Consider the following 72089-nt stretch of genomic DNA (forward strand, 5'->3'; position numbering starts at 1 on the left):
CTTTTGTACTGGCTCATTTATGAGGTTTGTGCTGTAGCACTTATTTAAGGTATGTTATAAACCTGTGTTTACACACAACCCTTTCCCTTCCCTCCAGTAATAATGAGTGCTGAAGCATATGCTGATGAAAGCAAGCAGATGCATACCTCATACAGCATCCGCTACAGCTCACGTCTGATGCAGCAACAAATGCAATACTTGGAGAAACCCAAAGAACTCACGGATAAACAAGCTATCACCAGCTGAAGAGCCGCCTGAAGTGCTGCTGAGGCATGAATTGTGAGCAGGGCTATGGCTCAAACTTCTAGGCAGACAGCTGTAAATTTACCTCAGCACATACACACCCGCCTCTTGTCTCCTGTGTCCAGGAGTGCCATTATTGCTTGTGCTCCCCATGTGCCCTCCTGTTGCAGGCCATTCAGTTGCTCTCCAGCTCTGCAGCATTTCCTCTATCCCAAGCATGAAATGAGACAGTGCTTGTGGTCTGGCTGCCAGTGCAGGTATACAGTAGCTCTCTGAGGAGACAAATGGCTGACCAACATTGCCCCTCCTCTGCCCTACAGTTGGTTTCTTGCTTTAGTCCAGCCACACCATTGATGTGGTGTGACCATGAAGGACTCACTCCACACTGCAGAATGGAGGAAAAGAAGCTCTTGATATCCTTGATATAAGATCAACTGTGACAACCCAGTCCAGGAAATTCTTCACTCAGAGGGTAGTGAGGCCCTGGCACAGCTGCCCAGGGAAGCTGTGCTGCCCCATCACTGAACACTGGGGCCCTGGGCAGCTGAGTTGAAAGTTGGGGAGGGGAGGGGGGAGGGTAGCCCTGCCCACAGCACAGGGTTGGGGCTTGATGGGCTTTGAAGGCCCTTCCAACCCAGACCATTCAGTGATCCTATGAAATTTGGCCTAGACTGCGTGTTGAACAGCAGAGAGACCAAATGTATACACTGAATGGCTTTGGTGTCTTGGGGCATAACCCAAGACAAGCAGATACGGCCAGCAGGCAAGCACACTTGTCTGTGGACTGATGTTTCAAAACCAGGGTACTTCCCATAAAGTCTGAACATGAAAGTGCACTTCACTGTGTCACATTTATTGTCATTGTAATTAATGCATTGCAAAGGAGCCTCAGACGTATATCCTCCTGGGTTTAGCACTGTAGGGTGACACTGCCACAGACTTGAAGGGCTTATGGTGCAAACTGAACTGAGGATGGCATTGAGTAGATTACAGCAGGTGCCTGGCAGTTCGGTGGAGGGGCTGCGAGCAAACCCCAGCCCTTCTGTGGGCTTCTTTACCAGGCAGGGGGCAGCAGAACTGTGAGCGGAGCACAGACCTCAGCCACTGTCCCCAGCTCATTTCAGCAGGATGCTGTGCTGCATCAGTGCATTTTCCACCCCAACTGCAATGCAGCTATGTGTGACACGGGTGGGCTTAGGAGGATGGGAGAGATAGGACCCATTATTTTTGCTGGCTTTGCTCTGTGGGAAAATAAATAAATAAAAAGGAATAGAAAGGAAAGGAAAGGGGAAGGGAAAGGGAAAAAAAGGGGGAAGGGAAAGGGAAAGATAAAAGGGAAAGGAAAAGGGAAAAGAGGAAGAGGAAGAGGAATGGGGGGGGAAAGAGGGAAACAGGAAGGAGAAGGGGAAGGGAAAGGAGAAAAGGCAAAGAGAAAAGGGGAAGGAAAAGGGAAAAAGAAAGGGAAACCAAAGAGAAAGGAAAAGAGTTAGGAAAAAAGAACGGGAAAAAGAAGAGGAAAAAAAGAAAAAAAAGGAAAGGAGGAGGGGAGGAGGGAAAGGAGATAGGAGAGATGAGGGGAGGGGAGGAAAGGGAGAGGGAGAGGGAAAAGTTATCAGTGATCATGGCCTTAGCTCTTTGCTTTCTAATTACCTTACACGAGTTCAGAATTCAACATTTTGGATTTAAATTTGATCTCCACTGTCTGCATCCTGAAATTTGATTCAGCCAAGGTTTGTATTTGGCTGTGAAGCTGAACGCTTCCCAATGGCCAGATCCAGTACTGCAGGCAGGAAACTGAGGCAGAGAAAAACACTTATTAATTGCACAGCAAGACAGACATAATAGGTCAGACCAAGTGCATGTCAGTCACTCTGTGCTTTCATTGTTTGTGACCAACACCATCTGCTTCAAAAAAAAGCAAGGCACATGTTGCTATGTGGAGACTTCCCTGAAACCCAACTTTACTCATTTGGAGACTTGGGGAACCTCTGAACTACACAACAAAGAAAATAAACTCTATTATACCTTAAAAAGTTGGGCATGTCACATTGGTATATGAAGTTCAGCTGAAGTTGAATTGTTTATTGGCAATAAAACCATGCATCTATTATCACCATCACTTCTCATGGGGAGCATTACTTCTCATACGCTTATGAGGAAGATGAATCCAAATCCTTCATAGAAATCAGTAATGGGACAGCTGCTACCAGGACCAAGTTCCTAGATTATGCTCCCAGATGATATCAACCATGCCATGCCATTCTTTTTTCTACTTCATTTTTGACCTTTATAGAAATGTAGTCCTTTGGTTTTGTTCTTTAGCTCTGTCAGCTCCTCAGCGTGACAGTCGCTGTTGAACTCCCCTAGAAAAATACATTTCCCAGTCAGGCAACATTTGATGAGCTGACTTTTTCTCTGGGTTTTAAAACCCAAATATCCAAGCAAGCATGCAAAAATAAAACCAAGAAAAACAACATTTTTGCTACCGTAAATTTTTATATAGTATTTGGAAATAGTTATTTGCCTGCATTTTCCACCAGTGATTGCCAAGATGATGCAAGAGACTAAGCTCCACCTGATGGGACATCCACAGGAGAATCAATGTATGACTGCATCTTGCAACCTGTTCAGTAACTTTTTGACACAGCAACTTTAACAACCCTTCTCCTTTGCACTGTCTTAATGTGGAAATGTGAATGAAGCAGTTGAATGCAGGCAATAAAGTAGAGAGGTGGTGGACAGTACAGACCCAGAGATAACAAATTGCTGATCAGCTGTGAGATGTGCCATCACCAAGAGAAACAGCACTAACTACAGGACATCAGCTGAACTTGGGGCAAGTGGAACAGTGGGTCTCTGCTGACCTACTGGAGGTACTGCTGTTGTGAGATAACACACTTACAGAAACTACAGTCAAGGATGAGAGGTGGCTTGTGCAAATCATATTGCCTGGTTCCCTAATAACCCTGTGATTTCAGACTCACAGCTCTGTGCAGTGGGGGCTGCCTTTGCCATAGCTTGCTCACAGAAAGCTTGGAAAAACAGTCTAAGGCCAGCTGTTCAAGTGAATGAGTGAACAACTCGAAAGACAACCATTCTCCCTTCTCCATGTAAGCTTCTTCCACTACTGTTTTTCAATCTTCCTGTTATATAAAAACAGTGCTGACCGTGCTGTGTGGGAGGCTGGACTGAAGACTTCCTGAGGTCCATACCCATTTGAAACATTCTGGGTTTTTTTTTCAGGAACAAAAAGTAAGGTAACAAATCACCACTTTCACTCCTCTAATAAAAAAAGCAGTTATGATACGGAGTTCATGTGCTTGCTCGGGGGCTGTTCACTACTGGGTCAACTATGGTCAGCCAGTACATTCAGAAGTTGGTCAGGGGTGGGCCTTCAAAGAGAAATGTTTGGAAAGGGACAGGCAGGGGGAATACCTAGTCCCTTATTTCCTTAGGAAACCAGTTTAAAAATAACTCTGTACATAAATAACCACTTCGGTTTTATGAAGAGCTGACCTCCTGTGACAGTCTGGCCCCAGGTGCTGCATGATGCTGATCTCTGCAGTCAGACTAAGAGACAATATTGGAGATCCTGGGGTATCACCACCTACCTTTGCCCTTAATTACATGCTTTACATCATCTGTTTCTTGTTGCAGGGTAATTATGAGGACAGGAAGTCTGCAGAAAGTGCTCATTTACATTATGGTGCCTTCTCCCTCTGTAGTTTCGCTAATTGATACATATCATGTTTAGATATCTCAGAGGACATCTAAAAGATGTTCAGTAAGCACCAGGTATAAACTGCATTTCAACATTTTTTCCCCCACACTGGAACTGGCAAGAAAATTACAGTTGCAGGAAGCTGCAAAACAAAACAGTGCAGAAGCCACACAGTGCATGGAGCGAAGCTGTCAGAAGCCTGCTTGCCCTGTAAGTTTTCAATGTGGCAACACTAACAGCATTAAGCTCAGCACCTCTTGTCGTGTTGCAAACGTGTGTGCTGATGTAGCTTCCTATGAGAGCATACAGCCTGCAGATATCCACCTGTGTGTGCCATCCTTCCTACTGCAAATACATCACCCAGGCAGCCCCGGCTACAGTCTTCAGGACACACAAGCAACTTGTGGCCAAGCAGCCTTCGAGGACTGACAATGGGATGCACTTCCCTCTTCCTCCCCACTTTACTGTATTTGGTTGGTGGACATTTGCAGCAGGAAGGAGTGCTTGGCACAGGAATGCTTGGTTTTGTTTTTTGTTTTTTCCAAAGAATGAGCAAATCTTTTCTAATTGTGGAAAATCAGCAGTCAGCTGGCACACAAAGTGCTGCCTCATTTCTGGTACATGAGCTTCAGACAAATGTCACTTGCAGAGAGCAGAATGAAACTGTTGCTCCTGGGACATATGGACAGAGTCTCATTGACATAATTAATTCCAGTCAACAAGCCTTATGCAATAAACATTTCATTTCAATGAGATTACTGTGTTGACTTGATATACTTGAATTTTCCAAGGTGTCTTACCTTACAGTCTGTTGCAAGATTTTGCATGATGAGAGGTTTTATACAACAGACGTGATAGGAGTAAACACCCTCTCCACTGACAGGTATTCAAGTTCTTTGGCTGCTCATGAGACCATGAGAACTGTGTGGGCCTGTTTTAGCAACACCCCCAGATGTGATCCTTGCTGCAATTTTGTTTTGTATTCCCACTATCTATTCAGGCAACAATGCCAAAACCTCACCGACAAAGTCAGTGGGTGACTGAGGAGTGGGAGGATAGTAAAACCTAGGAGGACATGTCATCCTTATGGAAGGAAGCACTCAGTAAATGGCCGCAAGACAACAAAACCACATTTTTATGGAGCTAAAAACTAGGTGTTGCTTCTGGGCAGAGTGTATGTCACAGTGGTAGGGTGAGAGGCTGTCCTGTGCCTTCTTAGAGCTCATCCAAGTCCATGCTGAGGAGCTCAAAAGACAAAGATAGGCCCAAGATGACTATCAGTTTGGAGAGAGCTACCCAAAGAAGGTGCAGTTGGAGAATGGGAGCCACTGTGGCTGAGACACAGCTCAGTCCAGATACTGGCACTTGGAAAAGACATCAGACGCTAAGGAACATCTCATTCTTGCCAACAAAGATGGCTGTAGAAGTGGCTAGTAGTTGAAACTGGCCAATTTTTAAGATTTTAGCTAGTTGTCTGCATGGTATCAATTGCAGACACTGGCCTATTTTCCACCAAAATTCACCAAATTTCTTACTTCCTTTTCTGCCATACTCTTCCTAAGCTTTTTATCAATAGTTTAGCACTTGAGTTCAGGTAGGTGAAGCAGAGAGGACATTAATCCAGCCAGGATCAGTGCTGAGAGGAAACATGTCCTCATTACACTTTCAAAGTCAGACAAAACAAAACAGTCTGTTTATAGATCTGGAGAAATTACTCCCCCACAGCAGGTCAGGCTGGCACAGACACAGCGAGTGGGCTGTTTGCCCTCTGCAATATACTACATAGATTGCCAGCAAGCATAATGAAGCTAAGTCTCAGGAACCAAGTCCCTAGGACTTCATCTCCTGTGCTTGGCATAATCTAATCTCCTAAAAAGAGTAATAAATTTGTTCAGGCTGAAACTCCTGGCCGGGGAGCAGGAGGTATTTTATTATAATGCTGATCAGTTTCCCTGGTTTCCAGTTCTGCAGGCCTTGTGGCAGAGAGACAGGACAGTGGGCTGGGCTGGGGACTCAGAATGACCCAGAAGCTCAAAGGACTCACACTGGCAAAAAATGTGTGATTTAAAGAAAATTAAATACACGAGACCTCCAGTTTTCTAAAGGTGGACCTGGTACCTACTGAAGTCCTTTCAAACAATATTCTGAATTCACTGCTCCATCCTGAAGGTACAACTCAGTACCATCTTTCTTTCACACTTATTCTGTATCATAAAACACAATGTTTCCTTTCCCTTCATATATTTTAAACTGCTACGCTTGACTATATACTACAAACTGATGAAGCTAGGATCTGCCTTTTTGGAGAAAAAGAAAAAAAAAAAGAAAAAAAAAAAGCTTTCAGGCTTACATGGGGAGCACATGACTCCCAGAAACCTCCACCCAGAAAAGAGGTCTCAGATGCTTAGATTTTTGTGGTCAGGGCAACTCTTTGTGCCATTCAATCTGAGCTTTGCAGCCCAGTGGAAAGAAATCTCAGGCTGCCTGGAAATGTCTCCCTGGCTCAGCTCGGGAACACAAGCCATCCAAAGAAGAGGCTTCAATTTCTATCCAGTACTACATGGTCTTGTAATTATTTTGAGACCCTAGTGGCCGCTGGGAAATAAGCACAGGACTGTTCATTCTTTTAAGGATTTTACCTCCCTCACACAACAAAATTAAAATAACAAAGCCTGCCGCTTAAAAGGCATTTGCCCTAGGCTCAAAAACACAGTAACATAGTTTGACTGCTAAAAAAGGTGAAGAACTCACCCCAGATTGTAGAGAATGGCAGCTGCGAAGGAAAGCATTGATGTTTCCTGAGCCAATATCCCATCTGCAGACCCAGCAGCTCCGTGAGCAGTACACTTGGAATAGCTTCAAACCCAAACGATGCTCTAAGAAATATTGCTTGTTGCCTGGTGGTGGCTGTGGCTGAGGGCTGTGAGCCCAGCAGCGCATGGAGATGCTTCATTTCACATGACAACTCCTGAGATGCCTAGGAACACCAGACCTGCTATGCTGAGGGTCCACACGTAGGGTCAATCCCAGCTCCCAGGTACAAGAGTGGCACTGAGTGCTGTTCCTGTGCTCATCAGTGATGATGTCGGCGTGTGAGGATCCTGCTCTCTGTGCACAAACCACAGAGAGAGCAATTAATGCTACACTCAAAACACTTTGTGCCATCAACTTCTGAGCTCTCTGTCACAGCCATTTTGTTCTTGATTTCATATGGCAACAATATTGTCACTTCCTTGGTGAGCTGCAATAGCAGATTACTAACTGTTTCTATGGGTGTCTAATCTGTAGCATGTTCTCCTCTGGAATTTTTCAAAACTCTGCTTTTTCCTTTCTGCACAGTGCCACGTCCATATTGCTTAACAAAAGACAGAATCACCAAGGTTGGCAAAGCCCTCTCAGACCATCCAGTCCAGCCATCCACCTATCACCAATACTTCTCACTAAGCCACACCCCTCAGTACAACATCTAAATGTTCCTTGAACACCACCAGGGATGGTGACTCCACCACCTCCCTGGGCAGCCCATTCCACTGACTGACTACTCTCTTGGAGAAGTATTTCCTAACGTCCAACCTGAGTTTCCCCTGGCACAACTTGAGGCCATTCCATCTACACCTATCACTGGATACACAAGAGAAGAGACCAACACCCACCTTGCCACAACCTCCCTTGAGGCAGTGGGATAAGGTCTCCTCTGAGCCTTATCCAGATTAAACAATCCTAGCTCCCTCAGCTGCTCCCCCTAAGTGCTCCAGACCCCTCACAGCTTTCCTGCCCTTCTCTGAACACACTCTAGGGCCTCAGTGTCTTTCTTGTATAGAGGGGCCCAAAACTCCATATAGTACTCGAGGTGCGACCTCACCAGTGCTGAGTGATCGTTTCCCCACTCCTGCTCACAACACTATTTCTGACACAAGCCAGAATGCCATTGCCTTTCTTGGCCACTCTGCTGGCTCATGTCAGCAGAGTACTGACCTACACCCCCAGGTCCATTTCCTCTACACAGTCTTCCAGCCACTCTACCCCAAACCCATAGCATTTCCTGGGGTTGTTGTGGTCAAAGTGCAGGACCTGGCACTTGGACATGTTGAACCTTGTCCTTCTGGCCACAGCCCAGCTATCCAGCCTGTCTACATCACTCTGTAGGGCCTTCCTGCCCTCAGGCAGAACAACACTTCCTGCTAGCTTCATGCCATCTGCAGACTTACAGAGGGCGCATTCAGTGTCCTCATCATCAATAAAGCTATTGAACAGGACAGGCTCCTGTTCTGACTTCTGGGGAGCACCACTCACAGCTTGCTACCAGTTTAACTCTCTGACACCAGCTGACACCGCTCTGTGAGCCCAGCCATCCAGCCAGTTCTTCCATCCAGCAAAAAGTGTACCTGTCTAAGCCACAAGCTACCAGCTTCTCCTTAAGAATACTGTGGGAAACTGTGTCAAAGGCTTTGCTGAAGTCTAGGTACCCTACACGAACAGCCTTTCCCTTATCCACCAGGCAGGTCATTGCATTGATCAGGCAGATCACAGAAAGAGATCAGGCTGGTCAAGCAGGACCTGCCTTTCATGAACTTATGCTGTCCAGGCCTGATTCCCAGCTGTACTGCATAGACAGTGTGCAGCATGCACAAGACATAGCACCTTCTCACACTCATAAAGAATTAGCTGAGAAAGGTCTCTCATATCATAGAATCATGCACTCATTAAGGTTAAAAGAGATAAAAGACTCTTAAGATCACCGAGTCTAACTGTGGCTCATCCCACCATGTCCACTAACCGTGTCTCTCAGTGCCACATCCACACAGTTCTTCAACCTCCATGACAGTGACTCCACCACCTCCCTGCACAGCCTGTGCCACTGCATCACTGCTCTTTCTGAGAAGTTTTTCCTTATATACAACCCAAACCTCCTCTGGTGCAATTTGAGGCCATTACCTCTTGTCCTAAGTACCACAGCTCTAATATGCTCTGTCAGCTCCAAAGATCTTATGGATCAAGCTGTCCTCAAACCATAGTGGTAGTTCTTTTTTGAACCTTCAGACTCTTTTCCCTAACACAGCAGTAATTTCTGGAGGAAAGTTTGGCTCTTGCTATACTTCAGAGATTATCTTTCCTCAGCCAAGGTTGCAATGATATGAACTTTTCATGCAAGCCTTCAGCAACAGTTTTGTGGAATGACTGAACAGCTGTACATTCACCTCAAAAACCACCACTCCTCCCCTCTGTAATCTCAGTAACTCAGTTACGACACTGAACTGGTGCCTCAATGCTGGTATAACTGGGAACAAATTTTTGGCCAAAGAGAAAGGAACACATTTATTATTAAAAGAACAACGTTTGTTATGAAAACATGCAGTGGGTATCTTCGAACTTAGTCTCTACTTTATGTGGTTATGACACGCTCAAGAAGTGTTTATGGGTTTATATATAATCATTATTATCATTATTAGACTTTCAACATTCAAAGACTTCAAAGGTTTCAGGTGAAATGCTTTGTCTTCACATCTTGGGCCAAGCTTTAATGAGGGACTCAATTTTTGGAGGTACAACTAATTGCCAGTTCTGGTGGTATAGCTTGAGCAGCTGAACACATCATGGAAGCCATAAACCAGGCAAGATCCACTAGGTAAGTTGTAAGCAAGATAGGGGGATGAGATTTATTTATTTTTGGTCAATGATACAGTTATCCAGTTCTCTCATTTGTCACATCCTTTTGCTCATTTCTATATGAAAGGAACAAGACAAGGCACTGCTCCTCACCTCTGAAAGTTTACTTAATGCTCACTCTGTGAGGCTTGGGCCTTGCAGGAATTAGTTTGCTTAGTTTGCACTTGAAACCTTAAACATGGCCACAGACACCATCATTTGCTTTAGGAGAGTGACTTTTCCCTACAGGGCTTCTGTCTGCATTTTGCTTCCAATCCACAGAGAAGCCTGTGGCTGGGAGGTGACAATTTCAGAACAGGGAGAATCCAACCATTCAGAAGCAGCTGGTGCCTTTTCAGCTCTCCTCCATCGAGAGAGACATCGAGTTACAAGTGACTTCTGCTGGGGTTTATTTTATGCTAAGTCTTTCCAGGACACTTACAGGTTTAAAGGAACAGGAAAGAAAAAACCAAACCAAACCAAAAACCACTGTGCTTGTTGGGGCAATTTGAAGAAATCCCAGTGGATGGCCATGCACATCTTGAAAATTTGGCCTTTCATCTTTGCAACTCATATCCAGTTAAGGATGGGGATGTGAAATAATGGAGACACTGGTATTTACCAGACTCATCGTGAAACATAGCAAATGTAGCAGAACAAGAAAGAGCAACCAACTGCACACTGAAGTACCTAGACACGATGGGCACAAAGGCTAGGAAAGGAACAACAAAAATGGGCCTGAGATAACCAGTTCTGAGGAAGGAAAGATGAAAGATTTCCACTGACTTGAAGATGGGTGAAAGCCTGGTTTGTGTTTGCCTTGGTGAAGTGAGAAGCATGAATGCAAGGCATGGATGAATGGCTGGATGCATGGCTGCACAAGTGTTAGAATTAGACATAAGAAGGGGTCTGATGCAGATCAAGGGGGCAAGGAGAGCAGGATTTCTTACCTGATAAGAAGCAAAAAGCTAAATGTACAACTGAGTGTATGACATTACTATTAAAAAAAAAAAAAAAAAAAAAAAAAAAAAAAAGGAAAAAAGGAAACAACATCCACCTCTCTACTTTGGTGGCATCTAATGCTTTTAACTCAAGCACGATTACTTGCCTGAATTAACTGAGATATAATGTTCCTTGGTTAGGTCACATGGACTTGGTCTCAGAGCCATATCTGTAAACCAAGTAACTTGAGCCTTCTGAATACAGAACACAGCAGTCAATATGCCATAAGAATAACTCTGAGCAGGTGAACAGGTGCTGAACAGGTTTAGTGCTTTCTCAGCCCACAAGATGTCTGCATGTCCCCCACTTGCCACTCCCAGCCCCACATGGCTGACTGGAGCATCACAGAATGGCAGCAGAGGCAGGCAGATCTGCACCAAGCCCAGCAGCAGCAAGATGGGCTGCCTCTTTTTAACACAGCTAGGAGCCTGGTCTCCAAACACCTGCTTGGAACCAGGAGTGTCCCTCTGCACACAGGAGCCGGCCATGCCAGCACAAGATGAGGGATGCCTCTGTCAGGGTAGTGAGATCAGACTGGTCAGACTACATGTTCTAGCAGGTACGTCACCAGCCAGAGGCCAATTTCAGCCCTTCTTCAAATACCCAGGAAGCAATACAATGCAACCTATTCTATCACATGAAAAAGAAAGAAAATAACTTTATTAGTAATGGGATGTTAGTCACATTTCCACAGTATTTCAGAAGGACACTAGTCTGATCCTCATGGTAAGGCTCCAGAGCTTACACTGGGAGACACCGGCTTACTAGATGAGAACACTACAGTGCTGCATGTAATTTTTGATCATGTGAGTAACCACTTTGAAGTCTAGGGACCAAGTTATGTGCATACTCAATCTGCCAGCAAAAGGCACTAATTTGCATGTTCCGAACTGTATTTAATTTCTGAAGCCGGTAATTACAAGTACAAACAAAAAGCCTCACATTTAACAAGACTGCCTGTCCATACGCACAACTGTAGGAAGTCACTGCAAACCCATTCTGAAGTCAACTATAACATGTAACCTTTTCTCTTGTTTTAAATCAGGCCTTTAACACCCCATGCCAATATAAGTAGATGGATTTCTTCAGTGTTGCTTTTTTCTATCTGTCAAAGCTGGTAGGACACTAAACCATCTCTCAATGGCACATCCCCAGCTGGGATGAAGGGATAAGTAAAACTATGGTAATTTACATCAGCAGATGTTCTGGCTTCTGCAAAAGCCTTTGTTGTGATATTGCAAAAAGAAAATTAATGGCCGTGTTTGTTATCCCTCTGCACTTTAAACAGTGCCTGATTCTTATTTGCACTCGCCATCCTTACATCACTCCAGCTTTGGAAGAGGCCACTGGGAAAGTGGAATTTCCAGAAGGGAACCTCGTGGTCTTTGTTCCTGTTCCTCTTGGAAGGGGGGACAGAAATCATCTGGAACTCACACAGAAGCTGCCATGTCGTTGTGAAGACTAGTGGATGTGTTTCTAACAGTCTTCTATGGGGGTGCTGACAACAGCTGCAGAGGGGTTAATGGGAGATACGGAAACGGTTTCAAAAGGTGTCTGTACTGTAATTATGCAAACAGATCGTTCCATGCTTCAGGGTGAAGGTAGCTTCATTCTTTAATCAGTCACATTAAAAATAATAAAGGACTCTAAGAAAAAAAAAGAAAGAAAAAAAAGGCAACCCTGCTTGGAAGTGCAGGTGGTACAACTGCAGAAGGTACTTGCAAATAGAATAGCTCAATAATAGATATTCATCCAAAGAGTTTGGGTGGGCTTAAGCATTTGATGTAGAGGAAACGTGACAGTTTGCAAAATGGCACACAGGGAATGGATGGCAACAAGTACAGATGGTAGCGAGGATTTAGGATTCAACTGTTGGGTTTGGTGTTTTTACTAAGATTCTGAAGAGAACTTTTCTTCCTACAGCAGTCATATCAGTGAGATGGACATCATTATTTGCTGTTCTCGTATCTATCCGTTCAAACAACTCCAATCCTACAAACCCGACCAACAGTTTTGATGTGGGCAGATGTTTCCAGCCTAAGAAATAATTCATAGTATTTCAGAAAAGCAGAGCTCAGTGCAAACTGAAAATGTTGTTGGTTAGAAACCAGTAAGACAAATGAGTGAAATAAGAAGTTCTATAAACATCTGAATAGAGAGAGAAAGCTTCCATGAAGGCTTAATGCACATCGAGAGACACAAAACTACAGACAACCCAGTTTCACTTCAAATGGTTCAGAAGAGCACTAGGATGATGCAGGTTAAACCAGAAGAGGAGCACAAATCAGGCTAGCTGTCAGTTGACCTATTCTTTACAATAACTTTTTGTCTTTTGCTCAATTACTAAAATACCCAAAAAGCTAGTTCGCAGTTACTCCCTTTATAAATCTCTTTTTATGAATGACACAAAGTCACTGATACTACAGCTGAAGAGATGAGAAGCAACCCAGATACCAAGAATGCAGCACAAATACTCCATGTTCTATGAAAACCCCATCTGAGAATCTTGTTGTAAAACACCCATATTCCCAGGAAGGCTCAGCTGCTGTTTGAGTACTGAAAGCCTTCCACTTCCTAGGAAACATACAACTCGCATTCAAGCTGAGATGTTATTCAAGCACCTCATACAGGGCCTGACCTTGCTTGCTATCATGTAGGTAAACACCCTCTCAGGCTGACAACTGCCACAGCAACAACAGCTTTGGGTCAGCTAGCTCCTTGAAATGGAGACCACCACAAGGTGGAGGTTGCAGGAAACAAGATAAGATCTAACACAGTGGGGTCCATTACTACATGACAATAGAGTAAAGCTTTGGGTCAACATAAACCACTTCACTATTTCTAATTAGGAACCACCAGTTTCATCGTAAGGCAAGAACAAAATGCACTAGAGATGACTTGGGGACATTTGGGAGTATTTTGGACAGGAAAGTGAGGGGGGGGGGGGGGGAGAAATAAAACTTGTTTTAACTTGCTAATACAGTGAAACAGATGTAAATTGCACCACGCAAACAAACCTCTGCTTTATAATGTGCAAACCTCTAAAAATCAGAGAAGATTACTTCTGGATTCCCAGATTGCCATAAGGGAGCAGCTTAATGATGTGAATTATTCCTACCATGTCAGAGTCGCATCTAGAGACCTTCACAGAATCAAATGCATTGTTCACACAGACGCAGCAGCATAACTGCTTTTCCTACAGCGTGATACTGTCTGGTCAGCAGATGGCTCTTTTCTCCCCTGAATACTCATTTAGTACGTGGCTTGTTTCTTTGAGTTACTGCCTCCTTTTCCATCTGCTCACGCTCAAAATCAGAGAGAGCCCAGACAGGCAGGGGCCCAAAACACAGAGCAGTGGTAGCACTTCACTCAGAAACACAGCTGAGCAGTCCTTTAGCTTTTTTTTCCCCCATATCCACTATGCAAAGTCCTGTTCTTGTCCAGACGCTTCTAAAACTCAGAAATGAGCTCTGATTTATTGGCTTGAGTTACCTCACACTGTGCATATTTGCAAGAGACAGGCTCAAGAAGCAAAGGCTTTCACCATCCCTCCTTTTTGTCAGTGAGAAAGGTGCATGGTAACTCCAGGGCTGATAATGAGGGGGTCCTCTGAAGTGAGATAGCACACACACAGCGACAAGCACCCGATTATGTGTACTCTCCTGCTCTGTCATTCCAGCATATGAATTCCTCTACCCACCACCCAGTCTGCTCATAACCAGGCAGACACCATAAACTGAAAAATCCACTGAGAAGTTCCCATATGGACATTCATCTTCACATTGTCATTTTTCACTGGAACAAAAAACAAAAACCCAGCAATGTTTTAGCAGCACAAAGACTGAAGCAGTTCAACCTAAAAAAGGATCAGGAGACGTTTTAGTAAGCATCTCTCATGATTGACATTAAAGACTGTGTCTGTTTCTAAGTTTCCAGCTCCTGCAAATAGCACAGATTTCCACCTCATCTCAACTTCAACTCAAACAGCTTTTTGACAGAGAAAAGAAGTTTTGTTTAGAATAATGCACACCTCCTTCTCACCTCTGTGGTGGGCTTCATCCCAATCATCACTGTTACTGGCTGAACTTAAAATACACCACAAATTAAATGAACCCACCTTGGAAATCTACTGAGGCAGTCCCAGTCAGAGAACACCAAAGAAAATGACACCTAGGTAGGAATCAACCCAAGGCAGAAAATGGAGACAGCAAGCACCAGCTTGCGCATCTGTTTTGTTCTGCAGTCATCAGAATGGTCTAACAGCTTCACACAGGAACATGGAAGAACGTTCCATGACAGGTAACCCTGACTTTCTAACAGAACAGTTACATTCTTATCATCTGAAGGTGCTTGTACAATTTTACACTAAATAACAATGAGATGCAGAGGTCATTTACCTTACTTGCTATTCAGATTCTTTCTTTCACTTTGCAGTATATGTCGCACATTCTCGAATAAGAACTGTCATCCGATTCTTTACACGATTCTGGAATTTGGGACTTAGAAACTAAGGACGAAACTTCTCATAAATTCTGTCTCCACCACAAAAAAGCAAGGTGTATCGCAAAAGTGCTTCAGTTGAGATACTGTAACAATCACACTGGAAAGGACTTCTGGAGGTTCTTGGCTCAATCAGAACAAGATAAGCATTGAGGTCATACCAGCATGCTTAGGGCTTCAACCAATCAGCACTTGAAAAGCTCAAAAGGTGAATGCAGCACAACCTCTATGGGCTACATGTTCCAATGTTTGTTTGAAATAAATTTCATTTCATCACTTAAGAATCATAGAGTGGCTTGAATTGGAAAAGATCTTTAAAGAACATTTAATTCAATCCCTCTACCATGGATAGAAATACCTACTGTCATATCAGGCTACCCACGGTCCCATCCAATCTGGCCTTGAGCACCTGCAAGTATAGTGCATCCTTTGCACATCCTGCTGAGTGCCTCACCACCCTCACAGTGAAATATTTCCTCCTTATAACCAACCAAGTTCTACTTCCTTTCAGTTTAAAACTATTGTACTTGTCCTGTCACTACATGCCTTGGTGGAAAAAAACTGGCTTTCTTATAAGCCAAGCCCCTTTTATATTCTGGAAGCCCCTTTTGTACTCATCAGGCTGAACAAGCCCAGCTCTCTCAGATAATCTTTGTAGCTGAGGTGCTCCAGCCTTCTGGTCATCTTTATGGACCCAAACAAACAGCTCCACACCCTTCTTGCGCAGAGGGCTCCACGCCTGGATACCGTAGTCCAGGTGGAGCCTTCACAAGAGTAGAGCAGCCACAATCACACCCCTCACTCTGCTGGCCACACTTCTTTTTACACAGACTTGAGTACCACTGGTTTACTGGACTGAAGCACACATTTCCAGCTCAAATCTGATTTTTCATCCATTAGTACCCTTAAGCCATGCTTTGCAGGTCTACCCTTAATCAATTAATCTCCATTAACACTTGATTCACAAATGGTGTTCAAGCCACACAGTCTTTCCACCACATCTAAGAATTAAGCTTGTAAATGTTATAGGACATTTTCCTTTATGGACAATAGTAAAGCCAGTGAGATGAAAACTTTGCAGGGAAGCCTTTATAGGTATCTGCAGAATACAGATAGTGTTGTGATTCTAAGATGCCATCTCCAAAGCTGAATGTGCCATCACTTGGTAATTCACATCCTATGATCCGTATGGTATCTGCAGACAGTCCTGCGAACTGCTGCTAATGAGAAATGGAACATCTCTAATGCAAACATAAAGAGACAACAGAAGGACAGCAAAAAATTAACAAAAATAACATCAGTAGAGAGTTCAAGTTTCACATATTTGTATACAAAAGCTATTGTACTGTGATACTGCCCAAACACCAAGCCTACAAATCTGAGGCGCTCCATTTTCTTGGGGCAGTGTCACCCCTCCATGCACTACCACATACACTGAACTGTGCACAAATGGTAAAAATCAGCACATTCAGAACAGATCAGGTAATCATTTATGCACACAGCATAAATATTAACCTGCTAGATACAAGATCTCAAGTTTGTTGAGATAGGCATGATGAACAGACAAGACTTTCAGACTCCTTGTACCAGAGGCCATCTACGTAGACACCGAGCATTGGAAGCCAAGGAAAAAACTAAAATTCAGTTTTTCCTCTTCCTGGCCAAGTATGCAGGTGAAAAAGAGACCATATACAAAAACATCTACGTATCTAATACCTCTGCTCAATGAAACTATCTTGAAATTGGAAGGAAAAAAAAAAAAAAGTGTTCCTTTTGCCCCAGCATTGTTTTCCAAAACAGAACAACCATTTTTATGTGAAATATATTAAACAAACAAAAAACAAACAGACAGCATAGACTGTGACAGGGAGACATCAAACACGGGAAGTTTCCTTTCAGATTCTTTTCAAATGAAAAATAAATAAATAAATAAGCCAACAGAAGGATTTCAGAACAGGGAACATAAATCAGTTTTCTTTACTGGTAAGTATCTTCAAAACTCCCATCCCACCTCCTTCCTCATCAAGCTGCATATACTTCCGTATGTCTACAAAAACTCTCCCATATAAACTTCCGTATTCATAAATTCTTTAACCTTAAGCTCCTGTCTCAGTAAAGCCTTACCAACTGCTGCATAACCTTTATCTTACCTTCCCCAGCTCCGAATGGAGTATCACCCTGCCTCTTTTCTCCTCTTTCTTCAGTTACCTTGTAAGCCAGCTTTGTGCAACCTCTGTCTACCCATCTGTAACTTCTAATTTAATTTCACAATGCTCATCTTCCTAGTGTAGTTTACTCTGCAATAGCAAAATTAATTATTAGCATGAGAACAAGAAACAATGCTGGTGGGATCAAAAATGAAGGATTAAGTTAAGCAGCCAAGACTTGAATTTCATTAAAGCCACTGTGTAACGGTGATCCTGCTGTCATTCCTTTAAAAGAAGTTTCAGGCCTTTTCATGGCACTAAGTTGTCTACACATACACAGAACTGGGTATTAGCAGAACACAGTAAACAGCAAAGATATAGAAAAATGGGTTTCATTTGTCTCACTCCAAAATGTATTCTTTCCACAATGCAGAACTGCTGAGGAGAAGCTACATAAAAAAATACAACATTCTTCCACACCCTTGTAAAATACACTAATTGTTCCATGCAGGCTATGAAGATGATCGGACAGCCAAGTGGAGATCTTTCTCATTTGGAAGGAATAATATGGCAAGCTTGCAGCTTCTCCACCCACAAACTGCAATCATGCAAATCAGATCTTACCACCTAAACATTTTTTAATGTTTAACATAATTTTTAAATGAAAACAGACTTAAATCACTTGAATACTAATAAGGCATTATTAAGGCACAGTAGGGCTCATGAAGGCATAGTAAGGCATTCTAAAGACATCACAAATCCCAACAATGCTAGCAACGAGAAACTACAGCCAGTGTCCTCAATTCAGACTAAATACAATAAAGCAGAATTCTGTCTATGTACTAGTTAAACATTACATACACACACATATTTCCCATGCTAGCTTCCAAAAGGTCCTTCTCTCTCAGTTTTTTGTTTCTTTCAAGGACATTATCAGAAAAAAACATCTGATGTGGTCCGTCAAGAGATGGCAGCTTCTAGACCATACAGCCTCCGCCAACTTGTATTCATAATACTCATGCTTGCATAAGGAGAACTCCACATAAACAAAGATATGAACACAAGGATTTTTCTCCTAGCTGACCTGCTGTGACTAAAGAGGATCCATGCAGTGATTTAGAAGCAATTTGACTTCACTTCCCCTAAATTATGCTCTGCAGACTCATTAAAAACCACTACTTTATCTCTCTGCCAACACTAGATAGACTGCATCAAATGCAAGACCTCAACTTCAGCATCAATTTACATTACTGTGCTCATGTAATGCGGCTTTTAAAAAAAGGCTGAGCTCTTAACACTTCAGGAAGCCACAAGTGACCTTCTCAATTCTCTTCACTTGCATTCTTAGCTTTCAATTTGAATCTCTTCTAAGAAGGGTAGGATATACAGCTCAAGTGACAAAGCTGACATTCTTAAGCTTGCGAAACAATAGATCCTTTCCAAGAGTTCTGAAGCAACTTTTAACCTGAATTCAGGGACACAAGGCAAGTTGCATTGCTAGCAGAAGCATACAGTGCCACCTGTCAACAGCTGACAGGCTGGTTCGGCCTGGTTCCATGACTAGTGGGACAGACACATTTTGCAAAATCCACACCTCCAGAAAAGGGTAACTGGACCCCAAAATAATTAAAAACAGTGGCAATGATCTGAGGAGAAAAAACAATTTGCTAAATATGGTATCAGAATGCAAGATTACGCACTACAATACAATATACTTTGAACAGAAGCTAATAAATCAAATATAGTGAGAGTATCTGAAAGCTGTAGGCCTTACAGTAGTGCTGAGGCAACATGTGCAGTCAGGATGAGCAACAGGTAGGAGAGCTGAAGGAAAAAGGGAGGGACCCCTTGCCAGGGCTCACATCTCTCTGACCGCAAAGCCCCCTGGGGAACATAGTTCTTCTTCTCATCCGGACAGGTTCCCAGAACTGGAGCATTAACACTTTAACTCCCAGTGCAGTACATGATATTATGATGTGCAATACCAGTAATGAAAAATCATACTGCTGTGACACCACCATTAGATGCTATGTTCCTCTCTCACACACTGTCATACCACCTACTATGTCTCTCCATTCGGCTATCCTGCAAGTGAACAGTCATCTCTCTTGTTCAAGGCAAACCACGGTTACACATTTCATAAACACAACTTGTCACCACATTTGAACATTAACTTGAGCACTGCATGAATTCTGTGATTCTATAAATGCCTTAGATAAGTGCTAAATTTGGTCTTTCATTGTATTTCTGTACCAGTGAACCAGTTCCTTTAAATTCCAAGAAATGGGAAATAAATCAATACAGTTATGCTCTTATCTATTGTAAAAAATAAAATAAAAATAAAAAATAAAAATAAAAAAAATTGCTCCGTTGATTTACAGCCCCATTTCACACACACCAATAACTCCTCAACCTGACCTTCCTGCTCTGTTGAGATTATTCCCAGGTTTCACTGCAACTTCCAACAGGTCACAATGTACAGTTTAAGACCAGTACTGACGGGTCACGAGTTATATTCACACTTATGCAGCATAATTCCATCAGAATTAGCTCTCTAAATGAAATTTGCAGCCAACGGCAATCTGGTACTTTGCAAAGCTGCACAAATAAACAAAACAGTGCTATTGCTAAGAAATGCAGCATTTAGTCAGACCACTCATTTCTCCAACCTTGAGCAACATCTTCTTAAGAGTCTTGAAGAGCACTTCAGGTCGTAACAATGTGATCTGTAGTTAGAACTAAGTTCCTTTAGCTTTAAGCAGGAGCACTTCATTGGGTCTGGACAATCCAAGACTCTCCACTGGCAGAGCTCTTGCAAATGTGTTAACGTTGTCATTTCTTTCCATCTGCAGTCTCCTGGAATGTCAATTCTGCTCCTGCTTTCCCTGTTAATAAAAATCTTGCAAAATTTATGCATACAGTTACACCAAAAGTTTACTCATAAGCTGACTCGCTACTCAGTCCTGCTGCACCACTCCAGTACTCTCAACCTTCAACACACTGCTGAACTCTCCCAGGCATGCACTGTCACAAAAACTACTGATCCTCTTCCACTGCTTCCCCTCTACTATCCAATGTATTCAGCACTCACTGTTTTATTTCATATCCAACCCTAAGACCAACTATTTCATTACCCAACATCTCAGCTTCTGAACTCGTTTTCTTCCTTTCTCTAACATGAGCTGGTAGCACTCCCTTTGCAGCTTGCATGCTTCCTCCAGCAATAAGGAGGTGGGAAAAGTGGGGCTGAGGAGTACATTTAGAGTAAAGGATGAGGGGTGTGTATGAAGTTAGTTTAATTTAAAAGATATCTTTGGCAACACGAATCTCAAGGATGTTGCTCTTTGTCCTTCGTCACATAGTACTCACATGAATACTTCAGGACTTACCAAAATAAAAAAGTAAAATTCAAGTAAATGAACATTTAGTATATGAATTTAGTATACAAATTTTGCATACTAGCTGTTTTAAATGCAAGTAAAATGAACTTTTCATTCTAAGTCTCTAGACGCAGATGCAGAAGAATACATGATAAAAAAAACTGTCCCAAATCCCTAAGAGATCTGCAGAATACAAGCCGAAAAGCATTCTGTGCAGACCATTCCTGGTAGCACTTGATAAAATGTAGGGCACAGCATACCTGTGCAACTTCCTCGGGTCACACCTTTCTCACCATGAGTTCTATATATTCTTCCCCTTTGGCTGCAACTACAAAGATACCTGTTCTCCTTGGCAAATATTCCGATATTTTACTAGCATATAAAACCAAACAACCATTTGCCAGAAGTCAAATGCACACTACTTCACTGCTGAAAACTGGAAACATCAACTACTACTAGGTCTTCGGCCACAGCAGCGATAGACCTCTTGGTCAAGCAGTCAGTTCTTCTACAGCAACAATGCTGGACAATCATTAATTCAAATGCACCTACAACAAGTAAACATTTCACAGTCTTAACTACAGGAAGAAGAGGAAAACACTCACAGGCATTCATTCCCTCCCCCATCTTCCTGAGAAGGTATGGTTATTTCTGATATCAAACAAATTAATCAGTACAAAAGACGCCCACAAGCTAAAGGCTTTTGTTTTTATTTAGATATCAGCTATGTAGTAGAGTACATTCAGGAAGTACTTGCATCAGTTTGGCATTTCTCAAGCACCTGACAGCTGCTCCTTTTACATACAACAATTATCCCCTTTTTTTTCGTGCAGAGTGTTACATCATTACAATCAATCTCCCGAAGTCCATAAATACACTGATATTCCTGCTTAGTTAAAACCTACTGGCTGACTCAGGTATTAATGTTAATTTGTGCAAAATGAAACATTATTACAGATTCATTTTCTGTTTCGCAGTATCACTTCTACTGATACAGTTCTGGTTGCATCACTAATAACTCAAACAATATGCACCTATGAAATCTGAAAATAATGAAATTTGAGTAACTAAAATACACACCATCTGGAAAAACATCACAGATGTTTAAGAATACAAAGAAAAAGTAAAAGGTTTTATTACATTTAATTATTTGATGCAGATAATTATTTACAGACTACAACAAAGCAAAGAAGAAACAAAATACAAATGCTTCAGTCTTTCTTGCCCTCTTTTCTCAGGACTTAACTTCTACTCTGAGCTTAAGTAGTTGTTGAATCCACTGCTACACAAACAAAGCAGGAAATCATTCTTTGGTTGTACCACTAAATTATTAGTATCATTAGTGGCACAACTCACTGCTGTACCACTAGTGATACTAATAACACCTTCGTTATTAGAGATAAAATTGTAATTCAGTCAATTGGTGTACAACAGTAAAAAGTCAAAATATCCCCAAGTTGTGTTCAGGAAAGGATGCATGAAGTAATTTTAGCCAAAACTGGAATTTGCCTTCACCAGTAGCACTGCAAGATTGTCTCTAACAGAGAATGTATGATAAAAGGAAAACACTACATTCTGTTATGACTAAACATAAGTGGGTCAGAAGGTACCAGCGTCTAAGATCAAGAATTCTATAATCAGAGTTTATTTTCAATAGAAAGGTATGCATTTTTTTTCTTTTGGACAGCAGAAACTTGATTGCTTGCTGGATTCTACAAGTTCTGAAGTCTGTTCCTCAAAGTGAAAAGAAAAAAAAAAATCCTTACTTAAGGGAAATAGTTTGATTATTACGATCTACTCAAGATCAGAAGAATGCCAGGATCTTCAGATGCTTACAACTGTATTTCTATGTTCTTTTAAAAGGTTGGTCCAAGGTAAGTATGAAAGTGAAACTTGATTTGATGATTCAGTCTCACTGCAATGGACAAAACTGAGCCTTGTGTTTTATCTGCTGGCAAAAAAAATGGATGTTCAATTCACTATAAAGCATACAATAAAGTAAAAAATGCAACCTATTGCTTTTAACACTTCTACTGAAACATAACATCAAAGTGAACAGTAATTAGGTACCTAGGAATTTTCGCCAAAAGAAAAGAAGTGAACAGGAGAGCACTTTTTTCTTTGTGTATATACCTTCCCAAATCACAAGTGGCGTGGGTGGAAGAGCTTCTCAATTAGATCAAGATTAGCTGAAATAGGTTTTCATTTGAATAAATCCATTTTAAATCCAGCATTAAAATAATGTGCTTCTTGCACTAATTTAACAGGTTTTAGACAGCAAAATAAGTACCCACATGCTGGCATTCATGTTTGTATCTAATCAGATCTTTTAGATGTCATAATGTTGCTTTCCACTGTTGCCGTGAAATACAGACTATGGAGTCTAGTAGGGTAGGCTGTTTCCAATACCAATAGAAAGGAACATGAAGCAGGGCATTACACTACCTTTCTGTAAAAGGTACAGTAGGAATGAAAACCTGGAAAAAAAAAATGTTAAGCTACATTACAGAAGGAGCTAAATATCTGCAGAAGCTCATTTTTGGTTGTATTTTACACTGTGTGGTTTGCTGCATCTGCTAATTTAAAGCAGACATACTGTTTTCTTTACTTGGTTTACCACATTTTCTTTTCCCTCCTCACACACCATACCCCAAGCACTAAGAATATAAGCCCAAATATCCCAGACAATCCATTGAACAAAGTTAGTGTAATGCACTGGTGTGAGGTGTAAGATTAAAAAAAATAAAATAAAAAAAATCCTTCAATCTTCATCAAAGTTCTGTTGTAGAAGGAAATTGGCAGCCAAGTTTTCATTCTTCTCACAAGCAAAATACGCTTGTATCGCAAGTCCTTCAGGAAATCCTAGTGCCTTTAGCTGAAGAAAAGAAACATATTTAGAATGTTTGTATACTAAGCTTACTTATATGTCTACTATCAAATAACATCTAAGCAAATGTCTTTTTTTTTTTTTTTTAAAAAAACAGCTACTGCTGCCACTAAACGGAACGGAGTAAGAAAATGTTGCTTCCGTCCCTAGAAACCAACATAAAGTTTGTAATCAAAAAGTGATTTCCATGAATCTAAGCACCATAAATCACACCACTGTTCACTGCTATAGCAAGTCACTAAAATAAACCTCCATCACAGTAGCGTCCAGGAAGTAACTACACATTGCATTGCTGTTGAAAAAAACATTGTTTTGATGTTTTAAATGATTAAAGATACAAAGCCCATGTCTTCTACCAGAACTTGCCTGCAGCAAGGCCCCCCAGACTCTGATTTGGCTTATAACTGGTAGGTTGCACAACAGACCACATTCAGCAATGCTGAACTTTCACTAAAAATTTCAGATATGAGTATCTAGTTGAGAGTAATCTTTCAAAAGTCAGCAGACTGATATCCAAGATATATTAACAATTGGGCATTAGAATATTTGAGAGATTTGTTACTATGCCAAGGAAAATAGGCTTAGCTTGCATTTGAGATGCTTCCAGCAAATCAAATTTTGTTTTAGCCTAAGACCTGAGGAGGAGGTCAAAAATGACTCAAGGGATGGAACACCCCTCCACAAGGACAGGCTGAGGCTGTTCAGTCTGAAGGCTCTGGGGAGACCTGACAGCTGTCTCTCAGTATCTTAAAAGAGGGTCTATAAAAAGGAAAAGGACAGAATCTTTAGCAGCGTCAGCTGTGATAGGACAATGGGAAATGGTTTCAAACTAAAACAGGAGGAGATTTAGACTACAAATAAAGGAAGAAGCAATAAGGGCACTGGCACAGGCTGCCCAGAGAGGTAGCTGATGCCCTGTCCTTGGAGATGCTCAAGGTCAGGCAGGACAGAGCTCTGAGCAATCTGATCTGGTGTAGGTGTCCCTACTGCAAGGGAGTTGGCCTAGATGGACTTTAAGGGTCCCTTCCAACTCAAAATATTCTACAATATGCTGTCATTTACAGACTTTATTAAAATCCTCACAGTACCTATAAGATATTTTTCTACACAGGGCAAGTCAAATCTCTGCAAGAAACTACTTCCTACTACTGCTTGTCAGCCATTCTTAGTTTTAATTTGCTTACAAATAGCATCAATGTGTAACAAGTATGATACCTAAGTTTCCTCTGAATTAACAGGAGAAGCTCACAGCCCTCTCTGTTGGGTTTTGCAACTGTTCGAAAAGGTAATGTACTACTGCATAAAAAGGTTTTATAAGTAAATGCAGGGTGGAGAGGATGATCTGACAAAAAGTATATAGGCAAACAGTTTTGTTAGACTGATTTTATTAATCAGCTGTTTCCTTGATATCTAGAAAGCTGACAACTATATTGAAGGGCTTTTCTGATAAAAGTTAAGAACCTCTTGATTTCCCATTAAAAAAAATCCACCTCTGATAAACAACAAAAACATTACCACAGTACAATTCTTCACTATTTGTTCTTAAAAAGGAAATAAATAAATAAATAAAAACATCTCAAAAGGCACCACCATCTAGGTAAATACACATTTTAGTGTTGCATACCATACTATGAACACAATGTAACCTCAAAAGTATGTTTTATAGACATGTTTAAAGATAAAATTAATTACTTCTCTTGATGAACAGATGACAGAGTTAAGGAACAACTTCAACTAATATACATAACTATGAGAGCCTTAACTATCCTATAAAATATATAAAAAACTATACTTTTTGCTAAAAGGGATTACTTAGACTCCTTCGTACATGGAAATCAATCATAGTAGACGTTATCTTAAATAGGAGGCTTTGAGGCGTTTGCCAGAGGGACTGCCCAACATCCCTTTCCTAAGGGAAACTCAATCATCTATTAATTCAAATGGCCTTTGATCACTTAGAGGACTCTGCATCTTTCAAGTAGGACAAACCCAGACTTCAGACTAAATGGCTAAAATGTATGTGATTTGAAACAGCTATTGTGAATACTGTGAAACAACTATTGTGGCTATGAAATAGCAGAAATAATTCATACGCTACTAGCATAAATTAACAAAAAAAAAATCTTAAGGCACATCTTAAGCACGCAGCAGTCAGCATCTTAGAGCAGCAGACAAACATTTCAAAGCAGAAAGGCTCACCCTTTCAATAGCTTCTTTTTCCTGAGGTGTTACTTGAATGTAGCTCATGTGAACATTTCCAACTTCTGCTACTCCAATGCTGGCATTATCATCACTGCCACTTATACCTTGTCGGGTCTCTGTAACTGGCTCATTCAACATATGAATAAAATGCTCCTGATGGTGACTTATTTGCTGTGATAAACAGGACAATAGAAGAAAGAAATATTAAAACAAAACACGTTTAGTTCTTCCACCAGGCAAGTAGGAATATTTGTATTCAGTGAATTAAGCAGTCAAAAATGTGTAAAAAAAAAAAAAAAAAGTGTAGTGAAAAAGATTATTAAATCTAGCCAGACGAAATGCAATTTCACATTTGAGTTCAGTTGTGGATACCCTCTCCATGATGCGCTTAGCACCTCTCACAAAGAGAGTAACTTTCATTTCTAATGTCATAGCACAATGTTCTATACAGTTAGAAAAGCTGAAAAGTCAGCAATGGTATTATGGAATTCCTATTAACATGTTATCTTAGGTAATCTCCCTTTCTGGTAAAACCTACATCAAAATGAGCAGAACAATTTTGTACGTTTAAGATTCACCTGTAGTAGTTGAGGATTTTCCCGTCCAATCTGTTGCATCAATGTTGGTAACAGAGAAGGATTTTGCTGAATGATTTGTCTCATCTGCTGGAACTGGGGCTGACTTCGCAAAAACTCAAGAGGATGTCCTGAAAACCAGTAAGACAATGTCTTCAAAAGGTTAGCAAGACTGTTTTAATACACATATTTAACATTGTAATTGTACATAGAAAAAGGATACCAAATTGGTCAATTTCTCCTCACTGAAGAAGACTGTTACCAACTATGTGTTAGTCACCAAGGTTAAAAAAAAAGTGCATTTTCATTTTACTCAGCTTTCTCTGAAGATCCAACAGGTTTCTGTCCCTGATCTCCAGCAGTTTTCTCTTTATGTCTCATTTGAGTAATCTCATTCAGAGGCACACAGCCAAATACTGTCTTCCCACTAGACCTACAATTGAGTCCCAATTACTGTAGTAGGTCAGTTCTTTCCTTCTTAGAATCCCATATACTTCTTGGAATCCCATATATTCTGTACTATTAAATATTGCAATGAATTCAGCACAATCAAAAGTGCTCTGAAACATTCAATTCTCTCAATTCTCTCTCCTAACAGATGAGGGCTGTAAGTCCTACCAGTATTTAATACTCTGGATGCTAACCAGGATTACAGCTTGGGCACTGTCTTTGCCACAGACTAAGAGACATTTTATACTCTCTGATTATGCTCCTTTCATACACTTCCTCCACTCTAAGACTCAATTTTCTGCAGTGGATCCTAACCATTCTGTTCCTGTCTTGCACTGCATAGAGAAGAGTCCTAGCTCATGGTGGGTCTACTAGGTACTACATCCACCAGCCTTAATTTGCGGTTAATATGTTAGTGTAGTCACAGTCAACAGTATACAATGAGATAAGAAGGAGGAAGCCAGACCCTATGTGAGAGAAAGTACAACTGTCTCCACATTTGTGATGATAACCCCAGTGGAGTTATGTGTATGGTCAATATCCCAGCTCTATTAGAAATTTCACTGATTATTCTAGATATATCAACACAAGCTTTTTGTTGCAAGCCAGTACCACATGTAGCTTATTTCTGTATTATGGCTCTTATCAACTCACTTTGATCAGTTCACAATTACCAGGAATTCAAATTCACTAAAGCACAGAATGTTTCAATGCACACATTTATGTATCTCCTCAAGAGTACTCTTTCTTACCTCCTAGTGAAGTAGCAGTTGAAGGTATGGTTGCTACAGCTGCTGCCACCGCTGAAGACTGGGAGGTACTAGTTCCTGCTGCTTGAGTTGGTTCAGCCACAGCCTGATTATCTCCAGGTATGCCCTAAAACCACAGTTGACATTGTTACCTACAGAATACTGCACATATTTAGATTTCAGAACAAAGAAAAAATATTACCGTTTTCACTGCAAACGCAAAGCAAGATGCTGTGACAGGTGTTCACTTACAAGTGGAGAAGCATACTGCGACAGAAATAATTTGTCATGGTAAAGCATCTTTATCAGTTTAAAAGTGCATTTCAGTCCATGAACAAATACTTGCTATGAATTATGTTCCAAGATATCTGACACAGTGTTATGGAGTTTTGCAAACAAAGTTACTTTACAGCAACATAATCATGTATTACACAATGCTAACTGAACTTACATCAAACAGTTATTTACTTATCAGCAAAATTAATCAAGAGGCAGCACAACCACTTTCCTCAACAAAACAGTTTGTCAGTCATCGTTCACCAAATCTTCTGTGAAAATGCCTGAAAAGTTACCAGACTTTCAGCAGAAACAGTCAACTTGTATTCTGTTTATTGTTTTGCATGCAAACAACTTCACATATTAACTAACTGTTCAGGGCAGTGAGCCTAACAAATCTAGAAACCCACACAGACTACCTTTATCCTATCTGGAAACCCTTCCCACCCTAACTGCGCTCTTTGTCATTGAATTTCTGTACCAAACTTGCCTTTTCCTCCTTGAAACCCAGAAATACCTTTCCAAGCAGCCTTTTGTATCAGTGTAGAACAGACACCAGAAAAGTTCCTATATGGCTACACCCTGATGGTACAGGGAGAGAGAAATGCCAAGCAGGACGAACACATGAGAAGCATAACTCCATGGAGTAGTAAGGCTCCTGATATGCCTGATGCCTGACATGCATCCTGACATTGGGGGAGTTACATTATGCCCAGTCCTGAACAAGCAAGCCTATATAAGATCAACTACCTCACAACACTCCATCTCCACAGCACCAAAAATCCACAATTGTTTGAGAAGGCAGAAAGACTGGTATAAAGGAACACATTTCATTTACTTCAAAGGAAAAAGGCATCCTTCATTTTGGGAACAACTACACACAAGGAAAAGAATGGGAGGAAATAAGCACAGAACTAAAGTTGTACTGTTAATCAGTGGGATAATTTTCTTGACTACAGCTGTATGATTCTGTGTTTTGGATTTGTGATGAAAAGAGTATTGATAATTCATTGACTGGCATTACAGAACCAGTCTTTTAAATTCTTGTGCTGCCCTGCCAGCAAGGAACTGAGGATGCACAATAAACTGCAAGGGGATGCAGCCAGGTCAGCTGACTCCAGCAACCAAGGGATATCCCACTGCTATGTGATGATGTGCTCAGCAACAAAAGTTGGGGAGAAAAGAGGGAGAAAGAGGCAATGTTTCAAGTTACAGTACTTTCCCAAGCCTTCCCCCCCCCCCCTTTTTTTTTTTTTTTTTGAAGTGCAATGAAAACCTGCTTACCTGGAAATGGTCAAATATCTGCCTGACAAAAGTAGTGAACTAATTCCTAATCATGCTTCGCTTTTCCAAGTGGCATTTTTTTTTTTTCATCTATTAAACTGCCTCTTATTTCAGAATATTTTTCTAATTCTCAGCCCCACAGCAGTGCAAGGAACTGCACAAAGAGCCATGTGGTGCTTGGCTGTCTACCACAGACAGTCCACTATATCAGTGCAACCAGATGAGTAAAGTGTTTGGAAAATCTATCACAGAAGTCAGTGGTAGGTAATGTAGATTGAAAACCCTGCTGTAACATGTGCTCTTCACACGATACATTCATCACCGTAGCTCAACTAAAGGAACAAATATATAGCCAAAATAAAGACCACATATAAAAACAAAGAACCGCACAATGACCTGGGGAAAATTCTGCCCTATCCGAGAGATAAGAAACACATCAAGGTATAATCTGCCTAAAACCTAAGTCTGTATTTAGGTCACTCAGAGGAATAAACGCAGACGTTCCCATTCTCACATTTTATTACTTCATTTGACTCTATAAGCTTGCTACACATTCTTCCTTCCACAAAGTGCTGAGAAAAGTACATTTGCTACATAACTCTGTGGTGACTCTTCTACCACTGTTCTATAGAGCACTGCCTTTTCCCATAAAGATCAGGCTAAGTGTAAACAGTAGGAAGAGAAGACTAAGACTTCAGGACAGAGTTGTACTTAGCTTGCAGAAACAGTGCCCAGCATCAAAACCTGGTTGAGATCAAGAAGCATTCGGATAGCACACTTGGAATTACAGCTTGATTCTTGGGTCATCCTGTGTGGAGTCTAGAGCTAGATTCCACAACCCTTATGGATCCCTTCCAACTTGGGAAATTCCATGATGCTAAGATTTTTGGGAATTCAATTATAATATATGAATTAAGGTATGATGTGGAGTGTACCAATATAGCAAAAGGGAATTGTTTTAAACTGAAAGAGGGGCAATTTAGGGTACGTGTCAGGAGGGAATTCTTTACTCAAAGGGCAGCAAGGCCCCGGCACAGCTGCTCAGGAAAGCTGAGGGTGCCCCAACCCTGGAGGTGCTCAAGGCCAGGTTGGATGGGGCCCTGGGCATCCTGAGCTAGTGGGGGCAGCCCCGCGCATGGCATGGGGTTGGGTGGGTGTTAAGGCATCTTCCAAGCCAGTCTGTTCTGTGACTCCACAAAATCGTAGAATGGCCTGGGTTGAAAAGGACCACCAAGATCATCTCATTTCAATCCCCCTTCTATGTGCAGGGTTGCCCACCACCAGAACAGGCTGACCAGAAGCACATCCAGCCTGGTCCTGGATGCCTCCAGGGATGGGGTATCCACAACCTCCTCGGGCAACCTGTTCCAGGGCTTCACCACCCTCTTGAGTGAAAAACTTCCTCCAAATATCTAACCCAAACCTCCCCTGTCTCCATTTAAAACCATTCCCCCTGGTCTTATCACTATCCACCCTTGTAAACTGCCGTACCCTCTCCTGTTTATACATTCCCTTCAAGTATTGCAGCAATGATCTCATGAACGTGGGTTAAACTTCTGGAATTACTGGTTGACTTTACATATTCTCAGGCATGTGTTGTCACTACTATCTGTATCCAGACCAAACAGTGAATGTTTGTTTAAACCTCAAGTCCGTCCTTGAATGGAAACACTATGGAAACTAGCCTAACCAAATTTACTTAGATTTAATTTACTACTTTGAATATTGCCTCAATTCTTAAATACAATGATGAAATATTATTATCAAAAAACCAAAAAAAACCACCACACAAACCCAGACTATATGTGATGGTAATCAGTAAGGTATATGCACCCCCTTTACACATCTATACAAGCACAGTATCAACAAACACAAACTTAAATTTGGAATGTAAACATCACTTGAACTGTGAGAAGGGCACTTTTTTGCCTTACTTTGAGTAGATCTGTTTACAGTTTAACTGAACATCAGAGTGATTTATTAGCAGACACCGTTCACCACAGGTGCATGTAATAATCACATCAGGCACAGTCCAAGAAGCATATACATTTTTGGACAAGGAGGGTTGTAAAGAATTAGATGGCTGGATGACTGACAGAACATCTCTCTAACTAACGAGTTAAGAAAACCTTTGGTCAAAACCAGATTTGAATCTAAATGCCTCCTAAACACAAGCCTAAAGTATAGAAAAAAATGTGTTTTAGAATTGAAATCTCTTTCTACAAACACAGCTCAAGGATATAGGACAATATAAGATTGAGAAACTAAGCCGTAAAAATTGAATAGCTTGTTAAATGATCCCACTTGCTGTCAGTGATTCTTCAGTGCTCATCCACAGAACAGCTATATTAACTACTCTTGACCTTTCCTTTCCAAACGCTTAAAGGCTTTTTTCTTGGTGCTGATTCTTTAAATCACAATAATTGTGAGCACTTAAGAGCTCAACATCCTAAAGCTACCCTGCAGATCATTTGGAGGCTGTTAAATTAGGAGATCAAAGAACCGTGTTATCAGTGGAACAATACTAACTGAAGAAAACATTTTCCTGATGCAGTAGATTGGTCATGAACATATTTAGATAGACCAAAAAACTGTCTAAAAGTTCAGCAGCACCAATAGCATTTTTCTAACAGAAAAAAATTAGTCTGTATACTAACGTTCTCTGAGAACAAGATTACTTCTCCCCACTCCTCTCTCCAGCTGACAGAAAAAGGAAAACATTTTCAGAAGAGAATGACAAAAAATAGAAGGGAGACCACATATGCAAGAGAAAGACCCACAGGCCTACTGAGCAAGAAATTAACTACTCAGGACAGAATCTATCTGTTTGATGAACAAACATGCCACCTGTTAAACTACCTCCAGGATAATCTGTTTTTGTTTTTTTCCTCAACACAAATGAGCTAAAGCAGGGAAATATTCTGACTGCAAAAGCACTACAGGCTGTACACGGCTGGGGAACACACACCAAACGCAGCACTTCAAAGGGGCACTGGATTTATGTACAAACTAAACGCACAGTGAGCAGACAGTAAAACCAACACTTTCCAAGGCATGAAAAATAAATATTTGAGATTTCCAGATTAATGACAGCTGGGTTGGAACTACTCCATTTGCCCTCAGGGTATCAAGAATTCAAAGCCTTTGTTTGCTCCCATTCCAGATGAGAGTTTAACTTTTTACATTCATGTACTCAAAACATTTGTTGCTCATTTAGAAACTGCAGGATCTTGGGATCAATTGTGTGAGTAGCAACCGTGCCAGTGACTGCTAGTTGTACACACTAACAAAAAATTTTGTTTACAAAAGAGAAACTTTGCAGCTGGAGGTCAGTTTTCATATCAAGTCTCTCAGAAATTCTGTTCTCATACTCTGCTAGTTCAAGACAGCTGGCTTTAAAATGAGATGTAATTTAAAAAGCAACAACAATGAGGACATAAACAAAAAACCCTAAAATAACTTACAAGATTTCCATTGAAGTGAAGTTACTATTTTATTACCTCTCAAGTCAATCAAGTTCATTTCACTTTTGAAATTGTGTTTTTTTGACAAGGGAAATTGTTTCTTGCCCAGAACACTGCATAAGTAAAGCACTTGTTAATAAAAATTTACAAGTCCTTCTGTTTGGAAAACACATTAATATGATTGTTGTGTACAACTAGTAGTAATGATGAACAAGAATTTTTGAAGTGCTACCTTGGTGTGATGTTATACACACTAAAAGGCAGCATTATCACTAAGATGTCACAACAATCACTGCTTGGGTTGGTCACTGGCAATGAAACTGGGTATACCTAACACATATAACCATTAAAAAAAAAAAAATCAACAGAATATAAACAAAGCAAGAGATGTAGCTATCAACAACTTCAGTATTTCCCATAGCACATGATCAAAACAATATTCAAAATAACAGGTAAATAAAATATGAAGCTCTTCAATGAGGACAAAAGAAGGAAAAGAATGGAGTATATGTGAGAAACTGCTCACCATTAAAAGGTATTCCACTGCTCTGTCTGGATTGTTGAAGCTGGCTCTCAGCGCTGCAATTACTTGCTCACGTTCATAGCCAATGGACATGATTTCAGTCACCATATTCTCATAGGACTGACCTGTCACTAGAAGTAACATGATGACCATTGTAAGTGAATAAGGTACCAAAAAAAATAAGCATAAAAAGCTTCAATGGAGAAGTGTCACTTCTACTCAAATTTGAGTCATTCACTGAAGTGTAAGCACTGAGTCATATTAACCTCGCCATGGTTCTATCAAAACACGTTCTGATGGTTTCATTATGCATTTGGTTGGAATAGCAGAGTTCTAGGATAATGAACACACTACAAACATCCATAGAAAAAAGCAGCACGTGACAATTCCAACTTCATAACTGAGATACTCTTCCCTTTCTATGCTCTTCTCTAAGCTCAACAACATCATTAAAACTAATATTCAATTTCTAACATAATTATGAAAAGTCTCCTGCAGTGTAAGTTCAGAAATTAAGCTTTTTAGGCAGAAACCTGCTTGTCAGATTCTATTAGCCATTGATGTTTATTCCTAAGAAGTACTTTACACTAAGCTATGGTTAGAAAGGTGATAAAGTTATGATCAAATTATAATTGCCTATTAACTATGAGCTGGTAATAACAATCGAAGTAATTTAACCAACTTAAATTGGAGCAACTGAAATCAAGCAGAAGACTAAAGTCATATCTAAAAGAATCTCAAGACAAGTGAGGAATAAATTATTACAATGTATTTTTGACTAAACATCCATCACACTAAGCTCCTGATCTTTTTTGGGTACAAATGTACTAAACCTGGCTCATGCCTGCAGATATCAAGACAAAGTTAAAAATACTGTATATGGAACAGTTTCAGGACAGTTCATGATACTATTGGTATAGAAATAAATAAAATTAAGTATACATAAACTGCTTCATTTACTTCTGTTAAAAACAGACAAGGTTTAAAAAAACCCTCTGAAACAAAAAGGAAAAAACTATTCTGAATCATAACTGAGCAACATTTTAAGGGGACACTTCTCACAGAAAGTCAAGAGGAAAAATTAAAAAATATATTTAAAAGAGTAGAACAGCACTATCTCAAAGACACTTGTGCATTAAGCATAAATAATGATTTAACATCTATTGGCTAGTGTGAGTACCCACTGTTCAGATTTCAAAACATTAGATTTAAGCAACTTAAAAGTACATACATGTATTTACACATAGCCATTATTTTACATACTCATTTCCTTAAAATAAGCAATCATGCAAACTTTGCCTTAAAAATTATATATTACTGTACATATCTTCAAAAAGTAAAAAAGCCCAAACAACTAATTTATTTATCAACTTTCTGCTCATATTTTTCCATCCACCAACAGTTTATTCTTACTGAAGAAGATAAACAGCACACAGAATACCTTTTCATTCAATTAGTTAATGCTAAAACATTTCTGTAGTGCTTTTCTCAATAAAAGCTTGGTAGAGACCAGAGCAGTGATACACTTTGCACAGAAAAAAGGAGGAAGAAGGAAACAGAAGTACTGTGAATCTACTACACAGTCTATTTAAACAGTATAATAACACGAGACCAACAGCAGTCATTCAGGAATTGCACACCAGCAGTACCATCATACAGCCAGGACTCTCTCTAAATAACGTTAGCTAAGAGTGTTTGTGAGGCTGCAGCTGGGTGTGCTTGCCTGTTGTCCACAACTGCTTGTGCTGGGATATAAATCAGTGCAGTGCAGGGTACACATTCGATCTCTCTGCTTTTTAACAACACACATCCCAGGCCAGATTTCATAGATTCACAGAATGAAATTGAAAGAGACCTTGCAGTCCCTCACCAGACAAGGCTGCCCACAGCCACATCCAACCTGGCAGTGAGGGCCTCCAGGGATGGGGCACCCACAGCTTCTCTGGGCTGCCTATTCCAGCACCTCAAAACAAAAGCAATTTAGTAGAAAACAATGTCTGTTTTTAAGTGAAGTCTATTATGCTCCTACAGGGTAACTGAGAAGCAACAGTATGAACATGTCTACGATCCCATTTAGGACACAAAAAAATACTCTGTGAATTCAGGTAAGCCAATTCCTTTTAAAATAATTTCTGAATGAAAAGAGCTTATGCTTATTGCCTTTATAAATAGAACTCAGCAGCATGCTGCTCCGGAAAACTACATTCAGTGTCTTGTGCTTCCAAATGTTAGGGTCATATGTTTACTATACTAGAAAGAACTTTCACATAAAATAGATATGGATGGTGGTCCTCTTCTCCTGCACTAGAAAGAAAGAAGCCTTTTCATCAGTTTTGTAGACATCTGTATCAAGACAATCAGTTTAATTAAGATAATTGGTCATTATTGTTAACAGGAGTATTTATGATGACCAGATCTCTGTCATTAAGCAATAATTAATATTTAAGGAAGCTTGCAGCACCTCCAGTACTTTAAAAAAGCCACAGAAGTAGACCGACTGTTTCCTACAGTACCTTGTTAGCTATTTCAATTCATGCAGCTCTTCAGTCTACACCAGCATGTCATAATATAAAACCCTAAACAGTCTAAACCTTGTGTTACTAACAAAGGTTAAACATTTCTTGCTTTTAGAACACCTAAGGCTGTTTAGTCACAACACCTGCTTCTAATGCATTCAAATACTGCTACACAAAAATGTATGTGAAAGATATTTTGGTTTAACCTGTATCTTAGAATAAAATGTTAACGTTCACAGAGAAAGACAACAGAATTCCACTTCCCTCTTTATTTCTGTGTGCTAACTTGCTACGCTCAAAAAAATTCCTTCTAAATATTAAAGTAGGGGTACTGTTTACCTAATAATTTCCTAAGTAGCAAAATAAGCACAAGAAAAGTATAGAAATTCCTACTGTTTTTATTCTGTTTATTCCACTGAGAAACAAAGACATTTAAACCATCAAAGAAAAGTAAACTGAACACTAGTATATGGAGACATTTACTGCTCAACCCAGACAGCAGCAGCCTGACTGCATTCATCCACTCTGACAGATTCAAAGTAGATTCTCTAACAGCACTGTCGAAGTAGAACAGGTGAATAATAAAAGCAGACATTTCGTGTAACCTGTTCACTAGGAAGCAAAGGTAAAAAGAAAAGCACATATATTCACATCTACTGTTTTATCCCCGCCAATTCAAACTGGACAGTTAGAAGAGAAATTAAAGAAAGCATTAAAAAAACTAGGAGTGATAAGGATATTCCTCTTACACAACAAAAATAAATGAAGTGATATATTCTTCAGTAAAGAATTCTTGATGCTGGTTCTAAGATATTAACTTCAACTCAGAAAAGTGTATTTCGATCATAACTTTGGCAATGACAGATACAGAAGAGAATGTCAACATCTGCTAATCCGTCATTTGTTTCTGCTGCACCAAAATAATGTCTACATTAAAAAAACACTCCACTTACCAAGTGCACTTATAGCATCCTCAAAAAGATTTGATCGAGATGTATCACCTGTTGTACTGTAAGACGAAGACAAGTGCAATGGTAATTACAAAACTTTGGAAAACTTCCTATTTTTATTTATTTATTTTTCAAAAAAGCAGCAGCAGGTTTAACTCTTAAGTGGCCCCCTTTTTTTCTTTTTTTCCTTTTTTTTAATGAATAAAAAGTTTTTCCAAAGAACTTGAGCTTGGATTTATAGCGAGACCAGACTTTATAAACTTACAGTGCTACCACTTTTAACACTGATAGACCAACCTCTCCCTCTACCCCCCAGAATTTTGGCTCTTACCCATCTGTTCAGGGTTTAGCCATCTGTTTGCTAGAATGTTTTGAAGAGTGGGAGAACAAGGTTTTTCAAAGCAGACAGCAGTCTCCTTAACTGCCTCCCCTTATTCACTGGTATAATTTGGTTTGACCTCAGTGAGGACCCAAGGAAGTCCTTAAAATATCAGTATCTTACTTTTCCAGTAAAACAAATTGCTGATATTTGCAATTATTCTCTCTCAAATTGTCAAAATTATTATGTTACAGGAGAAAAGACTCACCAGGGAGCACAACAGCAGGCAGATGAACCCCAACAGCCCAGTTAGAGCCAAGGGAGCCCCTGTCTCAGCTCTTTCCAGGGCTGCAATCTGAAGCTCAGCCTAATAGGCTGGGGGTGACACACTCGCTGAGTCAACAGGAGATGATCTCCAGGTCACCAAGGGCACTACTGTCTACAGGGTGATGGGACTCACTGTGTGTAGCCAGAAAAAGCATTTGGAGGTTGTGAAAGACTTATCAGGGACTATTTAGAGGAAGAATGAAAGGCAGGGAAAGGCAGGCATTAAGGCACTTAGTAGATGAAAAGTATGGGGTGAAGAAGAGAGGGTAAAGACAACTGAAAAGGACCAGTAACTCATAAATAGCATTTGACTGGTCATTCCCTGCACCTGATCACCAGCACTGTTCTAGGCACAATTTTAAATAACTTCTCCATTACCAAGAGTGTATTCATTCAATATGCACGAGCATATGGAGGTCTAGATGCCAGCAGTTGAAGAAGGGATGGACCACACAGGCCTATATCAAACTGAAGAAACTGGAGTGCATGCACAGTGCACAGGGATGTGTACATGGGCATGTACTCACCAGTGAACGTCAAGGCTGACCAGCTGTTGAGCAGGATAAAAGGCATGAGAGCCAGATATGAAATGGCAGAAAATAGGTCAGCTGCTGGAAGGACTGTAGGCACCTGAGCATCAGCTATGGGCCTCAGTCAGGTAGCAGGGAAGCCCATTTGTTTGTGTTTCCATGCATGTGAGAACAGAGCACGCAGGGAGTAGGTGCTGGTACACTGCATGCCTACAGCCACAACAGATCCACTCTGTGTATGTGCATACAAGTCAGGGTACAGAGGGACACCAAACATGAGCACCTAGAATGGGGTTGCTGGGCTCGGGAGGTTGGCTGCATGTACAAGCACCAGTAACTGGAGAGACTGGGAAATTTAGGGTTCTGCTACTGGAAAAGACTAAGGCCAGGTACTGGGTGAATTCATTTTTCTGGGTACGTATGAGTGTATTCTTCAATAGTAAGCCCTGCCTTTGAGTGAATGGCATGAGACTGCTGGTGATGCACATTTGCTTAAGAACTTTATTTTTTAGTCTGTGCTGATCTGTGCAGCCAGTCATACATATAGGTACACATACATTGTGTGTACGTGTACCTACAGGGACTGTGTGCTCCACCTCAGTACTTGATAGACTCAGGGACAAGGAACTGCAGATACGTCACATCCATCAGGCTACAGAGCTGGCTACTCCTAACAGAGTAACAGAGTAACTCCTAACACAAGACCTTAATAATCTGCATCAGTTTTCAGATGAAATTAGAAATATGACTGGTAACTACAAATAAATTTTATGTGTGATAGTGAATTATAACAACTGCAATTGATTAAAAACAAAAGAGAAAATCAGTTTGCCAGGCCAAGGGTAAAAAAAGAAAAAAAGAAAAAAAACAAGAAACGTGCTTCATCAACTTTAGTAATTTAGCTTCTAAAGCAAATCAAAACCTAAAAGTAGTCAGAAAAAAAAAAAAAAATCAAGGCAGGTAATAGCACAGAGTACTTCTTATTTCTCAGTTTTTTCTTTTGCTTTCTCCTTTTAAGTATTTACACTGAGACTCCCTTACAGCAGGTTTTACAACCCTGCAGTCTCTACATGGAAAACATGGAAAGTTATTTTAGTACTAAAGATGAAATTTTATCTCTGAACTCACTATACAAACCAAGCAGCAAAAAAAGCACTCATTAAGAATTTTAAGTTCTTCTACTGACAACTGAAGCTTCATTTGTAACTTGCTGTGAACAGACGTAATTTCTCAAATGTAATTTTTTTTGCAAAATTAAACCAACAATTCAGGTATTCAGTGCGTGAAATCTGTTCTGTGATTTTTAGGACATTAGCCAATTAAAAGTTTTGTTTCCTCAACATCAAAACAAATCAATATTTGATGGCATTTAAGTACAACCATTTCAAAAATTAATGTTCTGTGCACTGGTATTCATGTAAGCAATACAGAAGTAACTGCAAAGCAATATGAAAAATGAAGACCTGATGCTATGCATCACTCGAAGGCCACTAAACTATAATTAAGAAGATTCTAATCCCATGCAACACTTATGTAATTTTAGGTGAGCAAAGTCCACAGCATAGAACAGGGAGGTAACCTCTAACTTTGCACCTGATTTTCCTGAATGTTGAGAATTGAGGTTAAAAGGCATCCCATTTCCCACAGCTATCTGCATATAGGCCAGGTATTATTCACAATGACTAAGTTTGTGGATTTAAGCTATTACATGGTTAAGAGGAAAGTTTTAATTTACACTTTGGAAAAAATAAAAAAAGTTCTTTCCAGAAGTTAAGAGCAGTACAAGAGCGTGGTTCAAAGCTAACCAGTACGATGTATGATTAAACTGCAACTAGAGTTCCATGAACAAAAAAGGACACACCCTTTGAAAAGCTTTGGTAACAGCAGTTCTCCACACAGTTGAGTATCGCTCTAAGAAACTTTAGGCCACAGTCTCTCTGAAACATGGAGGCAAAACAACTATTCTGTGTCATTAAATTCCCCACTCCATAGGTTTAGTCAAAAAACCATATTCCCACATGAAAAACAACTAAGTAATGTTGTTAAGTCAGAGATTGAAGTTACAGACAATAAGAAAAGTTATGTAGGACAGAAAAAGGGATTGGACTAATACTGTAATGGAAAATTCAACTTAAAGCCAGAACTAGAAGCAACCGAAATGGACAAGAGAAGCCATTTTTGGAGGTTCATTCATACCTTTCATTAGATGAGAAACTGACAGCAGTTGGTGCCTCTGGTGGTTTTTCTGCTGGCTTTTCTTCTTTAGGAGTACTCACAGGTGCAGATTCACAAGCAACTGCAGCTGGTGCTGGAGTGGTAGGGACAGGAGCTGGCACAGGAGCAGCTGCAGGAGTTGGTGCAGAGATTGGTGTGGGAGCTGCGGTTGTCACACTAGTGCCAGTAGTGGAATTAGTCTGCTGAGTTTCCGTAGTTGCTGCAGCTGCTGCTTTAGGCTATTGGAAGACAACAGAATTCAAACACAACACAACAAAGCTATTAAACTAATGCTTCCTACAGAATACAATGAATAAGTTCTATTATAACTATTTGTTGTTGAGGCAGCAGTGTCAAACACAACCATAATATTAATATTTTCCAAGATAATCTATACCTTTTGTTGTGCTTAAATTGGCAACTGGTAGTGTCACTTGAGTACTTATTAAGACACCTAAGCATTCACACTGTTCACCTGTGATGGGAAATGAAAAGGTGAGGTCCAAATATTTGTAAACTGCACTACTCCAAATATGAGATAAATCCTGTGTTTTCTAAAAGTGCATTTTTTAGATGAAACAGTTGTCAGAAGACATCTGACAAGTATAATAAGTATAAGGTTTTTTCACCACTCATATTTACAAATAAGTGATAAAGGCAGAAATCAATTTTCATTATCAGTATTGTTTTCTGGAAAATGAGATATTAAGAATGAAGGGTTATAAATTTAAGCTTCACCTGTAACAAGTTTACCTTCTGCACTGCTTACTGATTTAAAACATCACACAAAAAACACTTCACATACTTGAGTTTGATATTAAGTACTGGAAGTCCAGCAGAATCAAGCACTATCAGACCAACAGCAAGAAATTCATGTTTGCTAATACTCACACAACTGTGCTTTGATCTTCATGCCTCACTATTGGAAATACGAATTTCTGATACAGTATTAATCTATCAGAAAGAAATAACTTTTGGAATTGAATTTTTGAAAGCCGTATCCCTATAGTCCCTTACTTACACATCTGGCTGCATCCTCACCTCCCCAAGAGAAACAGCAGAACACAACTACATAAAGCGAATTGCTTTCAGACAATGTTTGTTGTTATTTTGTTATTTTTAATTAGGGAAAACACATTTCCCCCTTTTGTCTGAACAGAAAATCTGAGATTGAACAGCTTCCAGCAGGTACAGTAAAGATGACTTTACCAAGCATTTGCTGGGAAAAAAAAAGTCAGTAGTTCTGATCATCAAAAAAAAGTTTGCAGTTGTGCTTATGCAACAGGCATCTCACACCCAGAATCAACTCACAAGTAGGAAAAACTGAACTGCCCAACACTGAAACACAAGTTGACATAAGGAACTGCATTCAACAATTTTTGTTGGGTCTCTTGTACTATAAACAAAATGAGAAACACACTCTGAAAACCTATCCATATCTGCTTCTACTAATAAATGTCACAAATTGTATACTACAGACTAGAACATTTTTTTATCCACAAGTGCAACAACAGCCACATTCAAATGAAGAATCTTAGGAACTAATACTGGCCATATGTGAAGTGCAACTTGACATAACTTTTCTTCCTCAAGAGGAGGACGTTTAACTCCACAGTTATCCTCATATCTCAAGACACAGATGAAGACAGTTTTAATTCAAACCCCAAGTGTCTTGAAGAAGTAGATAATCAGTGGCTTGATTCCCTGACAGCAATCTAACAACTGGTCAAAAGCAAAGACACATCAAGCACACACCACAGCTATTTCCTTTAATTTGCTATTGCAACCCTTCAAGACTGCCAGATTTCTTAAGGAACTTTTCTGTTAAGCCACCAGGTTCAAGCTTCTGAGCTTCACAAAAGAAACAGCTGTGAGTTTTGAAAAGCAACATGGCAAGACTGGAACAAATTCTGTATAATAATTTAGTAACAAACCTACCTAGTTTCCTTTCTTCCTTTTAAGAAAAGCCCTGGAGGGATCAAGTCTATTCAAACAGTTACATTAATGTAGAATAAAACCTTCCAGAGAACAAGTTTCCATTGGTTTTATAGTATGTAAAAACAATGAAAAAAAAAAAAAGTGAAAGGAATTTTCCTTTCAAAAATTAGGATTACTCACTTTTGTCACCATAACCACCACAAAGTTCTTCTCATCTATTTTGTATTCTTTAAGTGCAGTATCATCATTAAGAATTTTACCTGGCAAATAAAATGAAAATTTGTAAGAAGTCGTGTAATGGATCATTAGATGACTTTGGTATTCCCTCACATAAACATAGCTCCAAAACCACATAAGTCTTTTGCATACTTATAAACTTCCTAATTTTGAAGTGTTTTAGCTATTAAGCTCTTGCAGTACAGTTCCACCTACCTTTCCTCCTGTGATGTCCATTGTTAGCTGCAACTCTGCTTTGGTATGAAGTCTGACATTTGGTCTTAAGTTTTGAATATGCTTTTAAGTCATTAAAAACAGAAGTGCAAAATCAACAGTAGAACAAATTTTCCTGTAAATGCAGATATAAGTAATGCAGAGAAAAGGTATTACCATACAGTATGCTGAACAGAGTAACTGTTTGCCCACATAAGACACAGCAAGAAAATCCTATCTGCTCTTTTCTGCTTCAAATTTAATTCACTTTCTACAGTTGCCTGTCACAGTTTATCTGCATGACACAGATTCATGACTTTACAACTTCAAAAATTTATGCATAAAAGAAGGCTAAAGTATTAGGAAAAAATCTAGAACAGCTCCACATCTGTTACCCTGACAGATATTTTTTTGTTAAAATATCACTTCATATGTTCCATAAGCAGAAATGGCATTTTGGCTATTTACCTCACTTCTACAAGAACTTAAAATCAGAGAACTGGCTATACAACAGTGAGTTTTATAGTTCTTACGTATTCTACTACAGAAATTTCAGTATGTATTTCATGGCTTTAAATGATTCAATTTTTGAAGACTTGCCAATGGCCACTTCCCCATTTCATCATTAAAATGCAAATTTTCATAACCATTCGCAGCTACAGCAGAATACACCACTTAGTTGTAACTAGCAGGAAATATCCTTATACTGACAGCACTTAAAACACAAACAAGGTGCTACTGTCCCACTCCCTGTAGTTTCCACCATGGCCTTTCAGGTCAAATGACCAAGAACATGTTAAGTGTGAGGTAGTAGCAGAAATGGTAATGCATGTAGCAGATAGCGCAGCATCTGACTCAGAACCTATACAGGCTTATTTACACTTTCCCAGTTTATATGCACTTTAGGGAAGGAGTTGTTTTTCAGGACACACTGTCCTCAGACTTTTTAGATTCCATGCTAGTACAGATAAAAACAGAAGATCTACCTCACTGTTGATTAGCCTTCTATTTTTTTGAAATAAGAAACTGTTTTAGTTACAAATGAGTGTTTTTTCATCAGGTTCAGGTAGGTTATCTATGTTCTATAACTTACACTTTCACCAAAGTATGAAAATATTTAAGTTCATTTTAATGTAAAAACATCGATACAACTTTTTAACTCTTATCCAAGAAAAAAAAAATTCATCTTTGAGAAGCATCCTGAAGCATGATATGATTATGCAATTAACGAGTCATTACAAAGAACAGAGTTCCATTCTGTATCTTATTTTCTACATTTTCTACTGCTTGTTCATGATACAGTGCAAGCAGATGAATTCTGGCTTTTAAAATACGCAAACCATATTCTATGATCTTATACAACTCAATTTTTTAAATCGCAAAGTATTAAAAATGTCATATGATTACATGTATTGTACAAAGCCTATCATATGCCTTAATTATATACGGGACTTTCAGCTTAGCAATGATGTGCATTTTCTTTATTTAAGGACAGGGACGAGCTTTGCTAAGAAAAACAGTTGTGAGAAGTTCCTACTAACAAGCACAGATTTCTGACTTCTCTTGTGACCACCTTTCTATCATGACTAGTGTCTTTAGCTTATTACCACTGAAAAACCAGCACTGCTTATAAAGCAGTAAGATGGGGCAGGGGGGAGTGGGGGTAATCACCAAAATTTCATTCAGGCACAATCTAAGAAAAAAAAGCAGAACTGTGCGTTTTGTGATAAAACGTTCTGAACTCTGACTTCAAGTAAAAACAAAAACTGTCTCTGTGATTAAGTAACAGAATGGATCAGTATGGTAGAAAAATAACAGAAAAAAAATTACCACAAAATGTCAATGAACTATGTTAATACAAAGTAATTTCATATCCTTATCTGACATTAGAATGCTTCTTTGCTACCACAGAACACGCTTTTTATCAACTGTTTTTAATACATCGTACAAAAACAAGAACACATGAAACTAAAAAAAATAGAGTTTTGGTGGTGGTTTTCTTTTGTCAGTCTCAAAGAAATACTCTGTTTAATTGTCTGAGTTAAATGGAGAAATTCTTTGGGTAGTCAACATAAACTGAATGAAATATAAGATTTAACTGTAAATTCCAATTTATTGTAACAAAAGCCATTTCTATTCTACCTAGCTTACACCATCCATAACTGAAGCCATTAGCATATCATGTTACAAGACAGATAACAACAGAAACACATATATATGTATGCACTAAAACGTGAACAGATTTGACTTAAAGTTAGGAATTCTCCTTGACAATGAGATCTGTTGGTGTTTTGTTTTGTTTTTTTTTTTGCTTAAACTTAGTTTATGTTTCATAACTTATAAGACTTAAGATTCAAATCAAAGAATAACAGAAATAATATGATAAATTCAGATAAAGCATTTTCAAAATATTCATTACCTGCATAAATTAGTTTTTGACCAGCAACTGGAAAAGCATCTTTCCCCCTTTCTGACTCAATCTTCTCTTTCAGTGCCTTCACCTAAAGCACAGAAGTCATGTTTTAAAAAAGCATAAGTTCACAATATAAACATTAAGCGTACTTCATTCCATACAATTTTATTACTACAAATTAGTTTTCAGTTAAATCTTATGTACTTCATTGATAAAGCACAGCAGTCTTCCAAAGACATCAGCACAGACACCTTATCAGTATAAAGCGTACCCTCCACAAACAACTGATCTATCCATAAAAATTCTTCTCTTATCTTCTTAACTGAATTAGATTAAACGCAAGCCTACATTACAAAGAAAAGTTGAGAAATTTGGGCAGAAAATACTTTTATCTACCTCCATTCCCTGTTCTCTAAATGCTAGGGCAGACCACGCACAGCTGAAACATTTATCATAATGACTCTTCATGGAATGTTTGATGGTTTGTTGTGTTGTTTTTGTTTTTGTTAAGGTCACCGTGACATTTCATTTAACTCATTGGAATTATTAGAGCTCTTGATAAGCAGCAATTTGTGCAAACTGTCTAACTGTTCATTTTACAGAACAGGTTCCAACTCTTTTTCCCTCCCTGGTAGTATGTGAAGCTTCACATAGCAAATTTAAACCTACAAAATTCATTCTGTGATCATATTCTCCAGAAAGACTGCACTACAGTATACCAAGGAGAGAATTACAGAAACATAAAAACACAAGCAAACAAAGGGTGTTCCTGTAGAAGTGCCTGTACCAACACATTTGCAACCACATTTTAATGCCTGTATCAAAACATTCATTCCTGCTTCTTGGCAGATGCTCCCAATACAGATGCAATAGACAGCTAATTGATTATGTACTGATTAATCCAAACTAATTCCACTGTCTACATTCCTGTATATTCATGAACTTTTTTTTTAAATTAAAAGCTTGATCCTGTTACTAAGATTCTGTCTAGCAATTTAACCAGCTATACCTGACAGCTGGACTAGACTGACCATTTTTTTGTACCACAGGTACTTACAAAATTCTCATCTTTGTTAATTTTTGAAGCTGTAGTTCACTGCTAGGGCTAACTAGTAAATACACTTAAACATTTTCAGGTGTCAGTGCTAAATTTACTAAAACTCACGAAGGCGAACTTTTCAGCAAAATTAAGTTCTCTTATCCACTCAACACACGGCCATACTTCCTAACTCCACATCTTTCTTCTTCTTAAAACATTTGTCTTAGACTTTTGTGTTATCTCTCCTTTTCAGCAGCCCCCCCTCTCCTCCCTCTTCCTTTTAGATTTTATTTGTGAGGATCTTTATCACACTAATCCCTGTCCACAAGGGACTGATGAAATTAGAACACTGACAAAAGAAGCTGCATCTTTTCAGCAATAGTATAAAAAGGAGTGCTCATTTTACCATGTTCTGTATTACCTCACAGAACAGGCATGCGGAATCAAGCCTAATATCTAAACCTGCATCTGATGTAGGTGATTAAATCACTAGTCATAAATGATACAGAGGACAAGATACGATGCTGTCCGTGGAACAAGCCAACTCTTTTTCCCCCTCAGCAGGAAACACTGTCAGTACCCTTTCTGCGTGCGCCACTTCAGGACCTGACAGAAGTTTTATGATCCACCTCCAGCTAGTCACTTGCTTTTCCACAGCAAAACTAACAGCAGCTCACAACTATCTATCTTTAAGTTCTCAAAAGCTCAAAACATTAACTACCTTAATACTACTGATTTACTGATGGCATCACCATCCCCTTGCATTTACTTTGACAAAAGTCCACTCTTTCTCTGGATTTATGCTTGTTTAATGGCATAAATAATACGATATAATATTAACAAATAATGTTTTTCCCCAAAAGTAAAAACTGAAGTAATGAATTCCTACCCAGTTATTACTTCAAGTCACTCACAACACAACGGTCTGCCTAGGCCATGGATAAGCAATGAAGCAACTTTTCTGAATTTCACATTATCTAACAGCACTGCCTGAAGTTCTGTGCTCCACCAGACAAAACTAACCGCCAAATCATGTTGAAAGGGCCATGTTCTATAAGCCTACATCTTAATATACTGCCTACTACATACAGTACATACCTATTTCATGTACTTCTGTACCTGTACTAATGACTCAAAAATGATGTCTCAGCTTCTCCTTTCACTTAATCACCATGTTTGCCACTGTGACTAAGCGAAAGGAGAATCTGCCATTAGACAAATAATGTAATGTGATCCTTTTGGACACTGAAATTTAAAGCTCATCTCACATCCTCTGCACTCAGTCAAGCTGTTCTTTTCAGATATCTACTGAATTCTATTTTCTTCATGTTTTAGAATTGGAGCTCTATTCCAGAATACTATGCTTTCTACAAGGAACCAAACTAAAGTCTGTTCTCTCAAATAGAAACATCTCAGCAGATAATGTAGGTTAGGCTGGGACAGCCAAAACACACACATGAGCTGCTACACAATAACTGGACCCATGCAAAGGAATTCCTTACTTAGGTAAAATACTAACAGCAAAATTACAATGATGCTTTTGATGTCCACCTCACGTACAGTGATATCACTGACACTGTAAGTGACCTAAGGCAGTGACCTCACTCAAAGCCGTTTGTGCAAGCCCATGACAGTCGATGGGGCTATGTTTTCTTCCTTCTGGCAGGTGGATGGAGGTGTACAGCATACTTCTCCAGATACAGAGAAACTGCAGTGCCAACAAAATTAAGTTAAATATGTTAGCTGTGAGGATGACCAATTAACAAGCAGTACTCTTTGCTTCATATCTGTACTGTACTACTAGCACATATGGAAATGCTGCACTCATGGGCGGTTTTACATCACATCCAGGAATCAAACCTCAGTAATCAACTACTCTTAAAAATCCACTGGGGTTCACAAGAGCTAGATGAAGCTGCTGAAGGGTGAATGAGTTCAGACAACTACTTTTCCAGTATTTATAATAAATATAAATATAATATATACTCCCGAGTTCTTTTATATTCTTTGATGATCCAGTATCGTCATCACTGCTCCCTATGAGTAGCAGCCAGCACCATCAACAGTAATGTCTGCTGTTCTACTGTCAGCATCCCTTCTGGAAGATCAGGCCATCACCCAAAGGGAAGTCATCGCTCATTTTGACAGTAGCAATGCCAAATATTCACCAGTGTTTTCACAGATCATTAGAACACTTGCTTTTCCAAAATGTCAATGCTCAAGATGCAAGGGAAAGTCTCTTTACAGTTTTTTTCTGTAACTAGTAAGTAAACTCAGTTTCTACAGTACATACAGTTTCTCAGTACATACAGCTTCTGCTGGCTTCAATGGAGTGGGAGTCAATGTTGACTTCCCTACAAGCTCATTTTACCCAACTGAAACTGTTAGTTCACAGCCTCCAGAGGCAGCACTTCCTGCTGGACTTCTACCCTGAGCACAGCTTAGAAAATGGGATGATGTTCACATGCATGATTCCAGCAGTGGAATCCCCTTTTCACAGTCCAAACACTCCCAATACACCCTAATTCTCATAGCTGGTGTTTTACTGTTTTTAGTTTCTTTAATAGCTTAATGGAATGGACTTGGTTTCCCTAGTCACCGCCTTAAGGTTCAAAGACTTGAACAACGGGATTACTACAGAAAACAGGCAAAAAACTGATGAGTACATCAGCCACCTCCTGTGTCAGTTTCCACCACCCCTCCTGTCTTATTTATCAAGGTGGGGATTACATTTTCTTTAATATTGCTTTTCCGACCAGTGTACCTGCAAAAGCCCTTTTTAATATTCTTCATACTCCCTGCCAAATTCCATTCTAGCTGTTCTTTAGTTCTCCCAACCCCATCCCTAAATATCTGAGCAATGTCCCCACTCTTCCCAGTATACCTATCCCTGGCCCCTATGCATTTCCTTCTTAGATGTTAGTTTTACCCGGATATCTTTATTCAGCCATGTTGGTCTCCTGTTTTCCTTGCATGACTTCTTACACATGGGAACTGAGAGCTCTCATGCTCTAACAATGTCCTTACACAGCTGCCAGCTCTGTTCTGCTCCTTAATTCTTAAGTGCAATCTCCGGAGGTCCCATTCACTAATTCCTCAAACAATTGGAAGTCTGCTAAAAATCATGACTGTAACTTCAGTCTTCAACGGACAGATATCCCTCAACTTCATGAATTCTATTAGGGCATGACTATTGTGGCCCAGGCTGCTTGAACCCTCTAATTAACTCATCTGTGCTGGTAAGCAAAATGTTCAGCAACATTTCTCCTTTCGTTTGCATTGTCACCTGGATCAAGATACTTTCCCCAGTGCAGTCCAAGTCTCCTGAGCTACTTAAGATTGTACCACTTTTCTGCATGTAAATCTGCACAGAACTACAATCAGCTGCAGATATCAGCATCCAGTTGTTAGAGGTGTTCAAGAAACACACTAAAGTGTATTCTTCTGAAAAGCATATGCCCGTTCTTTAGATTTCAGCCACTATTTATCCTGTAGTCCAGACCCCTTTCACTTGCAAAGAATTCACAGAATATTAAAAAATAAAATAACAACTGATATACAATTCAACACTAACAAGCTAATGAAAGATAAAATTTCCCTCTTGTAGCTCTGGCTGGAGTGACTTAAGTCTTGGTACTCAGTGTGTATACGGCACTTGTGCTTCTAGTTCACCAGTAGGAAAGAAGCGCTCCCTAAAACACCTGAGTTATGTCAGACACAGTAGTCTGAACTGGCTTCATTTAGACTTGAAATACAAATGCTCATTTTTCAAGCAAAAAAGAGAAGCCTGCCACTACTGTTCAAAAGGTCAGCAGCATCTTCCAAAAAAAGGTATGATGAGATGTCAAGTAATAACTTGAACTTTGCCTCTACCAAATAGTATTTGCAAGTCTCTAGATTTTCTGGATTCTAACATCACCATCAGTGCAGAGTTATTAAGTGAAAATTACTTTCTGGAAAGGAACAGCTGGCTGCAGGAAATTAATCTGTTAATTTGGGAAATCAGGTTTTAAGATACACAGTAAACTTCTACATCCACAGAATTGTGACAGTCTTCTCATAAAATACTGTCTGCACAGCCAACTCATGCTTCAACAGTGTCTCCAAGAAGATCTTATGGAATAGCGTTTAGATCGTACTGAAGTCCAGGCAGGCAGCATCCACTGCTCCACCCTCATCCATCATACCAGTGACTTCATTATAGAAGATTATCAGCCATCCTGCAGGCAACTAAGTACCACACAGCCACTTGCTCATACTCCCCAAGCGGGATGGAGGAGAAAATGACAAAGAACTCCTATGTAGAGATAAAGACAGTTAACTACTGTAAAGCAAAAACAGTGCGTGCAACCAAAGCAAAACAAGGAGTTAATTCACTGCTTCCAATTGACAGGCAAATGTTAGAGACTTCCTGGAAAGCAGGGCTCATTATGCCTAACAGTTTCTTGGGAAGACAGATATCATCACTGTGTACTCCCCTTCTTCCTTTTCCCCAGCTTTTATGGCTGAGTACAACACCGTATGGTATGGAACATCCCTTTAACCAGTTTGAGTTAGCTGTCCTGGCTCGGTCCCCTCCTATCTCCTCCTGTACACCTAGCTGGCTTCCTGCAAGCACTGCTTAACAACAACTGAAAACTGAAAAGTGTGTTACGACCACTGTTTTCATCAAAAATCCAAAACACAGCACCATGTGAGACTCTATGACAAAATTTAACCCTACCCCAGCATGAGAGTCAGGCATGACTGCCTCTTGGTGAACATATGCTTATTGCTCCTGATATTTTTCCTTCCCTTGTAGAAGTTCTTCCTGTCGTCCTCACTGCCTTTGGCCAGATTTTATTTTCTCTGAGCTTTTGCTTTCCTAGCTCAATAACTGCTGCCCAGATGAACTACATTTGGGCTTGAAGGAGGTGATCCTTGAATATCGGACATATTTTCTGAGATCCTCCTCCCTTCTGTGCTTTATCCCATGGTACTCTCACAAGATCCTTGAAAAGGCTAGTTTGCTTTTCTGAAGTCCTCACCTGTGAGTTTGTTGAACACCCCCATTGTTGTCTTAAACATCTTGAAGATCCAACATTTCATAGCTACTACAGCCAGGGCTACCTTTGACCCTCACATTCCCCAACAGCTCCCTCTTGTTGGCAAGAACAAAGCCCAGCACAGCACCTCCTCTCAAGGGCTCCTCTATCACTTGAAGAAGGAAGTTATCAACAACACATTCCAGCAATATCTTGGATTGCTTATACCGTGCTGTGCTGTCCCTACAACAGATATCAGGCTGTCTTATGTCCCTCACGAGTGCTTGTATCATAGTATCACAGTACCATAGTATCGTGCGAGTTGGAAGGGACCTCAGAGATCATCGAGTCCAACTCCTGGGATTCGAGACCTCTGTGTAAGCAGAGTGGCACTTCTACCACTTGCGCCACAGGGGGGATTCGAACCCGCGCCTCCGGTGTTGCAAGCAGCAGTTCTACCACCGTGTGCCACCGGGGGCACACTGTGAGCATGAATCTGCTCCTATCCTTTTGCAGAGTGACTCATCTGTCCTCTTCCATTCTTCCCAATAAGGTGGCCTGTAGTAGACCCTCACTACAATGTCACCTAGCCCTATCCTCTCTTAAATCCTAACCCATAAACTGCTGGTCAGCTTCTCATCTGTACCCAGGCAGAGCTCCAAACACTCCAGGTAGTCAATAATGCAGAATGAAACACCCCCTCTTCATCTCCTCAAGTATCATTCCATTACAGCACTCCAGTCAGCCATCCCACCACATCATTTCCCGTACAGCATTTCTTGGTGTATAGGAACTTTATATAGGAGCACCCTAGCATGTTAAGAACCCAGAAATTGTTCGGGACATTTTTTCCAGAGAGGTACCTTACATGCTCTTTCTTGCTAAATCCACAAGCATCAGAAGTGACCTTGCTTAAACTTCAGTTAGCTGATTTAGTGATCCCTCCCAATTACATCACCCCTCGTCCCTTGTTCAGCAGTCTGGTGCACCACTCCACAGCGTGGCTGTGGATAAGCTTATTCCCCATTAATTTTCTTTGAGGCAGCACAACATATTTATCTATTCTCATAAATCTTTAACAGGAAGGCACAGATCTTCTAGGATAGCACACCTCCTACACAGTAGATTCTATCTCCCCTCAGAGAGAGGCACTAGGCACCCTCTGGAGTCAGGGACCTGGAGGGCTGCATGGACCATCAGAAGCTCTGTCTGAACAGAAGCCTCCACCCAAGCAGAGATCGATACTCGAATGCCTGCAGGATGGCAGCATGCCATCATCATATCCAAGACCATATCAAGGACCTGACTTTAACTGTTGACGTCCCTTTCTGACACCTATAAATGCAACCTGATGTGCAAGATATTCTATCTGTTGACCACGATCTTAGACAGGCCTCTACTGGACCCTCACCCTCCCTAATCAGAGGACAGCTGCAGGAGAGGCTCCCAGTACCCCAGATGGTTAATTATGCCCATTATAAACCCTTATGGATTGCTGGAGATTCCTCAGGCTCAGACCTTGGTGGCGTCCCTGATTTTACCCTTGCCTAACAGCAGCAGGCACCCTCAAGTTTCCACGGGGCCCCTGACAGGCCTTCCTGGACCTTGACTGCAGGAGAACCCAAAGCAGAGTCAAAGACTCTGTATCTGTTTGCTGCTTATGGGAGATCCACTCTCTATAAACACTTAACCTGAAGATACACAGCAGGAGCCAGTTTATATGACAAGCTGATTTTTTCTGCTCCCTATGAATTTAAGGGACTATCCCCCACCAATGAGAGAATACTGAATACAATGCTCTCAAGAATGATGCCAAGCAATCTGTTTAATTAAGAATTACAGCTGACAAACACCTAGCCGCAGAACAGGTCTTCCAAAAAAATACCAGTCCCAAGTGCATCCCAGATGAACACCCTAAAAATGGGTTACATGAAACTGATAGTGCTAAATTGCCCAGCTGCTCTCCTTGGTTATTTCAGCCAGCTAAGCAAGCAGGACACAAAGGGTTCCTTCTAAGCAAATGACCCAAGTGTATAGAACAAATTAATTCCCTCTCACACAGCAGTTTCAACTTCTCTCATCTTATGCTCTGTGGTAAAATGTACAAGTTAAAAACAAAAACAAAAAATCCAGCTTTTTCCCATTTCCAGCCCAAATTAATTCATTAACTATTAATAATCCTCTGTTTTTAAGACAGTATTATAACTTAATCATAGACAACCCACCTTGTGCACTAAGCTAGCCAAGGCCTTTTTGTTTACTCTTAACATAACAGACTCAGTCTTCCAAACTGTCTTTGTTACAACTGTTCTAGTAGAAATTCGTTCCTCTTGGGAACAAGTGGCCAGTGTACATATTGAACACGTCTAGATCTCCTTCAGACAAGAACTTAAACTTTACTTGCTTGAAAAGCCAAACTCTAACATTAAATAGAAGAGACTAAATACAGAAGTAAATGCAAAAGAAGTATACACTTAATAAAACAAACAAACAAAAAAACTAGTAGGACAGAGAATAACTTTAAAATGCTGTAGTACTTACACAGTGTTAAAATGATGAAAAAACTGCACATGGTTCCTGGCATTTCGTCTGGTTATCATCAAAAATAATGTTTTTTGCAGAGTCATCTGCATCAAATCTCAAGAGGCAAATACAAGACCTCTAAACTCCTGCCTTCTGCGGCCTTTTCCTAATACCCCACCTGACACAGCTCCATGCCGTTCCCCCAGGCCCCATCGCTGTCACCAGAGAACAGACTTCCACTCTGTCCCTTTGCACACCTCTAATATCTTGAAGCCCTTCCAACACTGTGGCAGCCAGCCTGCATGCAGTGCAGGAGGTGAGGTGGCACAGTGCAGAGCAGAGGGGACAGCCCCTCCCCTCACCCAGTGGCAGAGCTGGGCCTGCTGCACCACAGGGTACAGTTGGTCCTTTGGGCTCCAGGGCACACTGATGCATCCTGTTCAGCTTGTCAGAACACCCTAATCCCTTTCCATGAGACTGCTTTCTCCTTCCTCATCCCCCAGTCTACACGTGTAGACAAGGCTGATTTTTGTTGGAGCATACTCCTGTGGCATTCAATACAGCTTAGGAAAACACCTAGCCTAAATTTCTAAACCTTAAAAACAAGAGATCCAGCACAAGATGGTTATCATGTGCACATCCTAAAATCCTTACTTCCCTAAGTAAGTGTCCTGTTAACCCTGTGCAGTGTTAAACAAGCAGACATCTCACTGTGTCAGAAAAGCTCAATGTAAAAGCCCAAAGTAGAAGAATGAGACTAGCAAAGTTTGCTTCACATACTGCATCTTCCACTTCTCCCCCTTCTGACAGTGAGGATGTTAGGACTAATAACACAGGGAAACTAATAAAGAAACAGGACAGTCTTGATTAAAATTACTATTTCACTTTAAAACAGAAATTATAAATACTTGTTGAATTTTTTTAAAAAGCTTATTTCAGGCTTACACAGCAATAACTGGAAGAGAAGTGCAAGACTTTGAAGTTTGCAGTGCCAGTACTATCAGTTCAGATGAGATTTATCTACGCTGGTCTGCATCACTTTCATACTACTTATTATTCCCTTCTAACATGTAGCTTAACGTGTTCTCTCATGGTTAGTCAATGAACACAATAACCAGCTTGTGTCCATAAATGCACATTCTGATTTGTCCTGGTTAAGTCTGAGTACTCAGGTACTGAACTTCTTTGTGCAGAACCAGAACGACTACAGCTAGTAAATCCATCATGCTTTTTATAGAGGATGAGTACAGCATTGATTCTGACACACTCCTGTGGCTCTGTCTCCTCTCCCTCCCTCTCCCCACCCCAAAAAGCCACGCTTGCAAAAATTTCTTCATTTGATAATAACCCTTCTCAGACAACATGGCCTGAGGCTAGATTTTCTTTTTTCCCCCAACTTTTATTCAGTTAAAATACTTGACAGTCCTTATCTACTGTTTCCAACAGCAAGAGTATTTCATACCACTGGTCTGATTTTTCATCAGTAAAACTGCTCAGTGGGCTAGTACTTCGCAACATAACTAAGCACAAAATAAAGTTGGAATATTAAAAACACATTTTGAACTACACATTTTAACTGCCTGATCAAGCAGAAAATTAAGCAACCGCTTGTGTAAAAGCTTTAAGAAGACAAATCAGTTATTTTGAAGTGTATTTCTTCACACTCCCCCCTGGAAAGTACATCTAAGGGCTTTCCTTACTACTGATGAGAGTGCTCTGTTACAAGCATAAACTCTTATTAGACTACTATCTTGTATTTAACATCAAATCTCTTCAGACTAATTTTTACTCAGAATGCAGGGAGAAAGTGCTAGAAACAGAAGCCAATTTTAGCGCAACAAGTTTCCCTGGCCTATCACAACTAGATCATTTTTGGCCTTGTCACAGCATAGGGCACAGCTCCAAGTAAACAAGTTTACCTCCATCAGCAAAACACTCAAGTGTAGTTCAAAGACTAAAAGCAATGTTCCCTGAACTCTCAAAACAGACATCTGTTCAAAGATGCCAGAAAATTCACCTAAGGATTCAGTGCAATCTACTAAAATTACTATTCTTCAAAATCTAAGGACTCCCCAAGGGACATCTGGTTAGTACTCAGGGTTTGAGAGTTTCCCTATTCTCTTCATTAATTCTCATATCCACAGTACTTTCTACAGTAAGTCTGCCCTTAATTTTCTAAAACTCTGTCCAAGCACTTTTAAATACATTTTCACCTTGATGCCTCGAGGACTGACACAGCCAAGTCCTAACCCTGCACACGTTTATGTAGAGTGTTCCCCAAATCCTAACTACGCTATATCTGCTTGAGCACCTGCTCTTAGCCAAGGCCCAACAGACTGTGCTCAAGAGAAGCACTCCTGTCAGCTGCTGCACCTCAGTGGGAACACGTCTGTATGCAGATGGTGCAAGCAAGTTTCAAATCACACAACTTCTTACTGATGTGTTTTGCTGTCTCACAGGCTGGCAACATTCTCCCAGCCGTTCCCTTACTCTCGTTTTTCCAGGACTTTCCTCACTGTAGATTAGAGCAGATAAGATCACAAGATAATTTCTCCCAGTAGTAAGCAAAGAACAACATTTTAGATCCTTGGTGGTTTCTAATACATTCTTCAGTGAGCAATTTGCCATCTCCCTGTCACACCATTTGGCCAAACGAGCTAAACCAGATTTTGGCTGTCCTCCTGGATTGTTTTTACAGACAAAGGAGGGCAAGCCAACAGGCCTGGCAGCAGCAGCAAGCACAGCACAGACATAAGGCTGCTGAAGACACCTCCGAAGGCCCAGCTCACGCTCCGCTCCGCTCCAAGGAAAGCACTCGCACAAAGTGAGGAAATACCTTCCTTGGGACTCCCTCACCTCTCGGAGCTCCATGCCCGCCCGAAGACACCCAGCAACCTGCCGTGTGCCAGCAATTACCCACCTGCACCGTCACTGCAGGAGAGCAGGGGAGGCCGCCCCACCACTTTCTCTGCTCGTGCTTTTTCGGCGGGAAGCCGCGTACCGCCGCCCTGCCATCCACCCCCCACGCCATGTCCCTGCCGCGGCGAGGGCCGCTCCCGCCATGCCCCGTGGCCGCCGCCTCCACAGAGCCCACCTGCTCTGCGCCGGGGCGCACGAGCCGCCCTGAGCAGAGCAACCCCTCCGGCCCAGAGCAACCCGCCGCCCTGCAGGGCCAAAAGGAAGGTATTTCCCTTTCCTCCTCCACGCAACAGCAGCTCCGCGATCCCCCCGGTCCCTCCCCAAACAGTCCCGGCCCACCCTGCTCCCGCCGCACTCCCTCCACCGCCCACCGCCACGGTCCGGACACAGCGCTCGCCCCGCTGGGACGGCGGGGAGGCCCGCAGCTCGGGAGAAGCGGACACGTCTGGATTCCCCCCCGCTCTCGCACCGTTTCCTCGGGGTCGATGTCGATGCGGAACGTCTGCTGCTGCAGCGTCTTCAGGGTGATCTGCATGGCGGCGGCAGGCCGTCCGGCGCGCTCCTTCCCCGGGTCGGGTCGGAACACGGCACGGCGGGAGGAGCGGAGACGGAGCAGCGGTGCGCTGTCGCCTCACTGCCCCGGGCGGGCGAAACGGCTCCCGGAGCTGAGCAGGCGGAAAGCGGTGGGTGCGAGGCGTAACGGCGGCAGGCCGGACGGGGGAGGGGTAAAGAGAGGGAGATGTGGGACGGGCGGACTGCGCACGCGCTGTTTCGTGGGGGCGTGGCGGGTATCTCTGAGCCAGAGGGCGCCACGCACATGCGCTTTAGGGCTTCCCGCCGGCGCCTCCCGCCTAAGGGGCCGCCAATGGCGGAAGCGGGGTGATGTAGCGGCCTGCTGGGGCTGCTGCCCTGCCTGTGCTGTCGAGTTCTCAGCGATGTAGTGGGCCGCGGGAGTAAGTCGGGAGGTTGGTTACTTGCTTAGGATGGAGATGAGCGACGTTACCGGACCGTATGGTGCCTGGATCCTGCTGGTGCTGCTTCGGGAGTTACTGCTGCTCTTTGAGGAGCTGCTGATCTCCTTTTCCCTCGATACTCCTCAGGCATCAAGGTGCAATTCCTGCTGCAAATACTGCTCGACCCACTGTTGAGCAGGCAACTCTGAGATGAGAAAAACCTGCCCTGGTTCTTTACAGCCGTTTCCATCTGTAGGTGTGTGACCTTTCTCGGTCCCCAAGGCTCTCCCTGACAAAAGAGGATGCTAATACTAGGTGAATACAGGACGTAGACTCTGGATGTCTTAAGTCATGCCTTGAGAAGTTCTGCTTGGTCACTCACTAATGTTTGGTAATAAAAGTCACACTAATTTCGTTATAGGTGTTTGGTTTCATAGTAACTTCCTACAGGCAGAAGAGGTTCATCACAGTCAAAGGGGAAGGGGCAGCCAGCGGGGTGTGGGTGTCTGTGGGCTGCACACACAGCTGTGCTGCTTCAGTCTTCACCCACCTGGGGCCATGGTGCGCAGCTGCTGGGCAGCCAGAGCCTCCCAGGGCTTTTGCACCCAGAGAAAAACAGCTGAGTGTTGCTGATCGGAATCTGGCATTCTTGGCAGCGCACTCTTAACTTGGTTGTGTTGCAGGGAGCCATTCAGAACTAGAGGCTTGGGATAAAATGTCACTTGCTATTTTTTGCATGACTGTTTACAAGCTGAAAAATACTGTTTGCTCACTTCCACTGTTGCTTGATCCCAGATTTAGTTCTTTACTTCGCAGATAGAATTTTTTTTTTTTTCTATTTAGCATTCAGCAGTCCAACATACATTCTGCTGAATGAATACAAATGAAAGTATTTGATGCTGAGCAATTGTATTAGTTTCACTACCCCTTTTTGTTCAGACTGTGTTGAAAGGAAACTACTCGTACTCTCATTTTTGTGGTTGCTGGTTGTAGTACAGAACAGCTCTGCAGTTTGTGTTGGGGCAAGGGTTCATTTGCATGTGGGTTGTTTGGTTCTGCCCTGAAATATTGTAAAAGCCGTAACATAAGTGGGAATCAGCTCCAGAGATGTGAACTGGTAAGTATGATGTTTTTTTGTGACTGTTTATTTGGGCCTGGAACAAAAAAAGAATGTGTGTGGGGGGGAAAAAAAGCTGAATGTGTTTCCTCTTCAGAGTGGTATGGAACTTAGGGACAGCTCATTGTATGGAGCCCACTTCAAATAAGCAAGTTCTTGATGTTTCCTATAGCTCAAAACCTTCAGCTTCATAAAATGAGTTGTGGCAGGGTTGAAATTTCTTTTTCAGGCTGCTTTGTATCATTTGTATAATTGTGGTATTTTTCCAGAGTATACTTAGTGTAGTTTCATGGTATTTCTTGAGTAATGCTTGTTTATTTTGTTGTTGTTTTATTTTTATTTTTTCCATTATTTGTGGAAGTAAATACAATTTTTTATCCAAGAATAGTTTAGTTATTTGACCATTGATTTCCTTGGAGCATTAAACAGTTGGAAGAGAAGGAAATAAAAATGACATATATGTTTGTCTTTGAGAATGGTTAGCTGATGTTGGGACCTGTTAGCAGGAAGGGCTGTTGTTACAGTTGAAGGATTTTACAGAGTACAGTCTCACTGCAAGCTATTTTAATATTTAGATTTATTTTGAGATACTGTCCTGTCTTTGGTCCTGTCTGTTCTGTAGTAACAAGCACAAATGGAAGCTGATAGCTGCATGCTTGTCTTCTGTAGTTAAGCGGAGCTGCAGTGGGAAGGCCAGACGTGAGTATTTCCAAAACAATGCTAATCATTGCGTATGACATTAGAGTGGTAAATAACATAGCGAGCCAGGGTGGCCCATTGTTATTACTGCAGTTGGACAGTGTCACACTAAGGGGTCTTCCGAACTTCATGGCTGGACTGAGGAGCTGTTGGATGGATTGCTCACTGGACTACAAAAAAGCACCTAGGGAAATTACATCAGAAGTTGGCAAGAATTAGTCTGGATTATTGATTCAAGAATAATATTTATCTGGAAAATAGTGGATCAAATCCTGCAGGTCTAACTGGGCCTACCGTGAATAAATTAGAACGGTGTATTTTTGTATGAGTCATAAATCAGATTACAGTCATCACTGTGGTTAACTGAAAGTATTTTAATTTAATCAAAATACCGTTTAAACTCACTTAAAGAAGTTTGACTTCAATTGTACTGCCTTACACACAGATTAATTCTTTCAATGATGGTGTGGAGAATTAAGCACCAAAGTAAATCTTATTATACATATGTGACTATGGATTTATGCATTAGTTGTTTCTGAGCATGAGTTTCCAGCATTTTGCTTTTTCTCCTTACATTAGGATAAAAGAGAACAGTATTCCCTTGCTTTTGAGACTTCTATTACAGCATTCATAGTATTAACAGGCCATCTGCTGTGGAGTAATGTAACCACTGCAGAGCATTGTTTTCCTAGTATATGCATATCCTGACAGGTGGGGAGTGTGAGCCCTCTGGATCCATCAAGAAATTACTTTTATGTATAGCTGCTCTATATGTTTCAAGCCATTTGTAAAACAGTGCTAACTCTTAGGTCACGGAGACTACAAAATCACAGAATTACTGCTGTTTGCAGGGATATATTGGTTGTCCTTACTCCAGATTTCTGCTAAGTGAAGTCAGAAACGAATTCAGACCTGGTGAGCAGAACTTTATCCAGCCAGGTTTCGAGAACCTCCAAGGACAAAAATTCCACAGTCTCTATGACTCCTGCCACAGTGCTTATTTTCATCTTCATTCTTTTCTGTCTGTGCTGAACCTCTCTAGTTTCATCTGATGTCACTCTGTTGCCCTCCTACAAGGCATTGCTGGCAAGAACCTGTACCCATCTCCTTGGTCCTCGTTCATCCATAGGTATGGGGATGATGATTTGTTCCTCAAAACCTCTGTTCCAACAGTAGCTGTCATGGACAGGGAGAATTTCCACCACGCTAAATCAGCTCAGATACTGTCATGCTTTAAGGTTCTGTTTACAGACTCCAGAGCTGCTACACAGCACTGCTGTGGATGGCCTGCCACCACATGTCTGGATATTCCTCTTCCAGGAGCACCCAGATCTATTCCAATCCCCGCTGCCCTGGCTCTGCCAGGAGCTGGGGCAGGTCTTTGTGGATGATCCTTTGGAAGCAGATGAGGAGAAGAAATGCATCTTGTTTGTGTTGGACTCCCTTGGTGCTGAGCCAGCTTCTGGACTTGCTTCTGCCAGCACATACAGCAGTTTGTTTGCCACCTCACTGTTCTTGAGTGGTGCAGTGAGGAGGCACACTCTCTGAATGGATAGAGGAGCCCCTCTGCTGATGGGATCAAGAGGGCAGCTCTGCTGCCTGCCCCGCAGGCTCAGGGACTCCTGCTCCCCAGACTGCTTCAGGAGATGTTCTGTGTCAAATGCAGATGATCTCCCATCAGAGCACCTCAGCGACTGTTCTTATAGGTCCCAACCATCTCTCTTGCTTCTCTGTTCACATCCCCAGGGAGCAAGAAGAGACCCAGGAGGCATTAGAAAGTCCTTCTGCTTCTAGCCAGGGCAGTGGGCACAACTCAGTGAATCTCCATCACTAGCAGAGGAGAATGTCCACCTATCCAGCCTCATTGCCACCCAGCAAGAGACCACACCATCATCAATAGCAAGAGGACACCTGAATAACTTTCAAAAACAGCTGGTCCAAGGGAAACATGGCCTCACAGTGTCATCAGTCAGCTCAGTGTGCACCATCAGACACATCCCATTGGTGCAAATGGACTCATGTGGCTCAGACTTTTCTGTTGGAGCAAATGAAGTTCTATCATGAGTTCCTTGATTAGCAGTGCCAGACTCCTGATAATGTTTTTATTTTTTTCCTTAAATGTGAATTGTTCTTGTTGAAGGGAAGACCTATGGGGCCTGCTAGTCCTTTTGAGCTCCTTTCCAAGTTGGCCCCCATAAGAGCCCAGCTATTTCTTAACTGAAAGAGCCAAAGCTGTCACTTGAGGTTCAGGGCTTTCAAGTATTCTGCTACTCTGGCTACTCACCTTCTACACACACCACAGGATCTTGAATTCTTCTGTGTAAGGGTCAAAGCTGCTATTGATTATGATGACCCTGACAAGTCCTTCCATATTTGTGTGTTACAGATCCAGGACAGCATCACAACAGGTTCGTTGATCAGCAACTAATCCCTGCTCCCTCCAGAAATGTCCACAATGGCCTTTTGCTTGCAGGTGATGCTAAGGAGATTGAAGATCACTGGTGGAGGCAACGGCAGTGACTGAAGAACCCCAGCAACACTGTCATACAGCAGAAGTGCTCTAGCTAAAGCTTAGCAGGTGAGGTTAGAATAAGGCAATGCCAAGAGAACCTTCCTCAGGGATCAGATACACGCTCTGAAAACAAAGTAAAGTGGTGTGTTCTGGTGTTAGGTTCATTGGTTGGGTTTCACTGTTGTCATTATTTTCTACATTCAGTAAAGTTATGTTGGGTCAGAAACTGAATGCTCATCTCTTGTGTGAATGTATTTGCCATCAGTTTAAACCTGTTTGTTCTTGGGCCAGCACGGCCTTTCAGGATTTGCACAGTATTCTTGTACTCTACTCTTGACCACTGAGGATAAGGAAAAGGCGGAGGTTCTGAATGCCTTCTTTATGTCTGTCTTTAAAGGTCAGACCAGTTATCCTCAGGGTACTCCTCTCTCTGACCTGGTAGTCTCGGCTGGGGAGCACGCTAGCCCCCCTGTGATTCTGGAAGAAACGGTCAGAGACTTACTATTCCAGCTGGACTGCCACAAGTCCATGGGGCCGGATGAGATCCACCCGAGAGTGCTGAGGGAACTGGCAGAGGTGGTAGCCGAGCCGCTTTCCATCATCTACCAGCTCTCCTTGTTGACTGGTGAGGTCCCAGAAGACTGGAGGCTTGCTGACGTGACTCCCATTTACAAGAAGGGTTGTAAGGAGGATCCAGGGAACTACAGGCCTGTTAGCCTGACCTCGGTTCCAGGGAAGGTTATGGAACAGATAGTCTTGAGGGAGATCACGCGGCATGTGCGGGATGACCGGGGGATCAGGCCTAGCCAGCATGGGTTCATGAAGGGCAGGTCCTGTTTGACCAACCTGATCTCCTTCTATGATCTAGTGACCCATCTGCTGGATGAGGGAAAGGCTGTTGATGTGGTCTACCTGGACTTCAGTAAAGCCTTCGACACTGTCTCCCATGCTATTCTCCTGCAGAAGCTGGCAGCCCGTGGCTTGGATGGGTACACTCTCGGCTGGGTAAGGAGCTGGCTGGAGGGCCGGGCTCAGAGAGTGGTGGTAAATGGAGTTAAATCCAGCTGGCGACCGGTCACAAGTGGTGTTCCCCAGGCGTCGGTGCTGGGGCCTGTCCTCTTCAACATCTTTATTGATGACCTCGATGGGGGCATTGAGTGCGCTCTCAGTAAGTTCGCAGATGACACTAAATTGGCTGGGAGTGTGGATCTGCCTGGGGGTAGCGAGGCCCTACAGAGGGATCTGGACAGGCTGGAGAGCTGGGCTGAAGCCAATGGAATGAGGTTTAACAAGGCCAAATGCCGAGTCCTGCACTTCAGCCACAACAACCCCAGGCAGCGCTATAGGCTTGGGGCGGAGTGGCTGGAGGACTGTGTTGAGGAAATGGACCTGGGGGTACTGATTGATGCACGGCTGAACATGAGCCGACAGTGTGCCCGGGTGGCCAAGAAGGCCAACGGCATCCTGGCTTGTATCAAGAATGGTGTGGTGAGCAGGACTAAGGAAGTCATCCTGCCCCTGTACTCGGCATTGGTGAGGCCTCACCTCGAGTACTGTGTCCAGTTTTGGGCACCTCAGCACAAGAAAGATATGGAGGTACTGGAGCAGGTCCAGAGAAGGGCAACGAGGCTCGTGAAGGGCTTGGAGAATCAGCCCTATGAGGAGAGGCTAAGGAAGCTGGGGCTGTTTAGCCTGAGGAAGAGGAGACTGAGGGGAGACCTTATTGCCGTCTTCCAGTACCTGAAAGGTTCTTACAGTGAGAGTGGGGCAGGTCTCTTCTCACTAGTGACAAGTGACAGGACGAGGGGAAATGGCCTCAAGTTGCGCCAGGGCAAGTTTAGGTTGGATATTAGGAAGAACTTCTTTACAGAAAGGGTGGTTAGGTACTGGAATGGGCTCCCCAGGGAGGTGGTTGAATCGCCATCCCTGGATGTGTTTAAGAGCCGTTTGGATGTGGTACTCAGGGATATGATTTAGCAGAGGTTGGTTTTTTTTTGTTTTTTGGTTTTTTTTTTTTTGTTTGTTTGTTTTTGTTGTTTTTTTTGTTGTTGTTTTTTGTTTTTTGTTTTTTTTTTCTTAGAGATGGGGTACTGGTTAGGCTGCGGTTGGACTTGATGATCTTCAAGGTCTTTTCCAACCTGGATAATTCTATGATTCTATGATTCTAACTACATGGATTTCATTCTGTGAGATTCCTCTGATTTTAGTTGTCCTTCTCTGCACCTGCTCCAAATTGCTTTTTTAATCGTACTTCAACTGTAGCCCACACAAATCTCACTGGTACAGTTTGTGCCTATGTTTTGTTCTTTGCACCTGCCCTGCAAAGCACTTAAACAGCACTGTCTTATGTGTAGATACCATAGGACCAGCCGTACACACTTGCCTGCCTGATACTTTCCCAACAGTTGTTAGCCAGCAATCTCCAACTTAGAGCTGATTTTTTTTTGCTATTGTTCCTGAAGCAATATGACTTTACTTGACTTTGGGGTCTGGGTTGTGATGGCTTCACCCTGGTTGCATGTTGCCCTCTTGCTTATCCTCCTCAAAGGAAGATGGGTATGGAATACAATAAAAAATAGCTTAAGGTTTGAGAAAAGGACAGGGAGGTTGTTCACCAGTTAGTGCCAGAGGCAAAGGCTCTGCATACAGAAGTTAATGTAATTTATTGCCTCTTAATAACAGATTGGAGCAGTGAGAACTAAAAGTAAACCTACTTACCCACTCCCCCTTCTGCCTCTTCCCCCAAGCTATACAGGGCAACAAAGAGTGGGGGCTGCAGTGAGTCCATAATGTTCCGTCTCTTACACTCTTTGATCCTTCTCTTGTTCCTGTGGATGCCATCTTCCATTGATCCCGAGTGGGCTTCACATGGGCAGCAGTCCTCCAAGCACTGCCCCAAGGCAGCTCTGTACCACAGGGCCCACTGTTCAGGCACTGCTCCACACAGGTCCCCACAGGCAGCGGCTGCCCCAGCAAGGGCTGCTCCCCACAGGCTGCAGCTCTGGACCAGGGCTGCTCCTGGGGCCTACCCATGGGCTCCTACAGGCCACTCTACTGCTGCACTGTGGCGTTTTTCATGGCTGCTATCCCAGAGTGCGTCCAGTGTTGCTCATGGCTCAGCTCTGGCAGTGGTATGTCCTGTTGGAGCTGACTGTGCTCTAACATGGGGCAATACTGGGTTCTGAGCAGAGGACAGCACCACAGCCCACTCCATTACCCAAACCTTGCCAGGTAATCCCAGTAGCTTACATTTATTTACCTTATGCCTGTTATCAAAATCATGTCCTTTTCTGTTTGGACAGTATCTGTAAACTCACAGCTAATCATGGTGCACTTGCTTGCCACTGTTATTTAAGGAAGTTTTCAGTAAGGCGGATCTGAACAGCAGCCCCTGGGCTGTTTAATAACTCAGTTCTATGCCAATTATGCCCTGTTGCTTCATATCTCTCTCCACGCCTTCCTATAGTCAGATTCTTAACTGCTATACCACAGTGGTATATTTTCTCCAGAGTCACACATTATTTCCAAAATGGCACCAGTCAAATGGCTACTATTTCCGCTGTGCCGAGGGGGGTCATGACAACATCCATTAACTTGTGGTGACTCCCAGCTCTCAGGACTGTTTTTGTGTGAATGTAGTGGGAGCCAGACTGTGCTAGTAACACAGATTTTAGATTCCTTCATATAACTCGGGCTTAATGATGCTGTTGTTTCCAGACACTTTCTAACATGCAGATAAGTGCACAGACAAGTGGTTGCAGATATCCACATATAAACTGCCACAGCAAGTGTTTGAACACTGGTGGGTCAGCAGGCTCACTTGGGAGTGTACCCTGCATTATTAGATGGCTGAGAAGCGTGCATGGTGCTGATTTTTTTTATTTTTATTTTTTAGAAGAGAACTGTATGGCTTCTCAGCTGGCTGTGGTGCACATTCCAGCTGAGCACTTCTTACAGTTTCAAGGTTCAGCAAGCAATTCAGCTGGGGCAGAAGGAGTAATTACAGAGTTGTGAAAGGCTGAAATGTAAAACAGATGGATAGATTGTTCCTTCCCCCTGCCAAGCATAGGGAAAAAATAATTCAGACTCTCAATAAAATTAAATTCTCTTAGTTTGAAGAGATCTTCTCTCCCTCCCCAAGTGAAGAATGACACTGCACAAATTCTCATACTCAGTTTACCATCAGGAACCTTGGCGTTATTGTGGTCAACACAAGTACTAAGTAGCTATACCCCTAGAGCGCTACTGCCTGATGGATGCCTATTCAGCTGACACTCTGATGGGTGACTACCCAACTCTTCAGGAAAAGCCTTTTCTGGTGCGAACCAAAGTGGGGATATGCAGCGTTTAATTCATGTATCCCTTCCCATGGCAGCCTTCTTGGCTCTGTCCTCTGCAGTGAGGAGTTACAGTGTATGTAAGATGCCTTGGCTCTAATTTTGCATGACTACCAGAAAAAAAACACAGATGGGAAAACAAACAAAAAACAACAACAATGACAACAAAAAGAAAAAAATAAAACACCGTTTCTTGGGATTTAACAGCATGTTTTTTCCTTGTTAGCTCTGAAACAGTTGGTTTCTCACTGGCAGTACAGTTCAGACCCACAGGCATGGAGTCAGAACAGGCATCCAGCAGCCTGCTGCTGGTTCTGCCCAGTGCAGCCCATCAGGGACTGACTGTGATTTGAGTTCTCTGTGGTATTGTGGTGAGAGCTCGATAGATCTTCAAAGTTGCAGTGTCTTAAAAACTAACTTATAGATATTTTTTTAATTAAATGGAAGAAGCAAATTAAATTACTAACACTAAGAACAAGAAATAACAATCATCCACTAATGGTTTGTCAGAAGACAAGTTCAGTGAAGGGGAAAATCAAATTAGGTGCTGATGGGTTTGTCTCTGCTTTCTTGCTTAAATGGTGTTTTCTAAGATAAAGGAGAGGACAGATCAAGCCACCATTCCATTTCAGGATCTCTGTGGTTCTCAGTTGCATGTCTAGTTACAGATACTGGTGGTTACTGCTGCAACCGTCACAAATAAGATCATAAGGACAGCAAGATGACTGAAAGGGATAACTGGTTTGCTGAGAGAGGATGATGAGACAGACTTCAGAGCTGCAAAGCTGACCAGAAACATATTGACATCAGTGGCAAACTTGAAACCAGGAGAAGCAGTGGAGAGATCATGCTGTCCAGGTGAGCCTGCACTGAAGAAGCTGAAAGTTCAGGAGGTACTGGTAGCTATGAGTTCTTTTTTCTCCTTCTCACTGCTGTTGCATGGCTGCTGTAAGAGCACAAAGGGAGAGGATTCACTTACATGAGGAAGTAGTGGTTGGTGGATCAGTGTACATGGGGTGAAGCTGGTAGTGCAACTGTACTAGTGCACGATCAATGGCATTTCATACTGAGAGGTAAAAGAACAAAACTAGCAATAACCCTCAGCATTGTGCTTCTTACAGGAGACAGGGCTTCATATTTCCAGCTGAGGTATCACTGTTGGTACATGTAAATTACACACTTCAGCATGTACACAGGCCACCTGATGCACTCAAGATGCACCAAATCACTTACACCTGCTGAGAAGACAGGGCAGTGTGTGCTCTGATCACAGAAGCACAAGAGTTTTTAGTGGTAGCTGTTCAGCACGATTGCCATGCAGAGCAGCTGCATCTGGTTGCCATGGCTCAGGCAATGCTGTGGTCTCATCAGAGATTGACAGCAGGACAAATGCTGCTCTTAATTTCCAACTGGGAAAAAATGAGCAAAGGAAAACCCAGAGAAGTCAGTGTTGGTCACCTATGTAGTAAGAATGTAATTTTAATATGATAAGTGATTATTTTGTCAGTTTTGATAGGCAAATATTTACTGTGTTGGATTTAAGAAAATAGCTAGATCATGCCTAAAGACACTTTTCCCAGGTATCTGATTGCTGCTTTAGTAAGAGAACTCCTGAATCTCTGTTCATTTACTACAGACTCATTTTTTGTCCCCCAGGTGACCATTTATTGTTGGAAGTGGCAGTATCCCAAAGTGCTTATTGCTTTTGCACAGGTTGCTATGTTTAAAGCACATCAGCATGTAAACCCAAACTTGCAGGCAGCAGAAACCTGGAGTCCAGTTAAACTAAAAATCCTGTTCTTTTGTGTCTTCAAAGAATATCAACTTCTTCAGGATTTTTTTTTTTATCTCCAACAACCGTTTTGTCAGTACTTCACAACTGAAAAATAAATCACCTTGATCTTGTAGTTACGATCAAGTTTCTTCTTTATGTCTCTCACTTTCAAGAGCTGAGTCCTCTTGCACAAAGCAAGACTCAAGTGCTGGCTTTAGAGCCCAAACTGAAAGATGACTGCCTTGAAATGTGTTTTGCTGGAGAAGCATTGTTTTCAAAATATGTGAATGCGGTGTTCCTTTTCCTCTCCGCTGAAATGGACGTTCCCTTTCAGAATAGAAGCAACCCTGTTCACTTTGCAGTTTTACATCTTCTTTTATCCTCATTCTTCCAATTTCTGGTGCTCTGTCCAGTCCCAGGAAGGGTGCTTACCCCACCCCCGCCTCCCCACCCCCGTCCCCCTCAATCTGATGTTATCTTTTTAGGTACCAGCAATTTAGGGGGTAGTCCATCCTCAGATTTCCAGAGACAGGATTATCATTTAGATGCCTCAGGCCCATTGTGTTCTTTTTACCCATCCAGCAGATGGCATCTAAGCTTTAGAAAAGGACACCTTCCTTCATACTCGGAGATTCTGGAGGGATTCTTTTTTTGTTTGATATTTTCAACTTAAAAGGATGTGAACAGGATTAGTCTAGAAAACTTCAGTCTCTTATTAATTTACAAGTTTGTGAATTTTAAATTTCTTCTTCAGTCTACATATGGTAAATAAGAAAAGAATGTATCTTTTACTGCTTTCATGGGAAGCTAAGCTTTACTCATCAGTGTGAATCTAGTTTCTCAAGTTCATTATTAAATGAACACTGTTACTCTGATTATATTCAGTGTTACAGCTGTTATGGATACTAACATAGGCAACACAGCAGCTGTTAATGACATGTTTTGAAACTCGTGACTACTTGTTCCCTGATGTCAGGTTTCCCAGTGGCTGCTCAGTTTGTATACATATAAAATACAGTAACTTATGAATACCCAGATCAAAACTACTGCTTATACTCATCAATAAAATTGCTAATAAAATAGCCTATTTTGATTGTATAAGCTGTAATAAACTCATTTATTTCATTATATCTTTATTTCAGTTGATTCAAATTTTAATCCTTAGTTATGGGAAAGGAATTGTAATTTTCACTTCAGCTCTTATTGAAATCCACTTGCACTTTCATTTCCAGGATGGCAAAAGACAGCTGGCTATCTGTCTAATCCTGCAGACACTGGTCTTCACAGAAGGATGCTTGTGCCAGTTCCTTAAGGAGAAACATTTGTAACAGGTGTCAAAGACAACAAGGAGTACTAAGTTACATTAATTCCTCCTCTTCTCCTCCTTCTTGTCCTTCTACTCTTTTTTATTACTTTAACACCTCTAACCAAAGGAATGCAAAGTTGTTATGTATGAGGGGGTGCAAAATTCTTTCAGTTTCACAGAATTTTTGACGTAATGTATTTTTTATGCATTTGTAATAGTCCTCAAGCAAAAGAGCACTGAGGTATACATCCTCTTGCATCGATTAAATCATTGGTATATACTTAAAACACATTTCTTCAATTTCAATTTAGAACACTCAAAAGTAAAATATCTTCAGCTTTTATTTGAGTCAACTCTCAGTCAACTGTGCTATTTTCACAAGTATGTTTGCAGTACTCAAGGACCTGTTTTGTGACACCTCGACAGTAATGATAGACAATAATCAGACATCAGATGTTTAAAAAGTGAAATCCATTGGCTCCATAAATCACATAACAAGCTAACTTTTCTGACAGTGGGAATATTCCTGACTTTCTTGACTATGAGAGATGGAGAGGCCAGCTTGGGCTCTCTGAGTGCTGACTCACTGATAATGAGGTTCTGGAAAGGAGACAGAAGGCCTGAATATACAGGGGTGTTTTGTATCTAGGCATAAGATAAGCTCTTTACTGATTATGAAAACTTGTAATGGAACTTGCTTGCTCTCTAACCAATGGGTTGTTAGTGGAAATGTACTGAATGCACATGTTAGAATATAAAAGGCTTGCTTAGAAGAGTAAGCATGGATACACAAGATGACCGGGATGCACAAGGGAATACACAAGATGATGCAGATATACATCATGATCATGATCATCACAGCAATCAAGAAATCTTCCTGGCACGAGAACCCTGCATCATGATGCTAACTCATGACAACCATAAATTTCTTGAGTTGGACCTAGATTTTGGGTATGTAATTTTCATTTGTTCTCTGATTATATATATTGCAAACAATGTTAACTATATTAGTCAGGTTGCTATACTGAGTTTTCCTTACCACTTGGGAAATCCCTGGTTCAAGCATGAGAAATGACTGGCTGAGTATTTTAGACTTAAAGCCATTAGTAGGACTTTTGCACTACAATCCCACTTGCAAGGCAAGGGTGAGCTGAAGCCACCATTAACCATTTCACCCACCTAGAAAGTGAAAATCAGTATGTCTGCCAGTTATTAAGCAGTCTGCTACAGACCTTTTCTAGCAAAGAGCTTCTCTTAAAATAAAATAAAATAAAATAAAATAAAATAAAATAAAATAAAATAAAATAAAATAAAATAAAAAAGGGGGGTGGTAGTGGTTAGCTGACGCTGATCAAGCATATCAAAGGATGAGAATCTAATTGGTACTGTGCTATAGTTATTATTATTTTTTTTAAGGTTAGCTTTTCACATACGCATTTTCTTTCAGGTCTTTTCTAATTAGAGCTACAAAGTCTCTAAGGAAATTGACTGTAAAGAATGACCATGAAGATTTCTCCCTTGATGGAAACACACTTCGGTGAATCTACTGACTGTAAACTTCAGTACCATTTCCTTTTGCTTATGTCAGCTCCATTTTGCTATAAAATATGGAAGGAAATTAGTTTGAGGACATTCATCAGTGGCACCTATTCTCACTCAGCATTTCTCAAAGTATTACTTAGGTTTTGGACAGAACTTATGTATCCTCATCTTTAATTTAAACGTTCCTCTTTGGTTGTTTTCTACATTGTCCAAAATTACATCTAATAGAAATTCTAATTCTCTTTTTTCTTAATTCCACCCTTTGTAATTATTCTAATTCTTTATTCATAATTCTCTTTCACTAGGGTTTCCATGTTGGTTAACAACAGGTTTTCAGACATGCAGAATATGGAATTTATTACATTCTTAGTAAACAAATATTTAATATGTCAGTTATTAGTAATATTCCATTAATGCATATCTACACTGTTACATGTTATTATGACTTTCCAAGAACACAAATGATACTCATTCCTGAAAGACACTTCTAAAAGCTTTGTTGTTGTTTTTTTTTTAATTATTCATTTCACTGACCTACTCACTTCATGGTTACCTCATCACTGAGGTAAATAAAACCAGCAACTGTGGAAAAAGCTTAATAAATAAAATATGAAAGGCTTAATAAAAAAAGCTTAATAAAGCTTAATAATCCTTCTTTGATATCCAGAGTGTGCTGAAAATTCCCAGTTTAAATGACTGGAAGCCAGTGGTCCATCCAGACCCTTCCTTGAGGAAGGCCTGCAGGCTCCTGCTGGCTGGCTAGCTCTTTGGGACCGGAGTTTAACCACCTAAGAACAGGCAGGTGTCTCCCGCTGTGCTGTCCCTCCCTGCTGCAGGGCACATAACAATGGGTTTCCTTTTGCTCAGGAAGAATTCCTGTTCGGTTGAATCTCCTGCAGCTCCCATTTCTGTGAGCTGGAGGGTTGTAATACCCAGATTGCCAATTCTGCTGCAGAATGAATGGAGTTTTCTAGCACATTTCGTCTGTGGGCTCTTTGCCTTCATCAAAGTCAGTGAAATGGTAGGGAGGGTCAAACAGAGGTGAGAGTTGCTTGCAACCAAATTGTACTGATGTCCCTGACTTCTTTCTTTGTCATGGAGGCAGTGCAGCCTGGCTATGACTAAGCTTAGAAGGCAGGGTTCAGTCAGTTTTTACTGTCTCTTGCAGTGTCAGCAGTACAAAGTAAATGGCAATTAAAAGACATTTGCTATTCCTTCAGCTGGTAGCTTTAGTTCTGAGTCCTCCAATTCTCCTACATTAACTGTAAGTGAAAATAATCTTTTTCATCTGCACATTTCCAGTTCCTGAGTGCTCACCTGCTGCCATAGTTTTGGATTGGATCTATTTTATATACTAATGATCGGCTCTCAACTTTGCCTCCTTATTTCAGCTTTCTCCAGGAACAGCATGCAGACTTGCAGCAAATCTTGTGCAGGTATTCAAGGCTGACTCTGCTCCTATGCCTTCTGTGAGAAAACTATCCCTTTGTCAGAAGATACTTCATCTCATCATCACATGCAAGCAGGTACACATCCTTCAGTTATCCTGATACTTGCAGCAAAAGTAACATGGTGTTTCACAAGAAGCTCAGGAGTGTGAGAAGGTTGTCAGAGATGGCCTTTGCAAGGCATGAGAGGGGTCCACACCTTTAATCAGAA

At 41.2% G+C, this 72089-nt stretch overlaps 1 protein-coding gene across 1 annotated transcript; it reads right to left on the reverse strand.

The window, feature by feature from the left end:
- Positions 1-21333: 21333 nt before the first annotated feature.
- RAD23B (RAD23 homolog B, nucleotide excision repair protein) lies at positions 21334-56935 on the reverse strand. The gene is made up of 10 exons (XM_072360199.1): positions 56660-56935; positions 44692-44773; positions 42024-42103; positions 39888-40144; positions 36519-36574; positions 33053-33180; positions 27506-27629; positions 26307-26434; positions 25726-25899; positions 21334-23514 (listed from the first exon to the last, which is right to left on the reverse strand). The coding sequence occupies exons 1-10, from the start codon at positions 56723-56725 to the stop codon at positions 23401-23403; spliced, it is 1209 nt and encodes a 402-aa protein (XP_072216300.1). The 5' UTR covers positions 56726-56935; the 3' UTR covers positions 21334-23400.
- Between the last annotated feature and the right edge of the window lie 15154 nt (positions 56936-72089).

Source organism: Excalfactoria chinensis, chromosome Z, assembly GCF_039878825.1.
Source record: "Excalfactoria chinensis isolate bCotChi1 chromosome Z, bCotChi1.hap2, whole genome shotgun sequence".
Lineage (NCBI taxonomy): Eukaryota > Metazoa > Chordata > Aves > Galliformes > Phasianidae > Excalfactoria > Excalfactoria chinensis.

Bases quoted from the DNA above. Each gene is read 5' to 3' on its own strand.
- RAD23B (XM_072360199.1), bottom strand. From the start codon at position 56,725: ATGCAGATCACCCTGAAGACGCTGCAGCAGCAGACGTTCCGCATCGAC. The intron at 44,774-56,659 runs GTGCGAGAGCGG...TCTGTGCTTTAG, and splicing joins ACATCGACCCCGAGGAAACG to GTGAAGGCACTGAAAGAGAA. The intron at 36,575-39,887 runs GTATGAATGAAC...TTCGTCTTACAG, and splicing joins AGTTTCTCATCTAATGAAAG to TACAACAGGTGATACATCTC.